General features: G+C 31.8%; 5 protein-coding genes, 1 long non-coding RNA gene and 1 other non-coding gene across 19 annotated transcripts; 2 read left to right on the top strand and 5 right to left on the bottom strand.

The window, feature by feature from the left end:
* Nucleotides 1–16,664: 16,664 nt before the first annotated feature.
* Nucleotides 16,665–22,397, bottom strand: LOC118035054 (uncharacterized). 4 transcript variants are annotated; one of them, XR_004685124.2, is made up of 6 exons: nt 21,607–22,392; nt 21,447–21,542; nt 20,955–21,144; nt 20,650–20,807; nt 18,071–18,148; nt 16,665–17,145 (listed from the first exon to the last, which is right to left on the bottom strand). It is a non-coding gene; the product is annotated as an uncharacterized lncRNA (long non-coding RNA). The 4 variants fall into 4 exon arrangements; XR_012171141.1 differs by lacking the exon at nt 21,447–21,542 and having other exon boundaries at nt 18,071–18,978; nt 21,607–22,397; XR_012171142.1 differs by lacking the exon at nt 21,447–21,542 and having other exon boundaries at nt 18,071–18,916; nt 21,607–22,396.
* A 6,024-nt stretch (nt 22,398–28,421) lies between these two features.
* Nucleotides 28,422–31,779, top strand: LOC118035041 (transcription factor TCP4). Its single transcript, XM_035040520.2, has 2 exons — nt 28,422–31,301; nt 31,413–31,779. Exon 1 carries the CDS (start codon nt 30,040–30,042, stop codon nt 31,264–31,266), a length of 1,227 nt encoding a protein of 408 aa, XP_034896411.1. The 5' UTR covers nt 28,422–30,039; the 3' UTR covers nt 31,267–31,301; nt 31,413–31,779.
* A 3,023-nt stretch (nt 31,780–34,802) lies between these two features.
* Nucleotides 34,803–37,757, bottom strand: LOC118035043 (protein IQ-DOMAIN 10). 3 transcript variants are annotated; one of them, XM_035040522.2, is made up of 6 exons: nt 37,600–37,757; nt 37,170–37,261; nt 36,909–37,076; nt 36,409–36,636; nt 35,428–35,541; nt 34,803–35,332 (listed from the first exon to the last, which is right to left on the bottom strand). In XM_035040522.2, the coding sequence occupies exons 2-6, from the start codon at nt 37,242–37,244 to the stop codon at nt 35,006–35,008; spliced, it is 912 nt and encodes a 303-aa protein (XP_034896413.1). In that variant the 5' UTR covers nt 37,245–37,261; nt 37,600–37,757; the 3' UTR covers nt 34,803–35,005. The 3 variants fall into 3 exon arrangements, with proteins under 3 accessions (XP_034896413.1, XP_034896414.1, XP_034896412.1); XM_035040523.2 differs by having other exon boundaries at nt 37,170–37,264; nt 37,600–37,743; XM_035040521.2 differs by having other exon boundaries at nt 37,170–37,234; nt 37,600–37,686.
* Nucleotides 37,758–37,920: 163 nt separating this feature from the next.
* TRNAI-UAU (transfer RNA isoleucine (anticodon UAU)) lies at nt 37,921–37,994 on the bottom strand. Its single transcript has one exon. It is a non-coding gene; the product is annotated as a tRNA-Ile (tRNA).
* Nucleotides 37,995–43,221: 5,227 nt separating this feature from the next.
* LOC118035050 (transcription factor GTE3, chloroplastic) lies at nt 43,222–45,562 on the top strand. Of its 2 annotated transcripts, none has more exons than XM_035040534.1 (4): nt 43,222–44,841; nt 44,936–44,981; nt 45,105–45,218; nt 45,334–45,562. In XM_035040534.1, exons 1-4 carry the CDS (start codon nt 43,579–43,581, stop codon nt 45,381–45,383), a joined length of 1,473 nt encoding a protein of 490 aa, XP_034896425.1. In that variant the 5' UTR covers nt 43,222–43,578; the 3' UTR covers nt 45,384–45,562. The 2 variants fall into 2 exon arrangements, with proteins under 2 accessions (XP_034896425.1, XP_073268525.1); XM_073412424.1 differs by having other exon boundaries at nt 45,102–45,218.
* Nucleotides 45,563–48,880: 3,318 nt separating this feature from the next.
* LOC118035036 (malate dehydrogenase, mitochondrial) lies at nt 48,881–52,964 on the bottom strand. The gene is made up of 7 exons (XM_035040509.2): nt 52,632–52,964; nt 52,170–52,343; nt 51,677–51,845; nt 51,337–51,398; nt 51,072–51,193; nt 50,231–50,348; nt 48,881–49,280 (listed from the first exon to the last, which is right to left on the bottom strand). Exons 1-7 carry the CDS (start codon nt 52,872–52,874, stop codon nt 49,143–49,145), a joined length of 1,026 nt encoding a protein of 341 aa, XP_034896400.1. The 5' UTR covers nt 52,875–52,964; the 3' UTR covers nt 48,881–49,142.
* A 7,515-nt stretch (nt 52,965–60,479) lies between these two features.
* On the bottom strand, nt 60,480–66,696 carry LOC118035039 (uncharacterized). Of its 7 annotated transcripts, none has more exons than XM_073412717.1 (7): nt 66,527–66,696; nt 65,223–65,399; nt 64,997–65,048; nt 64,045–64,917; nt 62,335–62,492; nt 61,462–61,713; nt 60,480–61,056 (listed from the first exon to the last, which is right to left on the bottom strand). In XM_073412717.1, exons 2-6 carry the CDS (start codon nt 65,313–65,315, stop codon nt 61,525–61,527), a joined length of 1,365 nt encoding a protein of 454 aa, XP_073268818.1. In that variant the 5' UTR covers nt 65,316–65,399; nt 66,527–66,696; the 3' UTR covers nt 60,480–61,056; nt 61,462–61,524. The 7 variants fall into 7 exon arrangements, with proteins under 7 accessions (XP_073268818.1, XP_073268817.1, XP_073268816.1 ...); XM_073412716.1 differs by having other exon boundaries at nt 66,538–66,696; XM_073412715.1 differs by having other exon boundaries at nt 65,223–66,696.
* Between the last annotated feature and the right edge of the window lie 4,990 nt (nt 66,697–71,686).

Below are 71,686 nucleotides of genomic sequence, written 5' to 3'. Positions count from 1 at the left end.
ATGTGTGCAATGTTGTGAGAGAGAGTTAGAGCATTTGGTATATATAGACATCACGAGCCATCATTTATTGATATTTAATTTGAAAAGGGTTGAATTAAATAGAGAAAACTTTATTTTGAAGGATACCACTTTGATCTAGAGATCACTTGTATATTCAAAGAAGGGACACAATGGTTTCGGTTTCTACCGATTCCTTCGCCTCTTATTATTTTTGTCTCTGCATGTGGGAAAATTGAATACTACCTAGGTTTATAGTGTTTAAAACTTTACCTAATAGTGACAGGTGCCTGCCTTTCGTTTGCTTTCCAACCATGGTAATTTCCCATCAACCCCTTTTCAATCTGTGTTCATCTGGATTTTAAGAAATTAATTCCGGAATAATAACAAAATCTAAAATTGGTTGGAAAATTACTGTAGTTGTAGACATATTGGGATTGTTTATTGGAATAGTATAATGATATCTTTTTTCATCTCATCCAAATACTTCTAACTAGTTATTCGAGGTGTTAAATTTTTTTTATATGATGTATTAGTTATTTTCAAATTGATAATCATTTCTAAATTACAAAGAAAGGATTAAAAGCCCTCAAAAACAAAAATCTCAATATTGGTATCAAAGGGCAATTTGGTACATTCAAAATATTTTTTTCGTTATTATCATATAAGATGAGGGGTGATTTTGTATTTGGATAAATATAAAAAATTAAAAAAATCAAAAGCATAATAAAATGACTAAAACGCTCTTAGAACTCAAAATATTAAAATTGGCCTCAATGAGCTTTTTCATTTTTTCCCAAATGTTTTTTTTATATTAACATGTCAAATCATGAGCAATTTTATATTTGACTAAATAAAAAATAAAAAATACAAGATCATGTGACACACCTATAGGATCGTGGAAGGCGCTAGCGTCCTTTGCACCGTGCATGCGGTGCCTCTTAATGTCCAAAAATGCACTTTTTTTAGTTGTTGGACCCGGGCCCCCCAAATATTCTGGCCCCTACAAAGTGTTTTTTTTACTGTAATTAAGTGTGATTTTTCAATTTGATTTTTTAAAAAAATTAATTTACGTATCCTAATATAAATCTTGTAAATATAAATTCATTACTTTGCACAATAAATTTTGCGCAACCGACCAAAAACAAAAATATAAATATAAATTATAAGTAAAAATTCAATGAAAAAATTGAAGCAGAGCCATCAATTAATTTATTTTTCATTAAACAAAACAAGGTAACTTAAATTTAAAATCTATTTTTATTTTATTTTGAGATGTTTGTTAATAATTTGATGAGGTTTTTTTTTTATATAATTCTACCATTTTTGCTTTATTTTTTTCTTAGATCTGCTAATTTTTCAATTGTTTTTTGAATTCTTGTTATAGTGTTTTTTTTTAATATTAGATATATTTCATTGGTTTGTTTTGACTTTGATTTTTTTTTTATGTTTTGTTTTTAGCAGAATCACCAAAATTATTTTTTTCTCACGATATATGTTTTGATTTTAGGTTGAACCATGCAAAATAAGAGGAATTTAATTTAATTTTTTTTAAATATTGATAACTCGCAGCCTAGTGAACCAACTTCAATGTAATAATGTTAAAGTTATGATTGAGCAACTCCAATGCACCTCAGTTTATAGTTCTTTGTTATTTTTTGCTTTATTTCAAAGTTTATCAAACATAAATAATGCTTCGTTTTAGCTAATGTTTCTTATATACTTTGTATGTTTATATTTGATAATATAAAGACCAACATTAAAGTGATGAATATATTATGAAGATGAAATTAACTTCGTTGCTTTGACTCAATTTGGTATTTCTTCAAACATTTTACTTCATACAAAGATCATTATATGTTTATAGTAAGTCATTTGAATAAAACTAAATTATACAAGTTTTTTTACAACTCATGTACAAAAAAAAAAAATATTTATTATATTAATTATGGCCCCTCCTAACAAATAATTCTAGCTCCGCCCCTGGTTGGACGTGTCGTCATGTGTTCTTTCTGTTAGTGTAGTGAATGTCTCTCTAATGGTGGTCCGGTTTGTCATTGATATACCTTTCTTTTTTTCCCTTCTTGTCTCTATCCTCCCCTGAAAACTACAACTTAGCCCTCTTGGTTGTTAGTATCTCAACTTCAATTTTTATTTTTTTTATTTTAATTTTTGGTCTTGACCCTTATATGGATGTTTTATTTGTTTTTAATTTCACCATTCAATCTCAATTTATCAAATATTATACTCTCCAATTTGGTCCTCATTGTTTGGATTTCTACTTTTTTTCCTTTAGTTTTTATTAAATAGGTTTTTCTTTTTAATTTCATCATTAGTCAAATATACAATTTATTTTGTTTTTAATTTTGATCTTCATTATTGTAATTGCTATTTTTTTTAATCTTTTTATATCATTGAAATTATTTTTTCAATTTCATTCTTCAATATTTGATTGATTGGAAATTGGATTTTATAATTTTTTTCAAATTGGATATTTCAGATTGAATGACTCGGATCACTTGTTTGAAAAGTTAATATTTTTTTAAATAAAAAAGAGTTTTTCTAATCCTTTTATATATATATTTTTTATAAAATTATTTTAATCTCATAATTTAAACCACGAGTTTAATAAAATATTTCAAGTTGACTTGACTCTGATTACCATGAATACAAGTTTATTATACTGATCAAAACTAATTTTTTATATGCCAATTTTTAAATTATTTCGGCATGTAAATATATTTTTTACATAAAAAATAGTCTACTCCCGTGGTGAAGCACGGATACCAAGAATAGTCGTTTCCTACTCATTTCGGTGATATGCAATGTCATAATCTTGAAAAGGAGACCTTTGCCTAGTCAGGAGCGGCTTGGCATCATCCATATTCTAAATTGAAAAGCTAATAAATGACGAGAGAAGAAACATAGGACCTAAAATACACAACCATCCATATTAAAACTATATAAGTTAACCATATATGTGGTGGCCAAGTAATAAAAGCTTGGGACCAAGAAGTTTACTCCCTCTATGGTCTCAGGTTCGAGCTCTAGATTGCTTATATGATGGCCACTGGAGGTTTACATGGTCGTTAATTTCAGGGCTCGTGGGATTAGTCGAGGTGCGCGTAAGCTGGCTTGGACACCCACGTTAAACTAAAAAAAAAAAAACTATATAAGTTGCAACTTTTATGTTCTTCCAAACTTGTTCCTGCAATCAGACTTTCCGTACAGATGGAGCTCCAGGAGTGGGAACAACTTCGCAGAATCTTGAAGCCTATCTTGAAGTTTCTCCCTCATAATTTCCTGAGACTATCTTGAAGCCTTCTGTTATGTTTCTTAAGGTAAGCGAGCGATAGGGGTCGTGTGCCATGCACTTACTCTTAGTTAATAGGACTGGCGAGCGAAATGCAAAATGACAAATGGCATTTCCCATATAATAAAAGTTAACCATATCAAGTGAAATTTCAAAAAATAATTTAAATTATTTCCTAATACATTTTTTAAAGTAAAAGTTTTTTGAATTTAAAACTTGCATAAACTCACATTATTTTATATTTAATTTTTATAAAATAAATAGAGATGATGACATTTAAACTTGTAACCGTTTGGTTATTAAGACTCTGATACCATATTAAATAATTATTTCTACCTAATAGTTTAAACTATTATCCCAAAAAATAATTTATATTAAAATGTCACAATATCTTCACTATCTCTTCCGCAAGAAGGCACTGTTCATTTTCAAAATGAATTGTCGGCACCGATGGACAACCAAGCTTATTAAAATGCAATGGCTGCTCGTCTCTTCTTCAGCTTTGACTGAGAGAGATGGTGGTTTCTTTTCCTTTTTTTTTCTTCTTTTCTGGACGATGCAATGATAAATACCTTGAGTGCTCGATACATTACCGACTAATGTGATAGCCGATATGTTGGATGCCATTACGCACTGAATGATGTCATAGCATATGCCCTAGAATTTTCTTTATTTTTCTTTCTTTTTTTAAGTCAACTCTCACTCACACTGAGACGAACCACTTCCAAAATAGTTTTCAAACAACTTATCCATATTTTTTTTCCTTAGCTTCTCATTGAGTTCTTGGAAAACAAATGAAAATGGTAACATGAGAATCAGGTAAAAGCACCAACTGAGCCACCATCACCATTAACTTAATATTAGTTGCAAGCCTAGGTTCGCTTTTGAATATAGAATGATTAATCTGTTTCTGAGGTTAGATAGTGCTTACAGAGCACTACATATCTTGTGGCTACCGAATAAAATACGAAGCTTATCACTATAAAGTGCCAAAACCTAAATATAATGACTTAAATCTATCTTATCCTTAATTAGTGCAGAAGGCTAACATCTGCAGAACAAAACGTTCAAGTGTTGTTCAATTTCGAACCCTTTTTTTTTTTTTTCATTTCATTTCAAGCTATTCTTCAATTTAATTGCTGGGAGAACGGCTGTGAGATCTCCAAGCCTGCATTCAAAAAACAATAGCATTGTTTATACAGAACTGTGAAAATGGAAATCGCAAGCAGTTTCAAGAGTGAAGCAATGAATAGTTTCAAGCAATGTCTTCTGTGTTAGCCTTGGAGTTCAATAACTAGCGACAAAATTGGATGGCCAATCCTTTAATGGCCAGCGTTCAACAGGTCACATTGCAATCAGGGAGTCAACCAATCAAACTGATTTTATCTTTGTACAATTACACATTGAATTCTCTAAGCTAGAATACCATGGGCTCAAGCTATACACAAAAAGCATGTCCACCTCATGTATAAAAATACCTATTAATTAATTATTAACAAAACATTAAAGGGTTTTGTTAAATAATATTGTAGTCATATTTATAACATATTATTCATTGGAATAATATTTGTCTTTTATGTTTTTTATTATTTAATTTTATCATTCAACAATTTATTTTTTTATTTAGTTTTTTTTTTCAATCTCATTTTTCAATATTAAGTTGTTTTAGAAATAATCCTTCGTAACTATTTTTGAATGTTTTTATTGTTAGGTTATATAATGATCTCATATATTTCTTTTTTTTTTTCTTTTTTATTTCAATCTTCAACATTAGCCATGATGGAAGTAGGGCTTCATATTTTATTTTTTTTCAATTACTTTCTATGAATTTATCATGATCTTATGACCTAGTTGCAGGTTTAACAAAGTTAACCTGGGTTAACTCGGGTTATTTTTAGACCGCTTTTTCTAATTGATTTTTTTTTTTTGAAATAGATCCTTCAACATTGAGTTGATTAGAATTTGGACCTTGTAATATTTTTTTAAAAATTTTCTTTTAATGGGGATGTTCCAATTTCATAACACAAGCTGCAGGTAAGTTGGTTAACTTACTTTATTTTCTTAGATATTTTTTTAATTGATTTTTTTAATTGATTTTTTTTTAATTTTACCCTCCAATAACTCAATCTTTATTTTATTTATTTATTTTAATTCATCCTTCAATATTAGGTTGTTTGCGAATTAAACTTCATGATTTTGTTCAATTTTCTATCGATGGAGTTATTCTGCTCTCATAAATTTGGTTTTTTCTCTCAATTTCAACATTCAACATTAGATCTATTGAAAATAAAGCTTTGTAAAAAAAAATTATTTGCTTTTTTATGAAGTTATTATAATCTAATGACCCGAGTTGCGGGTTTAACATGTTAACCCATGTTTATTTTTTTAATTTAATATTTTTTATTTCATCATTCAACGTTGGATTGATTAGGAATCGAGTTTTATAATTTATTTTGATTTTTTTACAGGATTATCACGATCTCATGACCTGCATCATAAATTTGACAAGTTAACAATTGCAAGTGTTGAAGAAATTTAAAAAGAGGAGTGAATGTTGGTAATTATTGTTAAGTAGTGTGTATAAACATTACATTTTATTTATCTTTAAACTCTTCATTTTGTTTTTTTTTTTATGTTTATTTTTTATGTTAAGCCACGTGTTGGCTTAGTGTTGGCTTATATGTAGCATACAACATAGAAAAGAGGTATGTAGAAACAAGAATAACAAACTTGATCTTCTTCTTTCTCTGTCTCATTTTTTCTCTTTCACTATCTCTTTCTCTCTTCCATAACCTTCTTCCAAATACCTGAGCTATAGTCCATTGTAATTGCTAATAAGAGTCCATAGCTTGTTTAAAACCATTAAATAGCATAGACGAGATCCAAGTGGGAACAATCGTTATTAATCTTGTTTGTTTCAATTAGTATAACAACCATAATTTTTCCAATGGAAGCAATGGCACCAAAAACTCGATCTCAAGAGTTCAAGAGACTTAAAGATTCCATTGAATCTATTAACAAGGAACAAACATAGAAACATGAGGAAATGATGAAGATGTTAAACCTATACAACCAGAATTTGAAAATACAACCAATCATGAAGATATATTCAATTAGCTGAAAGACCTCTTTAATGGGTTAGCTTACCAACAGACTTCCATTTTACAAACGCTACAACAGTTGAAAAGAGAATCCAATGTTACTAAGGACAAGTAAGTTCTTTGTTGTAATGACCCTAGTGTTAGAGCTTACATGTCGTGTGAAGCTGGAAATAACTATTGCAAGGTAAACAAGCCTACACATGATTTTTCTAGTTTTGATGGTGATGATGTGCATAAATGGCTTTATAAATGCACTCAATATTTTGAAGTGGAAGAAATAAATAATATAAAGAAACTTAAACTAACCTCTCATTACATGGATGACATAGCTTTTTATTAACACCATAATTTCATAAGGAGCTCAGGAACTCAAGAAATATCATGGTATAATTATGTAGAAGCTTTGTGTAAGAGGTTTGGGTGTTAAAAGAACTTGTTAAAACAACTGGTAGATCTCAAACAAACAGGAAGACTAGAGACTTGTATACAAGATTTTAAAATTTTATGGAATAGAGTTGAGATCTTAGAAATAAAAGCATTGATGTTTTTCACACGGTTCAAGATTAAAATCAAGAATTTAGTCAAAATATTTAAACTCAAACCTTTGAAACAAGTCTCCAACCTAGCAAGGTTTATTCTATAGATGAACCCGCCACAACTCTCATAGAATCACCTCTCAAACATTAACCCAATCTACCCAAACTAAAATTCATTTCCCTACTACACACTACAAAAACCCTATCTCCATGGATCCAAACAAATCCATACCTCCTCATGCTGGTTTGTTACCTACTCCCACCCGAAATAATATCAATAAAATACATGTTAAACTTGCTAAACCCTTAAAAAACAAAAAGTTAGAGGAAAGTAAACATAATGGCTTGTGTTTTTGGTGTGATGAGAGGTTTGTACCTGGACACAAATGTAAGAGTATAAGAATTTATTCCTTTGTATTGTTGATGATAAAGAAGTAGAAAAGGGTGAAAATAAGATTGGAGACTTGGAATCAACAGCTCCTCACATCTCTATCAATGTTTTGAAAGGAATTGTTGGCTTCCATATCCTAAAGATTACTGCCAAGATGGACAAACATTCAATCTACATTATGCTAGATTCTAGTAACACTCATAACTTCATAAATTATACTACTGCTAATAAGCTACATTGTAACTCTGTTGCTATCAACTTTATAGTAATAAAAAACAACTAATGGAGGAACTATGCACTATATGGTTATATGTAAGGGCTTCAAGTGGAGAATACAAAGAGTGAGTTTTTAGGTTAATATATTCATAATAAAGTTGAGCAATTGTGACATGGTTAGAGAATTATGTATGTCTTTTAATTGGTAATGACATCAAGTGTTATTACAAGGGGACAACCTTGTTCAGTTACAAACAATCAAATTAGAGCAACAATAAGGGTTATTAAAGAGTTCTACTTAGCTAGCAGAAGTCAACTTATGTGGTTTGAGAGTTATTGAAAAAGCTAATTTTACCACTTATTATATAACCACAAAATTAAATCATATTAGAAAGGAATCTATTGCCCTTAATAAACTACTATAAGACTATAATAAGGTGTTCAATGACCCTAAAGGGCTACCTCCATCAAAACATCATGATTGTAGAATTCCACTTAAAAAAAGAGTTCAATCAGACAACATGAGGCCCTATAGGTATTCAAGATTACAGAAAGACATTGTGGAATAAATAGTTTATGAATTAATGGAATCTGAGGTGATATAACTTAGAAGCAGTCCTTTCACATCTCCTATGGTGCTGGTGAAGAAGAAAAACAACTCTTGAAGGCTACGTGTAGATTACAGAGCTATCAACAAACTCATAGTTAAAGATAAGTTTTTAATACCTTTAATGGATAAATTATTGAAGGAATTAGTAGGGAAAATTATATTCTCTAAGATGGATTTAAGATCTGGTAATCATCAAATTAAAATGGCTTCTCAATATGTGTTCAAGACTGCTTATAGGACTCATATATAATGGTCATTTCGAGTTTCTAGTTATACCATTTGAGCTAACCAATTCCCTTGCCACCTTTCAAAGCTTAATGAATGATGTTTTCAAGAAATATTTAAAGAAGTAAATGATATTTTTCTTTGATGATATCTTAATATACAATTATACAATGTTAGAACATTCAAGGCATTTGCAAACCGTGTTTAATTTGTTAAGGAAACACTACTTAATAGCCAAAAAGAGTAAATTTGAATTGGTAGTAGTCAAGTAGAATACCTAGGTCATGTAGCTTTTAAATATTCTAATGATCCACATAGAATTAAAGTAGTGGTGGAATAGCCATTACCTCATACATTAAAATAGTTAAGGAGATTCCTAAGTCTCATTGGCTATTACAAAGATTTGTGAAAGGTTGTAGGGCTATCTGTTGACCTTTAACTCAATTATTGAGAAAGGATGCTTTTAAATAAAGTGAAGAGGCCAGCTACTAAAGCTTTTGATGTATTGAAGGAATTGATGAATATATAACTAGTATTGGCACTGCTAGACTAAAACAACAATTTGTTATTAAGACTGATGCATCAGGTTTTAGCATAGGTATAGTCCTAATGCAAGAGGAGCATCTAATTGCCTATATTAGTAAGTCTTTGGGGCCAAGGAAGCAAACCTTATTTACTTATTATAGAGAAATGTTAACTATACTATATGTAGTGGCTAAATGGAAACATTATTTTAGGGGTAAGCAAAAAAACTGAGAAACCAATTAAATCGAGAAAACAAAAAAAAATAACCCAAAAGACCGGACCATAGAAAAAACCGATTAAAATATTTTTTAAAATTTTCATTTCAGTTCAGTCGGTTTAATAAGCCTGAAACCAAAAATACCTTAACCGAACCGAACCGATTCAATTAAAAAAAAGGTACTATAAAACCACTTTCTAATTTTTAACCCTAGCACTAGTAGTTCCCGTTTGCGTCCAACTATCTTTACTCCTTAGCAAACAAGTCGGCCCCTTTCAGACCTCATAAGTCACAACTCTCAATCTCTCACACTCTTAGCCTGATAAAAAAATGATTTCCCTATTGTTGTACACAACTCTATGGCCTGATCAAAATGTGAGAACTCTTGGGCAATATGTTATAATTATGATGAATTTAAACAAGCACTAGCAAATATGGTTATAATTGACGAGTTACCTTTTAATTTTTGAAGGGTTAGGGATTTAAATTTTTTACTAAAACCATGTAACCTAGATTTAACATTCCTTCTCGTTTCACCATTATGAGAGATTGTTTGAAATTTTATGTTGAAGAGAAAGATAGATTGAGGACAACTCTTAGGGGTCAATGATTGTGCTTAACAACAGATACATGGATATCAATCCAAAATATAAATTATATGTGTTTAACAGCTCATTGGATTGATAATTAATGGAATTTACATTAAAGAATTCTTAATTGTTATCAAGTTTCTAATAATATAGGTGAGACAATTGGTTAAGTTGTTGAGAATTGTATGTTAAAGTTGGGGATTGATAAAGTTTTGACTGTTACAGTAGATAATGCAAGCTCTAATAATGTGACTATTTCATTTTTGAAAAATGTGATGAAAGATTGGCCAACTAATATTTTTTTTCAAATAAGCATTTGTATATTAGATGTTATGCATACATTGTAAACCTCATTGTGTGTGATGGCTTGAAAGAGATTAATGTTTTAGTTGTTAAGATTCGAAATGCAATTAGGTTTGTGAGATCTTCACCTTCGAGACAACTCGCATTTAAGAAGTGCGCAGAAAAGTTGCATATAGAGTGTAAAAAATATTTGTGCTTAGATGTTGCAACTTGATGGAATTCAACTTATTTTATATTAGAAGCTGCTAAAAAGTTTGAAAAAGAGTTTGTGAGGTTAGGTGAAAATGAACCTAGGTATATGACTTACTTTTTAGAGGTTGATTCAAAGGGGAATAAAAAAACATAAGGCCACCTAGTTTGGAGGGTTAGGAAAGTGCTAGAACTTTGGTGAAGTTATTAAAGATCTTTTACATAGTTACATTGAAATTTTCTGGCTCATTGCATGTCACATCAAATTTTTTTTTCAATGAATTGATTTACATGCTTACAAACTTGTTGTAATTGTATAAAAATAAAAATAATCTTTTAAGTGGAATGACAATGAATATGATGTTAAAGTTTGAGAAGTACTGAGGTTATGAAGTAAATCAGAAATTTTTGTTATATATGGCTAATATCTTAAATCCACATTTCAAGTTCAAATATATAAAATTTTGTTTTGGTGACTTGTATGATTATGAAAAAGCACCATTGTTGCCAAATAAAATGAAAAATACTTTAGTGAGCTTATAAAATTTTATTTAAAAGACAACCTGTATTTAAAAAGTGCGTAGAAAAGTTGCATATAAAGTGTAAAAAAATCATTATGTTTAGATGTTGCAACTCAATAAATTCAACTTATCTTATGTTAGAAGCTACTGAAAAGTTTGAAAATGAGTTTGTAAGGTTAGGTAAAAATAAACCTACATATATGAATTATTTTTTGGAGGTTGATTCAAATGGGGAATTAAAGAAAAACATAGAACCACCTCATTTAGAGGATTGAGAAAATGCTAGAACTTTTATGAAGTTCTCAAAGATATTTTATATGGTTACATTAAGATTTTTTAGCTCATTGCATAACACATCAAATTTATTTTTTTTAATGAATTGATTTATATGCTTACAAACTTGTTGCAACTGTGTAAAAATAAAGATAATCTTTTAAGTGGAATGACAATGAATATGATGTTAAAGTTTGAGAAGTATTGAGATTGTGAAGTATATCAGAACTTTTTGTTATATGTTGTTAATATCTTAGATTTACGTTTCAAGTTGAAATATGTGGAATTTTATTTTAGTGATTTATATGCTTATAATAAAAGCATAACTAATAACAAATAAGGTGAAAAATACTTTAATAAACTTATATAAGTTTTATTTAACAATTGATAAAGTTATGGATAATAATAGGCATAAACATGTTACTAAGCAGAGTCCACATATTGCTTAAATCCATTAAATTGCTTGGACGAAATCCAAGTGGAAACATTCGAAGATGGGCAAGCTACTTTACTCTCCCTTAGAAAATACAATTACTACAACATAGGACAAAAGATGAAAGAAAAAGCTCACGAAGCAAGTGTGCATGACAGACCAATCAGTGAGCAAAACGAGTCATCAAGCACAGCAGCATAAAGAGGTTAGCATGGCATCGTCTCTAAAACACCCTTTTGACTTTCCATTAGCTCACTCACTATTACAACTTTGGCATTTTTATAAACATGTTTTCATTGACCTAAGAACGCATCTATGGATATATATATATATATATATATATATTATTGATACGAGGAATAGCAATTAAGCTCTTTTGGAGCCCACTAATGATTATTCTTCTTATCTTTACACAGATAAAGGTAACACCATCCTTAAACTATTCTTCAAAAATGAAAACCACAAGTGCTTACGGTCGGTTTTCCTCGTCAAAATTAGCGCACGCGGGCGTGATTAAACAGCCACTACTTTTCTATCGTCTCATTCTATCCATTGAACTTCTTCATTTTCATGGATTACAATTATCCGCGTTTCGCTGCAGCGGGTCGGAAGGTTTTTATTAAAAAAAAAATTATTGAATAACGAAACGTATTTTAAATATTATTTTAAAATAATTATTTTTTTTTGACAAAAAAAAACTTATTTTTATAAAATAAAATAAAAAAATATGCAAAAATTAAATACAAAACAAAACAATTTCTAAAAACAAAACCTTTTTATCCAAAAAAAAAACTTTCAAAACTTGTGGTCTAGATAATAAGACCAAAACAAAACGATAGAAAAGAAATTGAAGATAACCACAAAAGCATTTTTAAAAAAAAAAATTAATGTAAAATGATAAAATTGTAAAAAAAATTAGAAAAAAAAAAAAGAATTGTTAATCATATCAACTCTTAAAACTTGTAATCCGTATCATTAGATCAGAAGCATGACAAATGAAAAAACTATGAACTCAATCACAAACGAATCAAACACTGAAGGATGTAACCAGGGAAAAAATCAACCGCATAAAAAATTATAATTAAAATAAAAAAAATAAATTTGGGAGCATTAAAAATATATATATTGAAAGGTTAAATTGAAAAATAAAAAACTTCAACAAAAAGAAAAAAAAATCAAAAGAATGAGGGCTAAATTAAAAAAAAAAAACATAAAATTTGATTGAAGAATGCAGTTGAAAACCAATAAAACTTTAACAAAAGAGTCAAATGTGAAAATGAGAAATAAAAAAAAAAGGAGTGAATTGGAAAAAACAATATATAACAAATTATAATTTAAGAACTAAATTGAAAACATAAAAACCTTTTTCTAAAATGATCAAGGAAAAAAATAAGCAATAAAAAAATTAAGGACTAAAATTGAAAAATAAAAAGAAAAGAAAGGAGACATGTATTTTCGCTAGAAAAGGGACTAGAAAATAAAGAAAAGAAGGAAGGAAAAAAAAGAAACAGCCATCGTCGACAAACTATTTATCAATCATCGTCACACATAACACTAGAGAGAAGAGGACACGGTGATGCTTCTAAAAACAAAGCAGAAGATAGGGATTGGACACCAGGTGGTGTCACACACTTTGCCCCAAAAGTACAGACGCCACTCACGCGCCAACAACTTTCCCAAATTAACAAATAAACAAAAAATAACAAATAAACACCCCTCATTACCCTAGAAATAACAAATAAGCCAAAGTAAAAGGACCAAAACACCCCTAAATGTATAACTTATCTTGTCTTTTCTAAGAGCAAAGACATATTTTAATTGTGGTCCAAGAAGAAGGGAAAAACTAAAAAAGCTATCTAGTCAAGGATATTTTTACTATATATAAAAAAAAAAATATGATACCCCATTGACTTTTTAATGACCAATGAGTCTATAGAAAAGATCAAATACCCCCACAATTAAGCCTTCCATTTTTTTCAATCAAATTGTGAAATTATAATTTCACATTAGCGATCCACGGTAAAATATATATTTGGCCATAGTGAAAAACCTCACACCTAATAATTTTTTACTTAGGCCCTTTGTTTGCTGGAAAATGATTTAAAAAAAAAAAATTCTTTGAAAAGTGAATTATTTTTTTATGTTTGATAATATCATGGAAAATAAATTGAAAAATATTTTTTAGTATTTGATTATGTCATGGAAAATAAGCAGAATAATAACTTATTAAAATTTTAATTTTTTTTCAAGTTTATTAAAATAATGAGGAATAAATCTTACAAATTTAAAAGTTAAATGATAATGAAATTGAAAAAAATAATCTAATTTCATTAATTATCTCATATAAAATAAATAATAATCAAAATAATGGAGATCAAATCTAATAAACTAAAAAAATTAAAAGATGATGAAATTAAAATAATAATTTCATAAATTATTTCAAATAAAATAAGTAATAATCAAAATAATGAGGATCAAATTTAATAGATAAAAGAATTCAATTAAAAAAATAATAAGAGAAAAGCCAATAACAATCATAAACATAAGGAACCAAAGTTAATATAAAAATCAAATTCTAATAGATGAAATTAAAAAAAAAAGATTCAAAACAAAATATATAGCAATCAAAAGTTGGAGGATTCAAATTTGATATAATCAACAAATAATATGATATTTTCTAAATTTTTCACAACTTCTGAAAGTATTTTCCAAAAAAAAAAATACTTTTCTGAAAATCAAGCCAAATTTTTTTTTGACTGAAAAGCATTTTTTATAAATACAGGAAAGTTTATAAATTAATTTTTAAAAAATCACTTTATGTGAAACAAACAAGCCCTTAATATATATTCAAAAGTATAGACAAACATTCTGTCAATATTTATCAACTTCAATTCAGATTTGGGATGAGGAATGAATGGAAGCTAGGACAAACTCTATTTATTCAAGCGAGGTAGAGGTAAAATACAAACTTGGCTCAGTATCGCACTTTCCTGAGGGCCTCACTTCCTCTTTTCAATTAGCCACTAAACCATCAGAGTAATCAACTACTTTAATCTGTAGCCAGTCAAAAAAGCTCGATGAGATACAAAATCTCCTCCTGCGTTTCAGGTGTCTCAATCATCCCCGCCGAGGTTTTGTTTTTTTTATCACACGCAGCCTCCCTGAAAACACCTAAAAGTACATTTAATCTTTCGTTCTCATTCCAATTCTCCACTTTACGTCCTCTTCCTCCCTATTCATCCAAAAGCTCTGCATGGGAAATGATGAGGACCCCATTCCCCTCCCAGCTACTTTACACCTGGTAACTCAGGAGGTCCTTCAATCCTTCCAGACAAGAACAGGTAAACATAATTTAAAAAAGATGCAATGGATGGAGCAAAATGACTTCCACTGCATTTTGATGCACTAAGCTTTAAAATGCTTCCCTGAAAAAGGTGGACTTTATAACTGTTGATCCGACATCATATGATGATCAATCACTGTCAACCTGCTAATCTATCGTTGATTCCTAGATCAATGTTCTTTGTTTCTTCCGGCCAACAAGGAGAAACTATAATTAAAAACTTAATCTTGAGCGGAGGCAGATAGTAACCTCGCTAATCAAGGGGAATGTGGAGTTTTAAACTTGACCCTAATAGGTTTAGAATTAAACTAGGATAAGCTAAAACAAGGCAGTTGATGAACAAAAATTGCTGCTAGAGTATTTTGTATTGTGTTCTTGTAAGAATTAGAATGGTTGATGTCATGATGCATACAGTTGACTATCGTGTAAAGAAACAGTGTCCTCGTGAGTCTGCTACAACCTATTCTATAGCACTATACAGTAATCAAGCTGTAATGATCGATATCTTGCAAAGCATCAAGACTGCAATATTGCTTTTTCATAGCATTACATTTTATAATCTTAATGACTTGCACAGTTGCATTATAATGTTCTGTTTGTGTTTATTTTAAATTTTCAATTAACCTTCTAAATCAATCTCTTAGTAATTTTTTAAGTAATATTTTACCCTCTCTTTTTTCCACCTTCAATTCTTCATTTGTATTAGACATGGCTCATGTGATTTTGATGCCAGCTCCTTGCATTTTAAGAAATTTGTGAGCTAATAAATTTATTGAGAGTTGCTGACAATTCAAAACAGCATCAGCCATGAGCATTTGCAACTCCCATGGTGGCCTGAACATGGTGTCATTGACCAGAACATTATAAAGAAACAAATATTGCAGTAGTTTCAATGAATTATTTCCCACGTTTCATTGATGAGAATTCTGTAGTTTGGGAGCTAGTTTGGGAATTATACAAATGTAAAGGCTACACCTATGCTACCGTTACAATGTACAGCTATAGTGTTCAACTTAGAATCAGATGCAGATATAGGATTAATTACATGACTTTACGCTAGACTTTCTCTGTTTTGTGATCCACGAAGTCTTCCCTTGTACTCCCCTGCAAGATTGAGCTACTGTCAGCTGCCTTGATCAGGACTTCGTTAATAAATCAGCTAGTTGATCTTGAGTATGCACAAAATGAAGATCAATCTGTATTTGTTTCATACGCGAATGATTGACCGGGTTGAAACTGAGATGTGTGGATTCGAGACAATCGCATAGCAGCTGGGGAGATTCACCGACTAGAAAGGCAAGTTCCTTTAAAAGTGTGGACAACCACATTGTTTCAGAAGCTGCATTCGCTAGTGCCCGCTATTCAACCTCTGTTGTGGATCGTCAGATGGCTCTTTCTTTTTATTTTGAGCTCCAAGAAATAGGATTAGAACTTAAGAAGTTGATTTATGCAGAGGTTGATGTGCGGGCAGTAATGTTTTCAGCCCAATCAGCGTCAGAGCATGTTCCTAGGACCGGAGGTCCAACATTGGTGAGTTGTATACCATGAAAAATGGTTTGTTTTAAGTAGCAGAGGAGCCTTTTTGATTGTTGTCCAGTGATTTGTAGTCGGCTTGTGCATAAATTAAGAGTGTTTGTTGACTGCAAATGAGATGTCTAGACTCGTCAAGGAAAAATATTGAAGCCTGCCAATTATTCTACAGAAGTTGGAGTTGTCCACAGAAGCGGTGCCATCAATTAATTTAAGAAATTGAGTAGTAGATGAAGGTGTTGAGACATCCTTCGCACCACTCAAGTTTGTTTGAGCTCAAAGATCATGGACATATTTATGTTGTGACAGAAATAAACCTCCCTTGTTAGGAATCACTTTAACTCCCAAGAAGAAATGAAGAGAACCCATATCTTTGCGAGAAAACATGGCACCCAATTGCTGAATAACAGATGCCACAAAGGATGAATTATTCCCTGTAATTACAAGATCATCAACGAGATAACAAAAGTAAGATCCTTGGCTGTCAATAACAAGAGAACAAACAGCCTTAGAACTGTGAAAACCCAACCGAAGAATGGCATTTCTAAGTGTTGTGTACCATGCCCGTAGGGATTGTTTAAGGCCGTAGATTGCCTTTCTTAGCCTGCAAACATGATTAGGTTTGGACAAATCTCCTGGGGGCTGCTCCATAAACACAGTTTCAGCTGATTCACCATTTAGAAATGCATTGTGTACATCCATTTGTCTTAAACCCTATCCATTCATGACAGCAATTGATAAAACGCCTCGTGTCCCACAAAAATATCATGCAGCTCCTCAAAGGCCAGTGATGACTCCCTGGTTCGAGGTGGTGCTGCTATTTCCTGAAAGTCTACCTAAATCATTCAACACACAGGGTTAGGTCATCATCCGAAATTAGGTGATCAATGATGGCTATTTCATTAGCCTAGGCCTTTACAGCGTGGAGATAGTCTGTGATCCACCGATTGCCACGCTGGATTAAGGTGAGCTCCTCCTTCAACTGCATGGCACTAGTTATTAATCAGCTAGCATATAGGGTTTTTAGCTTTTTTCAAGCTAGCATATAGGGTTTTTAGCTTTTTCAAGCTTCATGAGAGGTTTTTGCTGTAGCAGGCTATAGAAGAAGATGTGGAGGCTAGTGCCAGGATAAGTTTATCCTGTCGGGCCCAATAGGTCTTACACAATTCAACAGCAGTGGAAGAGGGGCACCGAAAAGTGCCTTCAACGTAGTAGAGTACATCATAACCTACGAGGAGTGCTTCAAATTAAGCACGCCATTGAGAAAAAGGTGGAGGGAGTTAAGTTTTCATTGATTTGGGCAGTGATGTTGAGAGCAATGAGTGTTTTATCAGTTGCGAAAGGAGGCTGGTGTTAAGGATAAAATTTGGATTTTGATCGGAGAAGGGAGTCATAATGGAGATTTGGATCGTTTGCTCGATAGAGAGTGGCTCTTCTGATACTATATAAAGAAACAAATGTTGCAGTAGTTTCAATGAATTATTTCCCACACATTTCATTGATTAGAATTATGTATTATATTATATACACAGAAGTTTAGGAATTATACAAATGTAAAGGCTAAACCTATGCTACCGTTACAATGTACAGCTATAGAGTTCAACTTAGAATCAGCTGCAGATATAGGATTTTAATTGCATAATATTTGACATGATTTTAGGCTAGACTTTCTCTGTTTTGTGATCATCGTTAATGCGAATTCAAAATAGATTTTCTTATAAATACTCCAAAAACACAACTGAAAGAAGAAATTTAACTTTTACCTCCAGGGCATAGATCTTGTCTGACAATTTTGTATCCTCTTTATGTAAGTTCCATATCCAGTACTTTTCACACTACAAAGAAGTAATCAAATGCCTACAAATTAAAAATTTAGTAACTTCAGCTGAAAAGCAAAGTCCAGTTTTGCTTCCAAAATAAAATGTAGGTCCAATCTTTTGGAAGAAAAAAATTGTGAAGCTGATTCTAAGAAAAGTAAAAACACATTAAGCAAGAATGAAATCAAAAGAACAAAGTAAAAACAAAAACAAAAAATAAAGGAAGCAAAAAGCAGTGTGGAATTGCAATGGTATCTCTTTGCTATTTAATTCCACATAATTATACTGCAGTACAAAACTACAAGCTTCCTAATACACATATGAGGACAAGTTGATCGGCTTTTGTATAATAATTTCAGTGCTAATGATTTTCCATGAAGACAATGCCACTTCTCTTGATACTATTACGTCTTCTTTCCTTTTCTGCATTCCTTTTTCTTTCTCCTTTATTTATTTCACAAGAATTATGCCTTTGGTGGCAGCTTTTTTTTGTTTTTTTTTTTTTCTTTTGCAAAGAGAGAACATGAAAACATTCTCAAAACTTGATGCCCTAAAGATTGACACATTCTTGATCCTCAATGCAGTAAAGGAAGCATTTGAGTAAAATAAAGAAAGGAGAAAATGCAAATGTACACCATGCAGCGACACTTTTACACCTTAGTGGCAATGTTTAACATATTAAGTGGAACTCTGCCACTTCAATACCTTGTCTTTACCTCTGTTGCCTGTGTCCTTAGGCCCTTTATATGTTTTCGACAAGGCATTTATGAGGCACTGACATTTTCCCTGATTTGCCATGTGGAAACACTTTGATGCAATCAATAAGACATTAACACTCAAGTGTCACGCTTCAAACAAGAAAGTAAGAAAAGGACAAGCTGTGAAAAAACTTTAATGCAACATCAATAACACATTAACACTCAAGTAAAAAATGTTAAGCTGTGGAGTTCAGAACTGTATTCTACACATACATGCATTCTCACAACTTACTTTATTTATCACGAGGAAAAAGAGAAATCCTTTGTAAAATCATTGACTTAAGAGGTAGCAGTTTTGGATTGTTGAGCAATAGAAATTCTAGGAGCTGAACTGTTTAAATGAAAGAGATTTTTAGCTTCAATACACCCCTTAGCAGCACTTTGATGATTTATTTATTCCCATGCTGTTGTGAACAGCCTGAATCTGTGCACCAAACAGCCTCCAATGGGAAAGGTTTGTTGTTGTTGTTGTTTTTTCCCTTAACAGCCGTGCTAGATTGTTGTTTAAAAAAAAAAGGGAACTGGTCGGGGTAGTAGGAATCTCAATGGCTTGCACTCTAAACATTTAACATGTCCATACTTTCTTTGGATGCCCATACTCTAAATAGTCTCTCTTACATTTAGAGAGTAAAGGGAAGGCTGGGGATGACCATTTCTCCGGGTTAACAGGCAACTGTAATCACTAATAATCCACCGACTTCTTGAGAAATAATATGAAAGTAATTTTTTAAGAAAATATTCTATAAAAAAAAATTCACACTATTGAAATCAAGACCACTTAATAATCTAGAATCAGTTTAGTTAAAGCTAGATTAGTTCTTTGAAAAAAAAATTAAAAGACCTCCCTGTCTTTTAGCCCTTTACAACTCTGGCCAGCGTGAAACTTAACATCATATTTCTTGGCACAGTGCCAGGTGACTTTACCAACTAAATAGCTCGTAGCCACAAAATGTTTTACATTTATGAACTAACATAAAGGTGACAAACTAGATTTGAATGTAACACAAATGACAACAACAAAACACAAAAATCAGGTCAAGTAATTGGAAGCTAACCCTCCCAGTATTTTAGCCTTTTCTAACTCTGGTTCAAGTGGAATTTAATCTCTGATCTCTTGACCCCTGGCCAGACAACTTTACCAATTAAAATAGTTGGCATCCAAAACTTTTTAACTTTTTGTGTTCGATCTGAATTGAACTCAAATCCCAACAATAAATCTGAAAAATCAAATCATATGATTGCAAGCAGAAGACACATCTATTCAAATAAAAAAATTGATGTCAATTCATATGTTGATTTTTGTTTGCACACATCACTGTGCAAGCTGTGTAAACACCTCATTTTTTTATTTTACTTGTTGGAAAATAATGTCTCCTCAATTCAGTTACAGAGACATGACCATTTTGTTAGGTTGGGTGGCGGAAATAAAATGGGAAAACAGGCTAGAAAGACAAAAGGAGGGAGAGGATACTTCGATCAATATTACTGCAAACACACACTTCAAAAGGTATTTAACAGGTTGAGCCAAGCCTTAAGCTGCCAAAACTTGGTTCATCTGTGTTGCTATTCATCTCGAGTTTTATTGAGCCTATCTGGAATTGAGCTTGAGTAGTTTAACATCATACAAGTAAAATACTAAGTTCATCCAAGCAGTGGGACAATAAATTAATCAGTTTAACTAGTGCTAAAGAACTGGTTATTTGCTTTCAGAACTGATGTCAAACAAAGCTATAGCTGATTGGCTCAATTTTATGGACTTACCAATAAGGACTGGTTTCATCAGGTAAGAAAAAAATATTGATCATGTCAAGTGATACTGAGAGCAAGTGACTGATTCACTGCTTCAATATCGGTCCTGGCTGCCAGCATTATTTCATCACGAGGAAGGATCATGTCTCTAGCCACGGCTACAGCAGTATCTTCGTTGTCCATTACAGTATCCAGTTACATCAAGGATAGATTAGTTATTTGATCTACCATAACAGTGATATATATGAACGAGCAACTTGTAATATAGCAAATGACAGTAAACCAATTACTAATCTTCATCTAAAAAATCATGTCACCTTTATTCCTCCAACAAGCATCTCCAGAGAAGGATTCATTATGAAATTCCTATTGTGATTCCATGAGCAGTGGCCACTAGCTGAATCCCATGCTGTGCAATTGTACTCACAGCCATTGTTCAAGTTTTGTCCCGATTTCATCTATCACACTCACTTGGGGCATATGATTTTCAACTTCCTCTATGAATACCTAAGCATTAGAATCTTAGTAATCACTCACAAGCTGGCAAATTATTGATTAATAAAATGACAAAATAAAGCATCTAGGTCTCAAGATAGGAAATTAAAAAAAAAATATGACATCATACTGCTAACCAAACTAAACCAAATGACATTTTGCTGATTGCAGAATGATCATATGCCAATTACTAATAAGAATTACATGCTTCGGAGATTTCATTTGCCAAAGCAATATCCTACGTAATATACTTATTAAAACTAGTCATGTCAAATGCACTAATTCAACAAGAGATATAATTAACGCAGAAATACTTTTTAAACATCACAAGCATGAAGCTTTTTACATTCCAAGAAAGTCTGGGCAATATCCTTTCTCCCATATAGAATACGAAAGACACAAACATCATCCTAAAATAACAAAAATTATAATCCAAAAACCTAGCAGGAAAGAATAACAAAACAATCCAAAAACCTGGGAAGTAGCATGCTGGGGACCCTAAAGGGTGATGCGACAATCCGATAAAGCTTCCCACCCAAACCCAGGACCACCTCAACCACGTCATAAAGCTCCCGGTGAAGGAGGAACTGAAGAATTCGAAATCAAAAGAAACCCACAAAATTTTTTGGAGAGAACTGAAGGGTTCCGGTGAGTGAAAAGGGAGGCAGAGGTAGATGGCGTGGGATTGGTAGCAGAGAAAAACAAAGCATTTGACTGCGGCGGCGATTGAAATACAAATTATCATTTTTTCCAGCTTCTGCGGTGGATGGATAATGGATATGAATGAGAATGGAATTAGCGGTGTTGAAGGGTGTGTCCTCTCTTAAGATATTCTGGGTTTTGGGTTGCCACTATGTAAATTCATTGATTTTTTCTTCAGTTTTCTGGATTTTGTCAGCCAGTCTTGAGGTCGGTGAAAGAAAATGATAAGGGGTGATGATGTTCAGATTTTGAGGTGATAGTATGTGCATTCTTGAGGGATTTTAAGGTTTTATGAAGTTGTTTCTGGGAAATCAAGAACATTTGAGTTTCAGAAGATATCTAGGTCCTTTTTTTTCCTATGTGGGCTGATTTTTTAAGAAAAGAAATTGAGTCTGTTGTTGCCAAGTGGTATTATTAAATGTGTACAGATTTTGGAGGTTTATGGTTTTTCTGTGCAGGTATTTTCTCATTAATTGTGTTAATGACATTGTTCAGCTTCCCAAGAAATTCCTCGAGCAGAAATATTTAGCATGCTCCAAATAATTTACGTGATGGTTATAAATGGAATGGTAGGCCTTTCTGTTATTTGATATGGTTTATGTTATTTTGTGCAAATTGAATGGATAGCGACAACTAGATTTGTATAGCCAGACCTTACCTACTTTTTGATTCAGATAAAGCTATGTGTTTATGAATAAACTAGATACATGCCCTGTTTTTTTTTTTTTTACGCTGAACTTGTTTTATGTTTGTGCTAAATATATAAGATAATATAATAGTGTAAAGAAACACAAATTATAAATAGTAACATAGATTAAAAAAAAAAAAAAAGAGTTTTAAGATATAGAAGAGTTAATGCACAACTAAGACAACTAGAGTGGATTCCATATCAGAACTTGTTCATTGCATTTTTTGTCAAGGCCATGTACTATGGGTCTCACATGCTTGTCAAATCCAAGATGCTGAATTCAAGAATCTTAAGTTCTGAGTGGTTGCCAGACCCAAGTCACTTGGGTATGGCATCTAGGATTTGTATAATTTTCGTGAGCCAGGTAAAAGTAATGGTTTTATTAAGAACCAAAATGCTCATGCAAATGTATTGAATGGTCTCGGGACATCTAACTAATAATTCCTTGTGAACTTCTGATGTATTATTAAGAAAAAAGCAACAAATACCTTTGTCAAACACTCTTGAATATCAATAAATAGATGCAAAATTTAAGCTAAATGATGTAATCATATTCTTCGATAGTTTCACCCACATTTAACTAGTGTTTTACCCATGTTATATATATAAAATGCCTTGATATTCTTTGTTTTATATTTTGAAGGCACTTTTGAATGAAAGATGCAAAAAATGAATAAATTGGAGGTAACTAGCAGATTTGACGTTCGGTCGATGTTTTGTGCAGAGCGTGAGTTCTAGAGGTCGAAATGAAGTGATTCTAGCGACACTAAAAAGCTAACATTCGTACATTTCTGGAAATTTAATGCAAGAAAAATAAAAAGAGAAAAATCATGGAAATCACATCCTTTAAAGTCAAATCTCGCATTCTACCAATGTTACCTTTGGTCATTCAAATTTAAATATTTGAAGCTGCAAAAGTCCAAATGATGCAAACTTAATTGTTTTGGATTCCTGACTTAAATACTTATCAACGCTTTAAATTTTAGCCAAAAAATGGTGTCATATGAGGGAGATATTAATTTTCAAAGATGACATTTGAATTCTGCTAGCAAATAAGTTTCGTGAAGGAACATGTCCAAATTATGTTTTGAAGCTTCTAAACTGGTGTCCAAGATTTTTATTTCAACAATTTAGCCCCTCTAAGTCAAAGCTTGAAGATTTAATGCAAAGTTATTTCTCTTTTTTAGGAAAATAGTTATTGAAGTACTTAAATGTAAATTGTCAACTTAAGGGGGGACTATTTTGTAAAATAGGGACTAGGGTTTCTTAGCATATAAAAAGAAAGAGAGAGGGGAAAAAGGGTAGAAAAGAGAAGGTGGCAGCCAAAAGTGAAGAAACACAAACTCTCCTCTCTACAAACCAGAAATAATGTTTTCTTTTATTTTTAGGAGTAGGTGTTCCATAGATATGTAAGGCTAAGCTTGTTTTCTTGGTTGCAAAGACACAACAAACCTTCGAATTTCAAGAATCGTGATAATTATTCTTCCTTTTATTTTCAATTTATATTATGAATGAGTATGATTGTTTTCCTAAGCATATTTTCTATTATTGTTGTTGATAATTGCTAGAGCGGACTCTAAGTGATTATTGTAAACAATCTATTGCTAAGTTTGATATCAAAACCAAAGTTGTGATATATGAACTTGCGAAGCAACTAAGCTTGATAATTGTGGCGGAACTACATTATTAAACTTAAGAAGAACACTCGAACAAAGAAACACAAGCTGCGGACAGCTTGGTTGTCAAGAGATCAATCAATTTATCTAACTCTTAGTGTTGCCATTGAACTAAATCATTAATGTGGACATTATGATTGTTTGTTGGTTAAGGTTAGTTATACGGCGAATCCATTAACAACATTTAAGAAAAGATAAAAAAAATTCAGAATATAAATTGAAGTTTCGTTTTTAAAGGATCGGTTTCTAATTTTTGTTTGTGGAATGTGTGTTTATAACCAAGGTTTGTTTTCTTGATAAATTTTGGTTTCAATTGATTTTTTTTGCTAGTTTAATTTCTTCCATAGTTTAGATCATCGCAATTAAAACCCCCCATTGCATAACATATAGCATAAAAATCTGAATTAAACCTTCCTCGTGGGATCGACCCCTTGCTTGCTTTATACTATCTTGTGTGTTGTGTTTTAAGCTAGGGTAATTAATTTGTGCGACCGCGACATCTCACACTAAATTCTGCTATATTGATACCAATTGTTAGATACATGCATGTGCTCTTACAACTTTAAAAAACTCTAATTAAGAACAAATAAAAATTAATCTTACAAACTTCTCTTGTTAACAACGTAAGGATATATTTATTGTCCTCCAATACAATATTGATTCAACATACTTAAAGTTCTTTTGTTATGCCTATAAATTTGTTGTCCAAACTTTCTATTACTCATCTCTAATCCTTTAAAGATTATTAAAAAACAACAAAAACATGTAATTAGATCTTTGAAAAAAAATCTCACATTTGATGTTAGAACCCATAAAATCCATTACTTTTCCTTACAATTTTATGGGTTTGATGGTGAGATCAAGAATGTTCTCATTAGATACATCCATTTTGTTAATGGAAGAATAATTAATCACATCAAACTTTTAAGAACAGACAAAAACAAACAACATAATTCTCTTGCCATTAATTATACCATAAAATTCAACACTCTCTTTGTTATCTTCTTCTCTCCTTCGCAACTATGTCCTCTTCTATATCAATTTGGTGCCCTCTTATCTTTCATTTCTTCTTCTGATTTGGTTGGGAAGAAAGAGAAGGACTAAACACAGGAAGCACCATATTCGCTTGGGTCTGGCTTAGTTGTCAGACTCATAGTGCTTGGGTCTGGCATGAGCATTTAAGCTTAGCATGATTACTAAATCAAAAGGGTTTAGGCCTAAAATGATTACCAAACCCAAGACTTTTGGGTTTAGCGTGATTATCAAACCCAAATAGCTTCAGTCTGACGCTTTGGATTTGTATAATTTTCATAAGTCAGGTAAAGGTAATGATTTTGTTAAGGACCAAAAATACCCATGCAAATGTATTGAATGGTTTTAGGACATCTAATTAATACTTCCTTATGAACTTCTGATGTATTGTTAAGAAAAAAACAACAAATACCTTTGTCAAACACTCTTGAATTTTAAGAAGTAGATGCATAATTTAAGCTAAAATATGTTATATTGATATCAATTGTTAGATACATGATCGTACTCTTGCAACTTTAAAAAACTCTAATCAAGAACAAAGAAAAATTACTCTTGCAAGCTTCTTTTATTAACACCGCAAAGATATACTTATTATCCTCCAATAAATTGTTAACTCAACATACTTAAAGTTCTCTTGTTTTGCTCTTTAATTTGCTATCCAAACTTTATGTTACATAACTCTAATCCTTCTAATATTATTATAAAAAACAACAAAAAAATGTTAAATCTTTGAAAAAAAATCCCACTTTTGATATTAGAACCCATAAAATCCACCACTTTTCCTTACAATTTTATGGGCTTGATGGTGAAATCAAGAATGTTCTATTTAGATACATCCATTTTGTTAATGGAAGAATAATTAATCACATTAAACTTTTAAGAATAGACAAAACCAAACCACATAATTTTCATACCATTAATCATACCATAAAATTCCACACTCTTTTTGTTATATTCTTCTCTTCATTGCAAATTTATCCTCTTTTCTATCAATTTGGTGCTCTCTTCTCTTCTATTTCTTCTACTGATTTGGTTGATAAGAAGGAGAAGAACTGAACACATGACACTTGGGTCTGGCGTGGTTGCAAGACCCAAGTATTTACATAATTTTTATTTTGGTTTTGGTCAGGTTTGTATTTTGACCTCAATTTTCTTTACATTAAGTCTTTTTTTATTCCATTTTGTCAAAATATCTCAATCTTGGTTATTCTTCCAGCATTTTGGTTTGTTACAGCGTAAAGGCATATCTCTTAATGTCCTGAAAATATTTTTGGATTTTAAATTTTTGATTTTTTATTTATTTTTGAATAAATATATATATTTTATATAAAATAATTTGGAGTCATGTTATCTTCGTCAATGGCATGAGATGAAGACCTGGTGGGTAGACTCTTAATAGGAGTCTCCCACAATACCTCCTCTTCTCCTCCAACTATCAACCCTATTGGGACAAAACAAATTTAAAATTATGAAAGAAGCAAAAACAATCCATGACAAGATGACTTTATACCTTGCAAAATGGCCTAGGAATGCCCCTTAGTCTTTTTGTTGACTTTATAATTGGTTTTGGTTAAATCTAGTATGACACAGTTTTTCTCCTTATCTGAGATCAAACAAGGCTTGTTGTATACCTCGTAGGGAGAAATCTTCCAATAAAAGGAGTGGCCCCAGATTTGCTGCATTCCTCCTTATCGATTGAAAACCTTAGTATGTCTTATGACCAACCACTTCCCTTTCCACTTTTTAGTAGAGTTGGGTTTTCCGATCAACATATTCTTCATAGCATTGTTGCTCCTATTAACAAAGGTGAAAAACTAACACATGTTGTTGTCATCATCGGTGCTAGCAACTAATTGGTAAACAACTTTTAAAGACATTTATAATGGGCTCGAGCCCAATAATTTATAACGGTTTTCAAAAGTGGACATGAATGTCTACTCATTAGGGATGCAACTAGCCTAGACCTAGCTTGCAATAACTAAAAACATCCCTTACAAATCCCTAAAGAAGGAATAAATACCCCTCTCGCATATGAAAAGAGAGGGCTTGATTTTGAAAAGACCCTAGGAGATTCCAGGGTCAATTTACTAATACACTAATCAGGTAGAGACATCTAGATAAAATGTACTAGCCAGGTTTTTGACAAGCACGATTTTCATAACTCATATGTTGTTGGGGATGTCATCCTTGGGGGTTTAAGGCAACCTCCCTCTCTCTTGAGGATCTCTAGTGGGGATAAAGGAGGGACTTCTATAGGACCCCCCCTCTTTTGATCACCTATAGTTGGAGAAGTAGATGAGCTCTTATGAGAGGGTCTTCTCTTTAATGTTTTGGTTGAAACCTAAACTCCTTGTCAAGAGTTGGAGCACTTTTCTTTATTGAACTAGACTTGGTGTTTTTGGACTCCATTAATTCTAGTTGAAAAAGAAAGATCCTATAAAAACTTTTTAAGAATGATTCATACAGGTTTTTCTCGAGTCTAGAAAGATATGGCTTAAGATCTATTCTTTAATAGTAGTTTTCTCTCTCTTTTTTAACAGATTAGATAGGGTAAAAATAAAGAAAATGCAAAAGTAATAATGAGTTGCTATACTTATTATTGCTAGGCTCAACCAAGCACTGAGCCTAGATGCTTGTGGTTTTGGCTAGTTGTTAAATCTATTGTTCCTAAACTTAGTTACACGCTGAGCCTAAATACCCCTTGATAGATTAGAAATATTTTATCATAATAGATTAAGGATTTTTTTTTTTTATATCTAAATGAGATTGTAAATTAAAAATATTTTATCGATAAAATATGTTAACCTTTTCTCTATTAAAAAAAAAAGAAAAAAAAAGCACCGGGCTATAAAAGGAGAAAAAAAAGAATGTCGTGATAGGTTCACTTTTTACTCTGTGGTTATTTGTCCCTAAAGTATTATAATCAATTTCTCATTGAACTAATACTAATTTAACAATTGGAGAGGATCTAAATAGATAATGAACCACCTAGATTTTCACCAAGAGTGGATAGATTGTTTGTGATTTTATTCTGTATCCAAATCCACCCTTCAAACCCACGAGATAAAAAAGTACCTCATCACTTTGCTTTTTCTGTTTTCTATTTTCATCTGAACTTGGGAAAAATGGGTGCTAACTTTCTTTGCGAATACTTACTGCTTGGAAATTTACATCGCCAGGTCAAACCCATAGTAAATCTATCGCATCTTTGCTTACTGGTCTCTCATGAATGAAAAAACTATGGCTATGCCCTCCCGTCGTCAACCAAACCATTTGATAACTTATTTCCAATTTTGTAGCGAAGTGCTTACAGCAAATCTAGTTTTAATACCAATGGATGAGGAAATCCCCTTTTGGGAAAAGATAAATAATTCACTTTCAAATAATGTTAGAAAATGATAAATATGAGGGAAACATATGATGGTTCAAGGGAAAAATAAAAAAGACAAGCTCTCAAGGATTAAGATGCTTTGTAAAGAAATCCAGCGACAAAAGGATTAGGCTGGAAGATGAGAGTATTGAGGGAAAGATGGTGTTTTCGTTTGAGTGAAGCGTGAGAGACAGAACATTGAAAAAAGTGGAAGTCACTTCGAAAGGTGTGATGATGTGTTGGCTAATCTCCCAAAGCATCAGAGAGAGTCTCACCACTTTTGAACTACAGCCGACGGTTCTAACTTATAAACAAGTTAAAAGAACCGAATGAGAGAGAGAGAGACATACAAAGACTTCAGAAGAGGTTAGAGAGGGAGGGAGGAGGGAGGAGGGAGGAGACGGAGGAGTCAAGTTGAAGGCTGGAGCATTGACTGAATGATTGCCTCTGGGTTGGTGTTTTGGGCGCTTTGTGTATCAGTACAAAGAACAGTGGCAGACTCATTGATGAGGTCACAGGGATCTTTAATCTCATTTCTGACCAAACTCTGCCACACTTACCAGTGGCATCATCAAGGCCGACTCTTCTTGTAGGTCAAGAAGGGAAAAAAGAATTTAGCCCCAATATTAATTGTACTGTTTTATCTTCCCTTTTCTCTCTCTCTCTCTTTCGATACAAAATAATGAAAGAACTGCAGGATATTTCCCAAGAAGACCCCTCTGGAAAATCTGGGTGTGTATAGCTTGTTCTGGGTTTTCTTTCTCTAGCGGGTATTATCCATATTACCCTTTTAGTTAGTGCATAGTACAACATTTATCAAGAGCTATTATCCAGGTGCAGATAGAGAGAAGAGGAGAGCGATGGGTTAGGCTTCACATAGGGCGGGCATAGGCTTTCAAGCTTGGTTTTCAGTTTTAGGTGATGTTGGGTTTGATGGGAGGGGGAATATTGAATGGAAGAACCTCTTGGGAAGGGCAGCAGAAGCAGCAATATCAGGTATCGGAGTGTTGGCAGCTGTTGCACAACCAACAAAAAGAGAGTAGGAAGCAGCAAATTTGAGAGAGCAGTAAAGAGACAAGCCCCACCCATTAAAGAAAAGTATTCTCCATTAAAAGCTGGAACAGAAAAGGCACAAGGGCCTGGGTCCGGAGCCTCAAAACTTAGTCCCAAATTCAAGACATATAGGAGGAGGAGGAGGAAAGGATCGCCAATCACCCAAAGAGCACTTCTATCATCATCAACAAGTGCTGCCCTTTCTTGCTCGCCACCAATATCTCCAAAACGCACAGCCCCAACAAGACCAAAACCAACATTTGTATCAAGGATTAGATACACAGCAGCAGCAGCAGCCTCCTCTACAACCATCCAAGAAAAGATCTTATTTTCCATCTTCTTCCTCTTTAACCTTCCAGGAGCAAAGCGTCGAATATGCAGGAAAAATGGGAGAGAGCCACCACCAAGCGGCAACATCGTCTAGATTGGGGATAAGCAACACGGTGGGAGAGATTGTGGAGGTCCAAGGAGGCCTCATTGTCCGGCCTACAGGAAGAAAAGACCGCCACAGCAAGGTCTGTACGGCCAAAGGCCCCAGAGACCGCCGCGTCCGGCTCTCAGCCCACACTGCTATCCAGTTCTACGATGTGCAGGACCGCCTCGGCTACGATCGTCCCAGCAAAGCTGTCGATTGGCTCATCAAGAAAGCCAAGACCTCCATAGACGAGCTCGCAGAACTACCCTCATGGGATCCAACCACAGCGGGCTTCACCCCCAAAACTAGTAAAACTGCTACTAGAAGCACCAAACAACAAAACATAAGCGATGAGAAGGAGTATGGGCTTTCCGTAGAAAATGTCGCTACTTCAAAAACAGCAGCAATTGCTGAAGTTCAAAATACGCAACAGCAAATGGCAGAAAACCCCAACAGTAGTTCGGGTTTTCTGCCACCATCTTTAGAATCAGATGTCATCGCTGACACAATCAAAACTTTCTTTCCAATGGGTGCATCTACGGAGACATCGTCTCCTACTATACAGTTTCAGAACTATCCACCAGATTTGATGTCAAGAACCAGCAGCCAGAGCCAAGATCTGAGGCTTTCCCTCCTATCATTTCAAGGACCAATTCTTTTGCAACACCAAGCACACCATCATGGTCATCAAGCTCAAAGTGAACATCAAGTGTTCTCTGGAACCACTGCCCATCATCTTGGCTTTGATTGCTCTTCTGGTGGGTGGTCTGAGCAGCACCACCCACAAGAAATTACCCGGTTCCAAAGAAATTTTTTGGCTTGGAATGCAGCAGATGCTGGTAGTGGCGGTGGAGGAAGTGCAGGACTCATCTTCAATGCACCGCTACCACCACCACAGACGATGCCGCCATCGCCACTTGTACAGCCGTTTTTCGGCCAAAACCAGTTTTTTTCACAGAGGGGAACCCTTCAGTCCAGTAACTCGCCTTCGTTTCGTGCTTGGATAGACCCGGCAATCACTCCTGATCATCATCTTCAGCAGCAGCAGCAGCAAACTGCAATATCAGGCATTGGATTCACTGCCTCAGATGGTGGGTTTTATGGGTTTCGAGTTCCAACACGAATTCAAGGCGAAGAAGAGGAGCGCGATGGCATTCACAACAAGCCGTCCTCTGCTTCCTCTGATTCTCGCAGTTGATTGAGCAAAAAAACCCAAAATCTCACCTTTTCCAGGTGCTACCTTCAAGCCCATTTCTCAAATTCCACCTATCTATAATCCCTTTTTTTTTTTTTACTCTCGCCTTTCTCAATTCATCATTTTCTCATGATAGCTTGTTCTTGCAGGACTTGTGCATTGTTTAAGAGAGACTAATATGGGGCTAAGAAGATGTTTTCAAGATAGGCTTGGAGGATGGGATTTTGGCCACTTGGAGATGAATCAATCGCAAATACCGTGGGAAAAGAGAGAGATACGGGTGGATATTTCAGGTTTTTCGATGCCTGGCTTGTTTAGATGTTTATTTGGTATTATGTTCTAGTTGTCGTTTTAGTTTCCATGTTTGAGAGGGCTTTGATAGCTCAAATTAATTTGCTTCCAGCTTTTGTTGGATTGACTGTGTTTATGTTGCTAGAGTTTTGGAATGTCATGGATTCTTTTTTGTATTTTGATTCCATTTCTGATAGAAGCAGAGCTAGTTTGATTTGATGAAAAGTTTCGTGTTTTCCCCAGTTAGAGCAGACCTGATATGCATATATAATAGTAATCTGGTATCCTTACAATGATTTTCAATGCAACCCCAGACCAGCAAATAAAGACCTTCTGTAGTAGCATTTCCCCTTGCTCAATCGTACATCTTTGTTCATTTGAGCTGCTTGTTATTTTCTTCGCTATCATAAAATGTGAGAAACACAATAAGGGCCCTTTCCTCTGTTTAATTCATGTAGATGAAAGAGAGAGTTTCTCTTCGTGATTGTTTCTGTTTGTTGCTTTTCTGCCTCTTGATGCCTCAACATCTTCCTTAAAACTGCCAAAAGAATTGAAAGAATAAACCCTCTTTAACATCCCTTTCGTTCCTCAGATTTTCGGGGAGTCAATTTTCCATCAATAATTGAAGCTCTTTTGCAATGGAATAGAATAGGGAACTGGAAAAGAAATGGAGACTTTATGACCTTTTGAGTGGAGAATTGTGTTTTATAGTCTCATTTACTCCGTAGTGTCTTCTTTCTGTTTTGCTAGCTTCTTTAGTGTGATGTGACTAGGCTTGTGTGTAAAAGTAACTAGAGAACTCCATATATAAGGGAAAGCAAAACATGGATACCTACTTTCTCCATAGCAGAAAATATTTACCAACAAAACCACAGTTACCAAAATTTGTAGAATCTGAATTCTTTCATCTAGCTAGTGTGAAAGAGATCCAAGTGTTGTTTTGGGGCATATGTGCACCTGGACTGTGGATGTGGGATTTAAAGTACAAGCTCTCCTAGATTTTACATTTGCATTTAGATCAGGTTGTGAGGAATCCAAAGGTCATCATGGTCTGTCGTTCTCGGCGTTCTCGGCGTAATCGATGAGTGCTAAGCTAAATGCAAAGGGTAGAACAAGCGGGGCTAAGTGGAGTACACTGCTGGAGGAAGCATGTCCATGAAAGTAGAATGGGATGAACACAACAAAACTCAATTATGGAAGAATACACAGATGGATACCACTAAAATTTTGATACTTTGCTATGTCTTTGCTCCCCAACCCTGTAAAATTTCAGTTCCCTGAGCCTAGCTGGATATTTTTTGCCCTGGGAAAAAGGTAAAAAAATACAAAAATGAATCACTTGGATTCATTGGAGACGGTGACATTTTGCTATAGTCTTGTTTATACCGGGATTGATAATTACTACTGCAAATACAAGTTTAAATGCACATCAAATTCCTTTTGCCACCCTCATGGAAAGCTAATAAAATAGGGTGGCTGGCGGGGATAACTGTGCGCATGAGATAAATGTGCTGAATAGTGCATTAGTAAATTAAGATTTACCAGAAAAAAAATACAGATTTTATTGGGGTTAGGTATGGAAGATCTTGTTGGTATGTAGTTGTTCTTGCGTAGCTATACAACTAATAATGAATTAGTGTGGAAACATTAATGAATTACACGGTTAAAATTCATCCGTCCTAAGTTTCCGAGTGGTTTGGATGTCCATTAATGAATATCTTGTTGATATGTAGTTGTTCTTGCCTCAGCTTTGATTAAGGTTGTGAATTTTCTTCTGTTTTGCCTAAAATAACAGATATATCTTTTATCATTTTAAAAAACAGGAACAATGCTTTAAATTTCGGTTTATTTCATATTTAGTTTAATTGACTTTTAATTTTATCCTTTAATTAAACTTTATAATGTATTAATTTTTCTAATTTAGTTCTTATTCTTTTAATTTTTTTACTTTTGTTAAAATTATTTTTCTTTTTAATTTAACCCTCCAATAAAAAAAAATTCCTCTAATTTATTTTTTGTTTAGATTTTCACCCTCATCTCTTAATTGCAATTTTTTGTTTTAGATCTTGCTGTGTAGTTGATTTTTTTTTCCACTTTAATTATTCAACATTTGATTTGTTGAGGGTGAAAATTAATGGGTGAAAATTAATGTTTGGTTTTTTTAGAATTGGACTTCGTGTTTTTTTTTTATTTTTTTTTATTTTTTTATAGTACTTTAAGTTTAATGACCCGGGTTATGGGCTTGAAAAAGTTAATAAAGATAAATAATATTTTTTTACTTAAAAAAAAAAAAATAGGGTACAACCTAAGTCGTCTATTTTTTCTTATTTCTTTTGAAACATGCAACATCTAGATTATTATTATCAGTTTTTTTGTTTTTTTATTAATATGTTTTTTTTTAAATGATTTTTTATTTTATGTTTGGATTAATTTTCATTCTTTATAATTTTTTATTTTGCTTATTTAACTTTTTTTTAATAGTGGTTTTTTCTTCATTATTTTATGTATGTTTATTTTTTGAAGATATTATTTTGATTTATCTATAAATGTTTTTTTTATGTTTTATTTAGATTAAATTTATTTTTAGATGATATTTCTAATATATGCAACTTTGCATAATAGTTTTTTTTTTCCTCTTGTTTTATTCAATTAATTTCATGTTTATATGTTTCTATTATTATTTGATTTGATAAAAAAATAAATTTTGTAAATACAACCAAGTAAATATTTTTTTATTGCAATATTAAATATCTTGATCTATATTTATTTTTTAATTTTTTCTAATTTTATTTTTAATTATCATTAATTATTTTTTATTATTTATTTACACAAATGTTGTTTAGTGTATTTCATCATATGCTGTGTGAGCTTTTTTATTTACATTAATAATTTTTTTTATGTTAAAAAATACATTGGTAAAGCCTGTATATTCAAAAAAAAAAAATATTGAAAAAAAATACAACAAGTGGCATAGCACAAGTTAAGCAACTAGTTAGATATATTGGAAGTGAGTTTTTTGTATATTTTATATAAAATTATTTTTATTTTATGATCTAGATCATAAATTTAGATTAACTTGGATTTTTCCAAATAGGTTTTTTTTTTATCTTTTTAATTTAATATTATTTTTTTAATTTAATTTTTTAATATTAAATTAAAAAATAATTTTTAAAAACAAATGTCACTATCAATATTTAAAAAATATATATAATTTTTTTTATTATTATTACAAAATACATTAACAATATAAAAAAAGAATAATTTGACCCAGACACTAAACCAAATCTCACAATAAACATAAAAACATATATCTCTGTGTGTTGCCTTTTTTTCACACGCTGCACGCAAATCTCACACCAACCCCAACAATAAACAAAACAAAAACACAGGATCAAGGATCAGTGTGTACAAGTTTGCAAGAAAATGATTTGGTAAATTATACTTAATTAACTCAACTTTGAATCACCAAATGAGATGAGCCGGCAGTACAACTGGCATCCTGGGTAGCTTGATAATCCACGGCTGGGCTGGACAGCTTTTTAGCTTTAGCATTCACCTTCCCGTTTGACAGAGCAGGTTTGGTTGCCAGTACTGGTATTTTAATCTCCGTTTTGCTCCCTTGTCTGGAATGAACTTTCTTGAGGTCATTAGGCTCACCATGAACTCGAACCTCCCATGGCCGCGCAGCAACCCAGCGCTCCTTCCAGCTCCAACCCCAGTTTTCTTTGCCAAGAATGTAGTAGGCCTGGCCTAGATATCGTGTGGGATTGGCCCTCCACTGAAAACCATATTAACTCACATCATTTATTTACCGTCAACTGAACCAGAAACTATAATAAATTTATGTGTTTATAGTTTTCACAGTTGATGGACCTGGTGAGAGAAGGCATATGCCATGGCTCGTTCGCGCTTCACTGCTGCTTCTTCTCTTTGTTGGATCCTGGAAAGAATCTCCTCCATGGTATCGGAGCCACCGCACCACTCCACCTATCAAAACTGAGTTAGAAAATGTGGATGGTAGATCTTGAAGCCTTGGCGGTTGCTTCATGCAATGATTACTGGGCAACTGCCTTTCTCTTGGGAGCTAACTACTTTGGATGCATTCAATTTCAACCATGCTATGACAGTCACGTCATCATTTGTCTACATCGAATAATTAGGTTTAAAATGGCTGAGCTTGTATTCATACAAAAAGAAGAAGAAGAAGAAGAAGAAGAAGCTGTGCTTGTAGCTACTCTCAAGCATGGTAAGGTCAGACTAATGCATGATTGAGTTCTGGCACTCAACTAAACTACAAGACATTTCCCTGTTGGCCGAGTTTCATTTATAGCCAAACAGCTCCATCTCAAAGGAAAAGGAAAAGGCCAACAACCACCAGTCCACACGGTACGTAGGGCCAAGCTCATTGATTGCTCATCAACTCCTCCTTTCTATGGCAGATTCATTGGTTTTTCATGGACCCCGTAATTCTTTTGTAGCACATATAGAAAGAGTCACAAGAATCCCACATAAACGAGAAGACGACAGCTTGCATTTTTTGTACAAAACACTAAGTTTTCTGTTCTTCACATTAAACTTTTTAAACAGCAAACAATTGCATATTCTCTGGCACATAAGACTCAAACCACGAAAAATGAGGTCATATTTCGGAAATTTGCAGTAAGTTAATTTGGAAAGAAAAGAGATTCGTAAAATACATTTTAGAGGTTTTTAATAGTTTTTCATTACAAAATTTTCACTGTTTTTCAAATAAATAAAAAAGATGGTCCAAGTTTTAATTTTTTGGCAACATGATACTGTTTCATTAATTAAGTTACGAAAGCTATAATCCAAATAGGTAATAGTCAGTAGTACCTCTAACTCTTGAAGTTTGGCGTCAAGTTTCAACTGGTTTTCCAATTTCTTTTGCTTAATACGGCCTTCTGTTACCATATGGTGTCGGCGAGCTCTTATCTGGGTCTGTATATTGCTCCATGAATGTATATGGCTCAACGTGCTTGATGCTTGCTTTTGAGTATCTTGACCATGGATTGGTACATTAAATCTCACAGCTCCCTTAAGACGATGCACTGCCTTTCTTGCCTGAAAATGGGAAAAGAAAACCATTGTTACTTTACTGATCGTACAAATTCTACAACAGTTGGAATGGCTATAAGCCCACGAGAGCAAGCAAATGTCAGAAGTAAATTTCTTAAAAATTCCAACAATGCTAACAAAAGATTTCTTCTTCTTGTGTACAAATGCTAACGATCTGGAAACTCAGTGAAATAAGAAGGCTGTTTAGTTGACAGAAGGGTTGATTCATCGGGGAAAGAAATGAATGGTCCTTCTATAATCACACTGTTGAAATGTACCTTGCATGCCCGGAAAGCCTTTTGAATCCTGACGGCAGCTATATGTTCATCAGACAATCCAGGAACAGCGTGATTGCTCTGCAAATCACCATGGGCGAAACTACTCGATTCTCCATTTGTAGGTGGTCTCTCCTTTGACTCATTTGCTTTTTCAATAGCTGAATGTACCTGCCTCACAGAGGTGAAGGAACAGATTAGAAAAAGGAAACAATAACCCTGGTTTTACCAAAAGGAATCAGCAGAATCCTGATTATTATTTACCTTTACTTTCTTCGATCTATCTCTCTTCGCTTTTCTCAGGCTTATAATCGACTTTAACCAGTATCCTGAACCCATTGGTGTAGATCAGGTTGCTGCTATACAGTGTAGAAACCAATATAAACATGCCAAAAATTTCCACACTGATTAGATTATATTGCATTTATAACAGGAAAATCAAAGAAGCAACTTCCTTGAGCAAGAAACCTAAAGGCTTAGCCAAGAAAATCAAACATATGGAACAGTATAATAAATAAATAATTTAAAAATACATGACAGCAAAAATCTGCTTCATACAACTAGCTAGGACAATGCACATCAGTATAATCAGCAACACTCCTCCGTATTCTAACCATTATATACAGAAACACCAAGCACAATCAATAACGCACAGAGCAAAAGATCAAGGATAATAGGAACAGACTAAACATACCAGAGAAGAAACAGCCCATGCTTTTGTTCGTGGTTCAGAAAGAGGAGCAACGCAGGCTTGTTGTGTTGGCTTGTGGTTTGAGAAGATGGAGCGGTGGGAATAAGAAGAAGAAGTTTAAGTGCAGTCCAAGAAATGGGTGAGAGAAAATGTCTTAACTGACTGCACAACAAAACTGAAACTGCTGTTTCATCCTTTGGAAGGCCAACAGTCAAATACATTATAAAAAAAATACCGACTGCGGCCCACGGAGCACCTAACCATTCATCACCAGACTAAAGATTTAAAAGAAGAGACTCGCTCGTTCATAAAACAAGCGAGAGCTGGTCCCGGCGGGGCTCGAACCCGCGACCTTCGGCTCATAAGACCAACGCTCTAACCAACTGAGCTACGGGACCTTGTTGTTGCACCACATAGATACGTAAGAATTACTCTTTGATAAATAGTGAATATCTTGTTAGAAGATGGAAGAGAAAAATGTGCTTTGCTTCAAATTCTTTCGGCAAAATATCGAATGTGTGTTTTTTCTTTTAAAAAAACATTAATAATTAAAAACTATTTCTAATAAACCCAGCTTTACATTAATGATATTTTTCAGCTGATCGTAAAGTTGGGTTTGACTCCCAAATTCATGGTGGCTGCAATGAAATATGTGTTCGAATTATAATAATATATATTTTAAAAAATATTTTTATTAGAGATATAATAAATTAATACTTTTTATTTTTTAAAATTTTATTTTTATTATTAACACATTCAAAATATCTGAAAATATAAAAAACATTAACTTAAAATAAAAAATAAAAAATAAAAAATTTAAATTTTTTTAAAATTACTTTTAAAATACAAAAATAAACTATCACATTTCCATCGATTCCCTTTCCGCCATAATAGTTGTACTAAACAATATGAAGCGTGATCGTTGTTAACATTTGGCTATTTTCTCATAATAGATAAAAAAAAAAAAAAAAAAGATTAACATATGAGATATATCTTTAAATGTTTATTGAAAAAAAAATAACTCTATTTTAAAATTATCTTAAAAATATATTTATTTTTTTAAATATAACATGTTTATGTTTTTTTTATGTTTTTTAATAAAAAAAAATGAATTGTTTAACTAAATACTAAATAGATGTGTTTGTTTTTAGTTTTTGTGGTTGAGGTTGTGGTTGGGTACAACCCAATTATGCACAAAACTCAACCATAAAATTTATTTTTTCTTATTTTTTATAGCTTTTTAATGAGTCCTACACCCAAACTTAACCTCAATCTCTAAAACAAAACAAACACTAAACTACTTTTTGTTCATCTTCAATTTCAACCATAATTTTAATTAAACATTATTTTTTTCAAACCAACTTTAATTAAAAATAATTTTTATAAAATAATTTTTTAAAACCAGAATCACTATAATTATTACAGTACCAAACACATAATAAATTTGCCTGACTTGGAATTGTGCCTGTAACGGGTGCACAAGAGGCGATGTCCCCACACACAGCTACAACATTCAATAAATTAAAAAAAAAAAAAAATCACAAAATGATATAAGCCTAAACGAAACCAACTGCTAAAAGGCTTTATCAATTCACGATGTCCATCCTAAGGTAAGCAAATTCGGTTCAGTTCAGTTTTTATTAAAAATAAATAACCAAATTAAAAAAAAAATTTAAAAAAAAAATCAAAACCGAATCAAAACCGGTTCGAACCGACCGGTTTCAGTTCGGTTCGATTTTTTAAGGGAAAAAACTAGTTCAAACCGGGTTGGCTTGATTTTTCCTGTTTGGCTCGTTTTTTCTGGTTTTGGCTCGGTTTTCTCGGTTTGGCTCTGTTTTTTCGGTTTGGTTCGGTTTGGTTCGATTTTATAAGTCTATAACCGATATTAAACCAAACCGGTCTGTTTTTTTAAAATTTTAATCATTTTTTTTTTCGGTTCGATTTTTTCAATTATTTTTTTCTTTATTTTCTCGGTTTTTTTCTGACCCCTAGTCCATCCTTCATCATCCTCTACATCATCTCCCACATCCACAATAATTATAGGAGTCAAATTGTCTCTTCCTAACTCAAGCTTCTGCTCTTCGCTCCCTCTCTCGTTTTTGTCCATGAAAAGAAATGTGGGAGAGAAGGGCACATGCCCATGAAGAAAAGGAGATGAAAGATGTTTTCTCTCCATTTTGAATACAACCTCTCATGGGATCAAAGAGAGATTCTCACAGAAAACACTGCTTGAGAGCACCCACCCTGGATCTGTAGTGTTCTTCCCGAGTTCCTTCAGTTTTTTTGGCAATGCATATAAATATAATTGATGAATGGGTTGCTCGAATAGAAATGAAATTGATTTTAGAAAATCTAGTCCGGCTGGGTGTTTGTCTGGTGGAGAAAGTCCTTCGTTCGACTTGATTCAGCTGGATTGAAAGAAGAGAGAGGAACAAATGATAGATTTATATGTATTCCAAATCAAGAGCATGAGTGGTAAAATCTGACTCCAATCCAAGTCATTATCATCCTTACCAGCAAACAAACAAACAAACAAAGAACCATTTACCTTTCTTTGAAATTCATGGAGTGGAGAAGACAAAACTCCATTTGCTGGGTGTTGAGTGCTTGTGCTACTGTTAATATTTACAAAAACAAAAGCAGCAATTTAGTTCTTCTTTTTGGTTTTTTACATCTTCCATGTGAAAAATAACCTAAATTACCCCAAATAGTGTTTTACTAGCTCGATAACAGCGTTTCCTTGTGAGACTGAATTATTATTATTATTATTATTATTATTATTATTATTATTATTTGTAAGAAAGTAATGTTTATGTGCTGAAATTTGTTAAAAAAAATAGACATACAAAAAATTAGTATTTGTCAACTCAAATTAACATGACAAATCTATTAATTTTTTTAAATTCATGATCCGATCATTAGACTTGAAGTATCCAATCTAGAAATAATATGAAGTTCAATTCTTAGCCAATTAAATATTGAAGGATAAACTTGAAAAAAAAAATCAATTGCATAAGAAAATTAAAAAGAAACAACAATTAAAAGAATGAGAATCAATATTGAAAACAAAAAAAAATATTTGACTGAAGGGTGAAAAAAAAAAAATCAATTTAGTAATAAGACTAAAAAAGTTTAAAAGAATGAAGATCAAAATTGACATGAAAAAAAATAAAACAATGCTTTGATTTAAGGATGAAATTGAAAAGAATAATAACTATTACAAAACGGCCAAGAAAAAAATAGAAATCAAAATAGCGAGGACCAAATTGAAAAACATGATACCATCAATTTTAATTGAAGAATAAAATTAAAAACCAATAAAACTTTTACAAAAAAACAAAAGAAAAAAAAATAGAAATCCAAAGAATGGAGACCAAATTGAAGAATATAATACTTGATAAATTGGGATTGTATATTGAAATCAAGGTTGTCAATTCCGTTCCGTTCCGCCCGAAATGGCCGAAATATTCCATACCAATTCATAAAACGAAACAAATTTCATCTCATTTTAAATCTCTGTCCGTTCCGGATTTTTCAGCTAAATTCCGCCCGAAACGTTCCGGTTTTATTCCACATGTTCTGTTCCGCTCTTGAAAAGCCATTGAATCAAATTGAACCTTACTCAATTTCATTAACTAAACCACCCGATTATAAAAAGCTTTTTTTCATTATTATTTTCAATAGCAATGATATTAATAATAATATTGAAAATTATTATTACTATTTTCATTAACAATTATATTACTTTTTTAAAATTAGATTTATCACTAATATATATGGTTTATATTCATGTTTTTTTTTTTTCATGTTTATACTTTGTAGGAATTTGAGCAAAACAAGGGATGCTTTAGATTTCATTAGCCACTTGATAACATTGACATAACTTTATATTTAAAATTTTTTGTTAAAACATTTTACTTTCATAATATTTTGATATTTTGTTTAAGTTGAATTACTTTAAGTTAAAGATCTATTTAATCTTGACTATTTAGAAATATTTTAAATTTTGAAATTATTTTTGTTTGGCATTGTGTTTGTATTGCATAATTTATAATTAATTTATCTTGAATTTGAATTATGTTTGTTGAATATATATATATATATATATATATATATATATATATATATATATATATATATATATATTAACAGTATAACCCCGAAACGGCACGCCGAAACACTCCAAAACTGAAACATTCCATTCCAATTGAAAAAAACAAAACACCTACCGAAACGGAATTAACAACTTTGGTTGAAATTGAAAACAAATAAAACTTCTACAAAAGGGCCAAGACCCAAAATTAAAAATAAAAAAAAATAAGAACTAAAGTTGAAATACCAACAATTAAGAGAATTAAGCTATAATTTTCAGGGGAGGAGAGAAAACAAAATGGAAAAAAACAGAAGCTTACAGGTGACAAATCAAACCACCACCAAAAACACGTGTCACACCTATAAAAAGAGAACACGACATAGGGAAAGGGTATTTCTATATGATCTACCCAAAGGGCACAAGCGCATTCTATACATCTCCTTGTGCATCACACACTAAAGCCAAATACCAAAATGCTCATAATTTGTTATGTTAATATCAAAAAAACCTTTAGGAAAAGACATAAAAAGCTCCTTGAGGCCAATTTTAATTTTTTGACTTCTAATGACATTTTGATTATTTCACCGTATTTTTTATTTTTATTAATTTTTTTTTAATATTTATCCAAATACAAAATCGCCCCTTATCTTACATCATAATAATAAATAAATAAAAAAACCATTTTGAAAGTACCAAATTGCTAACTAATGCTAGTATTGAAATCTTTGCATGTGGATTTAGATTATAAAAAAATAGAAAAAAAAATTATTAGTGTATTAAATTTTCCACACTAAATTTTTTTGAAACAATGTATATAAATTTCAGCTATAAAAAAAGAAATGTGAAAGTAGTATAATATAATTATCTCATATTAAAAATATAATAAACAATTTATATGGATATAAACTATAAAAAATATGAAATGTAATATAATTATTTCACATTAAAAACTTAAAAAATAATTCATGTAAATATAAGCTATATATAATTATCCTATATCAAAAAAATTAAAAAATAACTCATATAAATACAGTCTATGTATAAAAAAATAAAGTGTAATATAGTTATCACACATTGAAAAAAAAAAAAAAACTTGATTGTATACCATATAAATTATCCTACATTTAAGAAATAATTCATCATATTGAAAAGTTAAAAAAAATAATTTAAGTGGATAAAATTATATATAAAAAATATAAATTTAAGTATTTATAAATTAATTTTAATTATTTTAAATTTATTAAAAAATATAAATAATTAGATTTCATTAGAATTGTTTTTTTAAAAATAACTTGGCAAGTCATCTTAATTTAGAACCTGGTTGGGATTATAATAGTTGTTATGGTTTAAAATAATATTTTTAAATAAAAAATATTAAAAAATATTTTTTATTTAAAAAAATTATTTTAATATTAGTAGATTTCATATAAAAATATATTTATAAATTATTTTTAATAAAAAAAACCTTTAAAATATTTAATATGGCGTTTTCAAACAAGCTGTTAACCGTCAAATTATAAGTCTAGGTTCTTATGATTTTAAACCTGGTAAAAAAAAGAAAAGGAAAAGGAATAATTAGGGTTTTGATTCAAGAAATTAGGGTTTCGAACCTTCCGTGAACGGTTACAGTGTGAAGAGGAGGACTGTGGAGACAAGAAACAACAAAGGAGACCCAATATCAACAGAAACTTTTATACCCGAAAACACCACAACAGACCTAAGATTACAACAATATCCCTCACCGACAATTTTTTTTTTTTCAAAATCTAAAAAACCCGACCACCACCACCACCTCCTCTTCTTGAAAGCAGAACCACCGCGACGGAACCGTGGCGTCAGACGACTCTTCAAGTCTTAATCACGTACAGCCGGTCCCACAGAATGGGAACATGTCAGTACTACCCGGGTACGTGAGATTTGATGATGGTAGTAGAGTTAAAATCAACTTGAATTCAAGGCCAAAATCTGAAATTAAACATCTAAAGAGGAAATTAGAGAATGAACTTGATCAAGTTAGAAGCTTGCGAAAGAAACTTGATTCCATAGAAAAGTCTCAATCTTCCTTTAATGATAATCTTAATAATAGAATAAAAGGTAATAGTGGTGGCCATAGAATTGGAACTCTTGATAGGGTTAATTCTGAAGTTAGTTATGTGGGACACACCAATTCGCGGCCGTTGGATGGTAATGAGAAGAAGAAAACCCCGGTGAATTCGAACAAGAAGTTGAAACAGTGTGGCGGTGGTGCGGGACAAGGGGTGGCGGCGGAGTTCAGTAAGCATTTGGTTAAAGAGTGTGGGGAGTTGTTAGGGAAGTTGATGAAACATCAATATGGATGGGTGTTTAATGTGCCAGTGGATGTGAAGAAGTTGAAGTTGCATGATTATTTTAAGATTATTAAGCATCCAATGGATTTAGGGACAGTGAAGAGTAGGCTGAGTAAGAATTGTTATAAGTCGCCAAAGGAGTTTGCGGAGGATGTTAGGTTGACTTTTAATAATGCTATGAAGTATAATGAGAAAGGGCAGGATGTGCATACTATGGCAGATACATTGTTGAAGATTTTTGAGGAGAATTGGGCTAATGTTAAGGCCAAAACTAATTTTGATAAGAGGGGGGAGATGGGGTACGATGCTAGCTTGCAAGCACCTGCTTCAAAGAGAGCTCCAGGTCCTCATGCTTCATCCCCTGCTTGTCGTTCTGCTTCTGCCTGTGCTCCCGGTCCTGCTCCTTTTCAACAGACAATGCCTTTAGAGACGAGAACTTTGGATGGAACAGATTCTTTGACAGAGCTTGTGCATCCAAATATGAAAGCTGCTGGTCAGGGTAGGGCATCAGTGTCGAAGAAACCTAAGAAGGACACTGCGAAAAGCAAAATGACTTACGAGGAGAAGCAGAAACTGAGTATAAGCCTGCAGAGTTTGCCTTCAGATAAACTAGAATCAGTTGTCCAGATTATTAGGAAGAGGAATCCTGGGCTTTTTCAACAAGAAGATGAGATTGAAGTGGATATTGATAGTTTTGATAATGAAACACTTTGGGAACTTCATAGTTATGTAACCAATTACCGGAAGAGTACAAGCAAGAATGACAGAGAAGCTAAAGTTGCTCTTCAAGATAGAGAAGAAGCTGGCGACAATATGCTCGGGACTGTAAGGCCATAATTTTTATTAGTTTGAATCTTTAGCTGAATTCCCTTCATTCCCTTCATGCTAACTGATATATCATTCTTCTCTCTCTATGTAGAAATTGACATCTGCTACTGCAGAGGCACCAAAGGAACTTGGATCAGGTAATAACCATCTTGAATTCCCTAGGATTTTCTGTTGCCTTCATTCAGGCTGTTCATTTGTTGAATCTTTATGGCATTCTATTCATTATGTATTGAATTCTAAAACCTTTTGGTTTGAAGCAGTACAAATGACTGTTCCCGCCTCTTCACCTATTAAAGAGCATAAGCAAGGCCAATGTATGAGCAGATCACGTTGTTCAAGTAGTTTTGGCAGTGGCTCCAGATCTTCTTCAAGTGGTAATTGAAACACTACAGCTATAGTGTTGTTGAACATATATAATTTTCTGGCGATGATAGTGTCAATTACAACATAAAATGGATTTATTAATTCATTTCGATACTTCATGTGCAGGCTCTGATATTGATAGTTCATCAGGATCTGGGTCAGATGCAGGTCGGTGACATAGGAGTTAGTGGATTCAATTCAGGCAGGGGCATCATCTTTGGTTAGAATCCTAATCGTCTCTTCTTTATCTATCATTCATGGTAATTGTAAATTTTCCATTCAACCTTGACGATATTGGACATTTGCCTGTCAAAATAATCATTATGGAAGCATTAGCCGCTCGTTAATTTTCTCTCTTTCTTTCTCCTTGACCCACATATATGGTTTTAAGTTTCTGGCAACATGCTATGGAGTTGTGTGATATCTGTGATGTCAGTAGTTTGAATGATACTGTGAGTCTTGTGATGGTTCAGTAGAAGCTAATTTTGGTTTAAATGCAGCTGGTGGTGTGATTTAGCACATGCCAATTGTTCTGGAAATGTACTTAATCAGATATTGTACTTAGGTTACTCATTACAATGAGATCAATGTTGAAAAATCTAATATTTTTTACGAAAGAGTTGGTCATTTGAAAAATGAGACCAATCCTGAAAAATCTTTGTATTTTTTTATCTAGATAGTCATCCATAAAAATAAGATTAATGTTGGAATTACTTTCATATATTTCACAAATGGATAGGTCGCTTGGAACAATTAGACCAGTTTTAAAAAATCTCAAAACATTTCATCAATGGGCAAGTCGTCTACAATAACTAGATCACTTTTGAAAAATCTCAAAAAAAAATCACCGATAGAAAGGTCATTTGAAACAATCAAACCACTTAACAAAATTTCAAAAATTTTCACACCAACAGGCAAGTTGTCTAAAACAATTAGACAACTTTCATCAAATCTTTGAATTTTTCAGTCTCAAGGTAGGTCACCTCTCAAATGACTATAATTAAGATCTCAGTGTTTCTCGAGGAAAGTCGCCTCTCAAATGACCACTTTCAAAGTTTTGCAAGATTTGAAAAAAAAAAAAAAAAAAAAATTCACTGCCTTTGCATTATAAATATTGCAAAGAGGAAGCAAATGTCATAACTCAATTTTGATCCATTTGCTTTTAATTTTTTAAAAAGGGTTAAAATTTGGAGTTAAAAGATCAAGGACTAATTTTAATTAAGAAAGTAATGTATCAACTTGTGGAAAAACAAGGGACTATAATATGTTTGTCTTTCTCTCCTAATCTTTAGTTTGAAAAAGATGATCATGATATCTTTGTTATTCATTTACAAATTTGAATTTAAAATCCAATCAAGATTAATTTTTGTAAAAAAAAATGATGAGTTTGTTTAGGACTTTGAATTCCATATGTTCTGGGACTACTATATTATAAATACAGATATCGATGTATAGAAAATGGAGGGGGGAGTATATCAAAATCTCTATATTGAGGGGAGATTAAAAGAAATAATCTACTTCGAGAGTAGACCTAAAAAAATGAAAAACATAGCAAAAAGCTAGAATTCCCACATAGAATACAACAATCTTTCATTAATAATCTAGCCAAAGACATTTTACCCTTTTCTCTCTCATTTTCTTTCTCCTGTCACTCTTTTTAAAAACCAAAAAAATAATCATCAACCGCCGACCACCTACCATACCACCATCTCCATGGATTCCACCACACCAAAGCATTATTCAACATGTCATCGTTTGTGGTGGCGCGTGAAAAACACACATTGCGGGAAAACCATTGTTTCTACAATATTCCATTTCATTTTGGTAGTCTCATCCTATTTAGTAACAATGATGAAGGTTCATTTAGAAGATGAGATTTGTTTTTGCAAATTAATTATGTTTATTTTTCGTGAGTATTTTTGAGGATTGTAAAAGTGGATGTGTGTTATGCATGATTTCATTTTTTTTTGTGTTTGAATAGTAACTTAAAAAAAAAAAGATAAAAATATCATAAATCATTTTTATTAACCATTTCTAAAATTTGCATCATGGCCAAGTCCTAAAAAATGTGAAAAAATACATTTGCATTAATTTGTGATTTCTTAGCATAAAAAAGAGTTCAAAAATATTTTTGCAGGTTTTAGTAATTTTATAAAATTGTTGTTTTATCATTTTTTTGATATAAAAAAATTTGTTTGCATATATACTTTATAACAAATTTATAAAGCCTATTAGAACTTGGCTCAAATAAAATGGCCCATTGGGCCTATATGCAAAATATCTAAAACTCATCTCTTTGAAAGTGTCCAGAGCCAACTTCTATCATTTTCACGGTCCAATGATTATTTTAAAACTCAATCCATAAGTGCTTGAAATAAATGGATTCAAGACGAGTATCAATCCCGGTATTTATTGACGCAAGAGTTAGAAATATCAACTCTTGTATTTATTAATGTCCAAGTAAAAAATATCAATCTCAATATTTAATGACGCTGGAATAAAAAAATATTATAGACAAATATTGATAATATAGGATAACAACTCATAATAATTTTAAACAAAACTAGCAATGCACCTTGTTTAAGGTAGAACGATTAAGGATGGTAATATATTTTCTCTATCGTAATCAATTCCTTGTCATAGAATCTTTGAAGATCACTTGGGATTTTTAGTGACTATAGTACTAATTGATGACTCCTTAAACAAAGTATTTTTCCTCTAAAATTAAGATGTCAAATATCTGGGTTTTTTTTTCTAGTTTTTAAAGGTTGTCATGATGGCAAGGGCAACATGTTTATAGCAATCTAGTGGTGGAGCAACATTTTGTGAAACTAACAATTACATCTTTTTTTAATATATTAGATGGTTTATATGAACTTTAATATACAATATTTTTAGAACTAGTTCACTTCTTGCTAACAGCGATTGTGTACAATGGAATTTTGTTCCAAAGTCCTGTGTAATTGTGAGGTGGTTTAATTACTGTTACCCATGCATAATTTTACCTCTAGCCAATCATTAGAAAAAGATTTCTCCAGAAATTAGAAAACATAAAACGTGTGGAAATGTACTGAGTTCAATTTATAGCAGCTGAACTGCTTTAGATGGGAAGCCTTTGGTGTTTTTTTTTTTTTTTTTTTTTTTTTTTCCGTATATGAATATCAAGGAACAGCTCTCTGTTCCAACTGAACTAGTAGCATGGAGGGCCGGCATTGCTGGTGCAAAGAGATTATTGCGGTGTGTTATTTTCTGGCATGGCAATAAATTTATTAGCATCCTTGAGATTGTGATGCAGCTGTTGCGTAGTTATAATTATTTTTTTAAAATATTTTTTATTTAAAAATATATTAAAAATATTATTTTTTTTACTTTTTAAAAATTATTTTTTAATATCAACTAAAAATCACTAGAAAATATATTAATTTAAAAACAAAGAAAAAATAAAATAAAAATTTAAATTTAAATTTTTTCAAAAATATTTTTAAAATATAAATACAAATAGCTGCATGCTTTTCTAGAAGGGACAGGATGCTGATTGTGCCAGAGAGAGACACAAGTTTCACTCAGAGATGAAATGCCATGTTGTCTTTGCAGTAAAATGCTCAGAGCAGGGGGGGTTTTTTTCATATTTTTGTAGCCGGATGATGCCCAGCATGCAAATCAGATGGAAATATCGGTCCACTGAATAGGTTCTGATTTATAAATATCATCCCTGTGAATAAGAATAAAATCTTACAAGCATTTTGCACATAGCATAAACTAGATTTTCAATTCTCTCCAGAGTACCAACTACCACCTCAAGTCACAGGGTATTTTATTGATAAAACCTGGTTTTATGTGCCTACTCTACATGAAATAGCAATGCTGGTGCTGCTGGCAACCGCAAATACAACACTGAAAAATGCAAAACTTGCGTGCGTTTGTGATGGGAGGAATTACTGGTTGGCAAATTTGATTCCCTTCTCAATAGATGATTGGAGTTCAGGCTTCAACTTTTCTAAACCTTCCTTTTCATAGTCAGAGAGAGGACCTAGCCCCAAAACTTCCTCCACGCCGTTCTTTCCGAGCCTCACCTGCAAACACACAAAAAAGAACTAGCATGTTTACTATCTGACCACCCCAGCAAGCATAAAAATACAAAACTTCCACAGCAAAATGCACATGTACAGCAATGCTGCACTAGAAAAGCACCGGATACCAGTGCTACATCTGATAAAGGTGCAAAGCATCGCGGAACCTTTCACAAGGTAATGAACCTTTTGTCATCAGAGATATCTGCACAGCAGTTGCTGAAAACAAGGCGTGACAGATATTATAACAGTTTCATTTTCCCACTAAGTCCCCATTTGTTTTTTCCTTTTCCTTTTTTTTTTTTTTGACTAAAAAAAGCATCAAGTTATTTGACAGCGAGTGATAGCATTGTCACAAAATTAGTATAACCCTAGAAAAAATGCTAAGATCCATGCATGGAAAGACAATAACCAAATTAAGAAAGGCATCTGCAGAGAGGAGATGCAACTCTTGCAGAAAAATTAAGGAAAGGTCATAAAAATAATTCAATCATATTCAGCATGTATGGGAAGAAATCCATGGATACACCAGTGAAAAATATTGATGAGATTGGAGGTAATGAGGGGGTGAAAAAAAAAATGACATGAATTAAACTAGTATGTTTTAGTATGACAACATCATTTAGAAGCACAGCCCAACACAACCAGATAAGACAACCATATAGCTAAATATAACCCAGTTATTTCGGGTTTGGGGCTTAATAGAGTTAAGTTCAATTGATATCATTTTTTCTTTTCCAACCAAGCAAACAGGACAGCCCGGAAGAGGTTCCAAAAGGTACAAAACATTAATATATTGTGATGAGCAATAATCAGTTACAGATGGTATTCTTTAACTTGCAAACAATGTGCAATTAAGTAGATTAAAAGAATGAATTCACATCAGAAAGGATATTTGACATCAACATAATCTAACAAAGAGATTTATGTTCAAACAAAGTTGATCAAATTACCTTAGAAGCGAAGAAAGGAAGTTCAGTGATAGTTGATTGCACATACGAACATTCAACCACATCTGGAGCTCCATTGAGCCCCTTCAAGCACGCATCAGCAAAAATGGCTCCAGCATAGCTGCGAATGGCCAATCAAATAAATTAAAAATATACAGTTCCTTTTCTTTTATAATTACAGCAGGTGCAAGGACATGAAGAGACTTGTAACAAGGTGAAGAGAAAGTCACAGAACCATAAGAGGTTGAAAAAGAAATCCATTCACATTTTCTAAAACTTTTGAACAGAAGCAGACAAAAAAATGAAGTCAGGAAAATGGGTGAAAAACAGGCCAACAATAAGTAAGAGTGGCCAAAGAATTACAAAATCAGAATTCAACGGCGTACTTTGAATCTATCAATATTTTTTCAAGTACATGTTAGCTTTTACTGGAACAGCTTAAAAAGTCTTGTAATTATTAAAATTAAAGAGTTCAACTTCATGGTTTAATCATTGTACCTAAGAAATCTAGCCCCAAAAGAATCCAAAAATCCAAACAAGTCTGCTAAATGTTAGCTCATCCAACACTGCTTGAAAAAGAAGCAGAAACAGGATTGGTCCTTGACCATCCTGGTGTCACTTACACATCGGACTTCTTACCTTGATAGAAAAAAGAAAGAAAAGAAAGAAAAGATATCTGACAGGTAAATCTAATCCTTCAGAAAAATCAATATTACACGTGAATTGATCAGGATGAAAACTTTTGTGAGCCACAGATTTTCACAATGAAATGCTAATTTAGTGTCCATAAACAAGGATTCAAAACACATTCATGAGTATAACTATGCTCAGGATATAAACTTACGCCATTGACAAAGTTGCAGAGCCCTTTCCAGCCTTGGCTTCCACAACTTCCGTCCCTCCATCTTGAGTTCTCTTTGTAAGAGCAGTAATCTCTGCATCAGATAAATTGGCTTTTGGTGTTGCCTATAAAATAAATCAAACAAGTAGAACAAAATTAGAAAAGTTGATCACAAACAATCAGACAAGAATTTGAATAGAAACAGTATTAATATACATTGCATATAGAGTTATTTAGGAGACAAAGTGGAAGGGGAGTGAATAAATACTTGTGAAAATAGTGGGAGAATGGTTATGCCTGCATGGCCACCAACAACTGGTACATTAACCTCTGAACCAAAGAAGAACAACATGTCAGCATCAGAGAAGAATTACAGAAGATAATGAATCAAAAAGTTCTAAAACACAGAACTGCACAATAAAAGACCGAAAAAACATGCTAATACAAGAATGACATCTACTTAAGCTGAGCTCTTTCATTTACACCAAAAAAAGACAAGTAACATGTTATATCATTTATACACTTTTCTTTCAATTTGGCCTTCGGTAGGGAAATAAAGGTGGGAAATAAGAAGCACAAGTGTCTCGTAAATGAGTAATTGGACAAACCTGCAACTGGCACCTTGGCCTTTCCAGCATAGAATGTCTTGGCCCTAACAACATCAAGGGTAGTCACACCAAACAACCTTTTCGGGTCATAGGTTCCTGCTTTCTTAAAAACCTCAGCAGCAATAGGGACTGTTGAGTTCACTGGGTTGCTGATCATATTAACAAGTGCCTGATCGCACAATATTTGTCAGCCAACATGAAATTAAAACAACAAAAACATAAAAGCAAAATAACGCCAAAGGCATGTTTGGTTGCTTTCCAACATACAAATGACTCCATTCGGTTCCAAATAGGACTGGGAAGTCCACATAAACCAAAAAATAAGGAAGCCATAAAACAATTCAGTTTCTACACTTTCACATGTCCATTTTCTATAGTGTACTTGCTGAAAGAAATATATTTTAAAGTCCAAACACCAGATAGAGCTTAACCAAGCCATCGAACTTACAGTGGCATACAAACAAACTTGCTTTAACAGAATCTCAATACTCACGTGAGGGCAGTACTTGGCAATTGCTTGACAGAGACCCTTTACAATCCCAGCATTGATGTTGAAGAGATCGTCACGGGTCATTCCCGGCTTCCTTGGCACACCAGCTGGAATGATTACAACATCAGCTCCCTCCAAGGCTTTCCCCAATTCAGCTTCACCTGAATACCCAGAAACCTAAACTCAAACAAAGAAAGAAGTAAAAAACGAGTCTAAAAAGAAAAAACCACTAAAAGAAATCAAAGCAGCAGAAACATGAAGAGCAAAATGAGTCTAACAACATTATACAACTGATGGATTAAGCTTTAAGTGAGACCAAAAAACAAGTGATTGACAAGTGAATCAAATATAGATCCATTAAATAAATTTTATTAGAAATGCAAAATAAATAAATAAATAATGTATAAAATGAGGAAAATAAATGTGAAAGCATCAAAAGAAAGAGACGGATAGAAGGACATAAACCTCAGATCTGGTGTTGATGTGGCCGACATCGGCGGCGACACCGGGAGTGTTAGCAATATCATAGAGAGCGAGGCTGGAGACGAGAGGATTAAGCTTCATGAGAAGGGCAAGTGGTTGACCGATACCTCCAGCTGCACCGAGGACAGCAACCTTGCGGTCGGGAACGGCCTCAGAGGCATAGCCACGGCGGAGGATGTGGGATGATGGAGAGGTTGCTAGGGATTTGATGGATCTCAACATCATTTTGATTTGGAAAGAGAAGAGAAGAGAGAGTGTGGAAAAGGGGATGCCAGCAGAGGAAAGACGGTCCTTGAGTTGGGTGGGGCAATGCTGATAGGATTATTATTTATAAGTGTTGAGAGTATCGAGGACGAGTCTCGTTTGGTTTATTACCGGTATTAGGTGCTGTTTGTAATAATATTGTTTTTTAAAATATTTTTTTATTTAAAAATATATTAAAAAACAGTTTTTTCAAAAATTTTATTTTTTATATTAGAATAACAAAATGATACTAAAATACTAGAAAATTTTAATTTAAATAAAAAAAATCAAATTTCATGAAAAAAAAATTTAATATGCATAATTTTCTTTAAAATATTTTTAAAAAATATTTAATGAGATTAAATTTTTATTTTTTTATTTTTTATTATGAATTTTCTTATATATTTTTTTTATCAAATTAATTATTTTTATTTATTATTTAGTCGAGTAAAAACTATAATGATATTTTTTTTTTCAACTTGATTTTTATATCATGATAATTTTTATTTTAAAAACCATGTTTTTGGAAAAAAAAAATTCAAAACAATAAATAAATAGATAAATAAGAAAATAAAGTTTTGATTAAAAGAATACAACTTTTTCTCCTCAATCCAAGTCATTGGAATTCTTACAAATAGTTATTTTAAGTTTTTATTAAAAAAATCATGTTACTGATAAAAATAATATGTTTTTTTGTTAAAATAAATAAGAATATATTGAGTAAATAAACATATTTATTATTTAAAATTTAAATGGTTTCATTTTTTATTTAAGAATATCTATTTTAATTACTATATAATTTAATAAAATAAAATTCAAAAAATTCCCCGCAATAGACTAAGGAGTGTTTGTTATTGCGATATAATATTTTACAAAGTAATTGTTATCATTAAAAAAAAACTCATTAAATGAATAAAACTAATATAAAACAAAAAAAAAAAATTGTTTTTTTCTCTCTCTCTCGTCTCTTAAAAGATATCTCTCATCCAAAAATATGTCCTTGGTACCACCCATTTATATCACGGGTGGAAACCACTTATTTTGCTTCCTTTTCCTTCTTTATGCTTCTTTTATATATATATATATATATATATATATATATATATATATATATAACAAAAACCTTATTTATGTTGGTTTTAGATTGGATCATTCTCATATTCATACACTACACCATTAAACAGTTTTATTGATAAATTCATTTTATTTGTCTAAGACATGCAATTCACCGATAAAATTTTTACCGACAACCTCATCGACAGAATCTATTCATCAAAATATTATTTGATGGTAATTTCCTGTTTCATCGCTAATTATGTCAAATAAATAAATAAATAAATGAAATACCAACAAAACATTGATGATCTTACAGATGGTGAAGTGTGCCAAAAAACAATTTCAATAGAAATAGAGACGGAAATTGTCTGTCGGTATATACTGACAGAAGTAGTGATGAAATTATTTTTGTCGGTAAAAATTACTGACAAAAAAATTTCTTCAAAATTTCTGTTGATCTTTGCTAATTTTCTGGTAGTGATAAATAGATCTAAATTGTTATTGCATTTTAAATTTACGGTTTTTGTCATTATTTATGCATGTCTCTTGTTAACGTTTTCCGTTAAAGTAAGGATTATGATGATTACTTACAATTTAAAGATATTAATACTAATTGGTGGATATGGATCTTCCATCAATGGAACCTTATAGTTCCTCGATTCGTTATAGTTTCAACTCGTATGTGAAAATGTGTTCCTATAAAGGCAACCCAAGTTTAAGAGTTTCATTTAGTAATTGTAATGTGTAAATATATAGTAATATATTTGTGTTTTCTATATATATATATATATAAACGAAATATTATTTTCCATCTAAAAAAATTAGAGATGGAAATACATAAATACTATTTATGAAAGTAAACATAACCTAAAGATTTGTTCGGGAGAATCTCTAATATTCATAGCTCCAGTAAGCAGCACATCTATTGAAATTAAGCTTTTGGGAATTGGGATATGAGTTCATTATAACATAGACTTGTAGTTTATTAAAACTAATTAATTAGTTACTTCTTATAGTATTAAAATAATTAAATAGTATTTTATTGATGATGATCATCCTCAATCTAGTAATTATTTAATTCCAAAAATATCATTCATAGTCAAATTTCTCCATAATTGTATACTCTTTATTTTATTTTGAAAGACAGAAAATAGACAATATAAATTGAAAAGGCGCATAAAAATAACAAAAGAGCTAAATTAATGATAAATTTATGAATGGAGGGATTAAATATATAGTTTTAAATACTACAAGGAATAATTAATTAGTTTGTCAAACTATAGGAGTGAGTTATAATTTACTCTGTGATATTTAATCCGATGAGCCTTGTGATTGTAAGTATATTGTGTCATGTGATCAAAGTATATATATATATATATATATATTGGAATATATATATTGGAAGCTCCATTCCCTTCTTATAGTATATATGCAAATGTAGAGTGATCTAATTATTTATAAATATTGATTTTTTGTAATATTTCATATAATTAGTTTTTTCTAAACACACTGCTAATTTATATAAATATTTTTATTTGTGTTACTCTAAATGAGAATAGTATTGAATTTGATGATTTTGAAATATACTTAATACAAACATGCTTGAGAGAGAGTTGTCTTCCACCATTTTTCTGGTAAAATATTGATTCAAAATTATAATTAATGATAGCATTTCTTTAATTGGTAAATTTTATTGACTTAGCCATTTAGAATTTAATGTTAGTGTATAAAATTTAAATGATTAATGCTAATAAATTAATGAAATGACATTTATGACTAAATTAATTTATTATATTTAATTATTTTAATATATTTGGTACAGATATATTTATTAAGTGTGTTTGTGCACACGCGCGCATAATTTAAGATCTTCTTTTTCTATATTCCTCTTAAATTTTATTATATTTTATTTCTCATACTTTATTAACTTAAATAAGCAAAAGGGTGATTTAAAGATTTGAGAATTTTTTGTTTTATCCAAAAATTCTAATAGATCGTTTTAGCTTGAGAGAAAATAGTAAAATTTATATGTATATGTAAAATTGTTTTTATACTAAGAGAGAATTTTCTCTTTAAAAATAGCTATTGTGTGTATCCTAGGTTTCTTCAAAACTCTTAGTCTTTCATTTTTACTTTTAGTTATTATTTTTAATAGTGATTTTAGTTGCTGATTTAATATTGAAAAGGGAAACAAAAATCTTGGTTGCATTTATTTACCTAATTCTTTCAATTATCTTTAGATTTCCTAAAAATATTAGAGAGAAAAATAAGTTGTCTAAACCTGTTAATGAAAATCCTTATTCTAAAATAAACATTGTTGATAATCATGCTTTTAGTGAAATTAGAAAGAGTAAAAGAAATAAAAGAGCAAGTGATTTTTGTGCTAATTTTTATATGTTTTTACTTGAAAGTAAACCTAAAATATATAATAAATCTATGTCATTTATTGAAGCTCCTTTTTGGAAAGCATTGGTAAAATATAAAATGGTATTGTTTTCCAAGTAACACCGAGAGATTCGTCAGAGGTTCTAGTTGGTTTATAAAAAAATTTAAGGTTAAGAGATTTCAAAGAGGCTTTCAATAAACATTTTCAAAACATATGGGCCAAGGTGAATTTCAAGAACATATTAAATAATAAATAACAAGCTTTCATTAATTTAATTCATGTTTAAGATAGGCTTATTAGTGGACATTCAAATATTAAAAAAAAAATTGGAATAAAAAGATTCAAATATGTTAGTTTTGACATTTTACTATTAGGAAGAGTTAATCTTTGAATGAATCCAAAAGTAAAAAAAAAAAAAAACAATTATAAAATGTTGGTCACAAAACATCTTTGAAAGATTCATCTCAAGTGAGTATGGTAGTGCGGTCATCACTATAAAGGCTTGGAGTTTAACTACTCTTTAAAGACACTCATGAGACAAGATACGTGTGCATAGCAAAAAAAAGTGCAACATTGATAGAAACTTAAAATTATCCATATATTGTGTGTGTAATAAGTTTAAACTTGATCTAGAGAACCTTATTCAAAACATCCTAACTACCATGACTCTTCAAGTTGAGAATTACTTACACTAAGTATAGGTTCAAACCCTAGAGATTACCTAGGACCTATTACACTTATATTTTATCTTATTTATTATATGTATGAATAATTTTAAATCATGCAAGGGAATGCTAGAATATTTATTTAAAATTATAATTAATTATAACTATATTTTAAGTAACCGTTTAATTTTTAATGTTAGTATATAAAATTTAAATGGTTAACGTTAATATAATTAATGTAATGACATTTATGATTAAATTAGTTTATTATATTTAATTTTTTAAAATATATTTGGTAATTGATATCTTTATTGGGTGTGCATTTGTGACATGTGTTTAGAAAAAAAGTTAATATAATTTTTTTTATCATAAAAAACATATAAAATACTTTTCTATTTTAATATCTCATGTATCTTTGCACATAATTTAAGACATTTCTTTTTTATATTCCTTTCAAATTTTACTATATTTCATTTCTCATATTTTGTTAGCTCAGTGAGAGAAAAAGGATGACTTAAAGATTTAGGGAATTTTTATTGCATTCAAAAATTCTATCAGGTTATTATATTTTGAAAAAGAAGCGTACCACAATCTTAAACTTCTTCTAAACCTGTACTCTTTTAATATTTACTTTTAGTTCTTATTTTTATTATTGATTTTAGTTAATAATTTAATATTGAAAAAAGAAACATAAATCTTCGTTTCATTTATTTACTTAATCCCTTCAATTATCTTAATTTAATTTTCCTAACAGTTTCCTTTCCTACCTTTATTCCCTAAATATTTCTAACACTGCCCTAACTTGGTTTCATAGACCACTTGCCAAAGAAATGGCAGCCTAATACATGCAAAGTGCCAAGGTAAGACCTCTTCTTTCTTTCATTTTCCTTTTGTCCTTTGAAATGTGCCTTGCTACTTGCCTTCATTTCATGTTAGTAGAAATGCAGAAACTCCTGAAGGCTTTTTCTCTGATGTCTCAGATTTGATCCACAGAAACTACTGGGAATTTTTATAGGAGATTCAGTGAAGAAAGGTCAATTTGAATCTATGGGATGTGTATGGTGCAATCTGTTATTCAAAGCTTTTTCCAAAGTTTTCTTCAAAATAATGATAATTAATCGTCGTTGACGTTTTATCCACTAAATAATCCAACAATTTACCACTTGAACGATGATTACATATGATTCAGACCAATAAATTTAAACGGCATTCGAGCAATGCATGTACTGGTATTATCGGGCTCCCTTCATTGTGGAGTTCTATTTTGGATCATGCAAGTACAAATCATACCGTGCTGAAATTGCTGGTTAACTCGACTCCATGGCTAAACATGGAAAGAGCTCGGAAGGAGTTGATGTGTTGGTGGATGTCCATGGCTTTTGAACAATGCTACGGAGGTACTCAGCTCTCCACGTCCTTGCTGATTGTCATCAGAACACATCCTTCATCATTATAGCTCTGACCTCATGCATATATGTACGTAACCGAGCAGATTTAACAGGAGATTGTTTAACTATATATGTGGTTTTGTTTCAGATATGGATCGCCAGATGATATAATGTTACCACTGCGTATAAGTTGACCTTTTTGCCATTTTTTTTTTTAAGAAATTGGCAAAAAAAAAATTTTGGTCCATGTTGATTTTTTCAATTATTTATTTTTATTTTGATCCATAATTTTATATTTTGTTTATTTTCAATTCTTGTGTTTAGAAAAGAAAAGAAAAACTCGATAAAAAACAATGATGAGAAAAAAAATAAGAGAGAAAATGGTTATTTTTTTGTTTCGATGTTCCCTGCAATGAAAGAAATTCTATAGACGCGTTTTTTTATCTTCATCTTATTTGTAACAGTATATCAAGCCTCCAAAATTTTTTAAAATCTAGTTGATTTTTAAATTTTTTTTTAATTGATTAAATGCTATTTTAAAACCATTAAAGAGTTTATTAAGGCCTCTATGATGTTTTTTAGGAGATTTCAAGTGAAAAGAGAGTTTTTTGAGTTCTTGCCATTAAAAGCATGATTTCTCAACCATCCAAGTGTCTGGAATTCAATAAGAGATGACATGTTGTACGGTTGTTGTTTTAAAAAACAAAAAGAGCCAACTTAACAATAAAAAAAGAAAAAAATTTGGGTCAGGCGCATGGGTCTGCCCTTGCAAGCCCATGCTTGCCTACCCTTGTTTGACAGAAGTGATCAACTTATCTTGGGTTTTTTGTATTATTGTTTTGAAAATTATTTAAGTGAATACCTTATAGTTTTTAATTTGTTTTAGGATAAGATTATGATATTTCTTGTGATATTATTAAGTGTTCTTTTTATTCAACACTTAATGATTTTTCAAAAATAAATTTCTTGAAATTTGATGAGATATTATTTCATTATATGTCCATCAATTTGATATTATTTTTGAATGGAACTCTTGCCTTTCTTTATGATATGATATTAGCAATAATTTAGTTTATTATTCTAGTTGAACCTTATGCATTTTGTATGTTTGTGGTCGTGAAAATTATGTGAACATGAAGTATTGTTACCGCAAATATTCTTATTTGAATTTGTTTTCCTTTTAGGTCAATGAATTATGGTTTTAAAAAAATGTATATTTTTTTGGGTAAAAAAATAGAAAAATTACATGAATTATAAAATATTCTTTTGAAAAGTGAAATACATTTTACTTCATGATTTTATGCATTATCTTTCCTATAATGAATAATCATATAATTAATTAAAAAAATGTTTCATAAAAGTTTTGTGAAATACATTTTTACTTCATGATTTTATCCATTATCTTTCCTATAAATGTTTTTTTTTAAATAATCATATAATTAATTAAAAAATTGTTTCATAAAAGTTTTCTGTTATAGCTCATGGGGAAGTATATTATCATTTTCTTTTTTGATACATTCTCATAAAAATATCAGATATTTATTATTATTTTTTTTTTAAGTGTAACCAACATTTCTGATTTTGATAAGTTGTTGTTTAAAAATCAATTATTTTGATGGAAAATTTCAATAAAAAATGCATTAATGAGATGACTGGGTTTAGTTAGAGGAAAACCCTTTTTTAATATTTATTTCAAATCATCTAGATTTTCTTATTAATTCTAATTCTAATTGTTTTTAATTTTTATCGATTACTCAAAATAAATAATTAAAAAATATATATTAATAAAAAAGAGATTATATTTTTTGATGGAGCTGGGATTGTTGCTTTTCTTGCAAGAAAAATATTTTTATTACTATACAATTAAATAAGCTTTTTTCGAAGAGATTCTCATTTAACCCCAGATTAAATATTTTAATATACATTTTAATTTTAATTTGCTGATTTAATCTTGGTGTTAAATTTTTTTTTTAATATATATATATATAATTCTTCATTTATTTTATTAAAAATATACTTTACAGCTAAGATTTTATTTGAAAAGTGTATTCCCATGCTATTTTGCTGTGGAACTTCACTAATGAAGTCAAAATTTTGCATCGAAGCGAACATTTATTCTTCTTTTCTTCCACTTCTCTTAGTGGTATGATCTAACACTGTTGATACATCACATTCCAAAAACAAAGAGAACACTCCTAACAAGGTCAGATAATGCTTAAACCAGCCCTCCTATTCTAATTGTTGGAAATAACTGGTATCAGCTAAACTCTGCTTGAATTTCCAACTTTCTAATCAATACTTTTGATCGAGCCTCATTCATTTTGAGGTGACAGAAAGCTCATGTCCTAGTGAGAGAAACATAACATTATTTTGCAGGAGTTAGGAATGGAGGCCTGGAAGTGATGAAAACTGCTTCCATGGATCTTACCCAATTGAAGGTCCGTCCGTACTGGGGCACAGGTTCACGTCTCCAGATCATGAAGATAGTTGACAATGTCTTAAAAATCAGTATCACCCAATTGTCAGAGTATAGATATGACGGTCATACAACTATTTATGGTGAAAGCAAGGGCAAGCTCGTGACGAAGGAACAAAGATCTGATCCAAGAGAAATTGCAGACTGCATCCACTGGCTTTTACCAGGGGTTATTGATACTTGAAATGAGATTCTGTATGCATATTTGTTACAGAGTCATCAAAAAAAAAAAAAATAAAAAAAAAAAAAAAAAACCTTGAAGCCAGAGGTGCATTCGTGTGTTGACAATTAAATTAATAATCCAATTATTTTTTGTGGCTTGTTGAAAATTCTTTCCCCTAACAAGCAAGCATATGCAACAAAGCTCAAACATGAAGATCCTAAGATCAATATGAAAAGTGAAAAGTAGCAGTGCAAGAGCTACAATGATATTGCAACTTCATAGCAACTTGATCAGAAAAGAAACATCATCAGCAGTTGAACAGATGAAATTCGATAATCATTATCTTCTACTTTATAACTCTATGTTTTTCTACACCAAACATTATACCCTTCAACTATTATTCACAGACCGTGGCATTATCTCCATCTTATTTACCTGTACAAGGGGCAGGCTGGCCAATTAGCCCAGTTATGCTTATCCACAGTTTTGGGAATTTGTTTACAGGAGCTCCCATTCAGAGTCTTGTGTCGAATTTGTTTGTGGATCGGGATCCAAGGTGATGGTGGTACTGGATGACGACTCCCGCTGCATTGTATCATGATCATCAAGGTCCCCAAACCAAATTGCTAGCTGCTCATACTCCTTGGTTAACCTCTTTTTCGCAAAGAAAGCATCTTGGATTTTTTTCTTAAAAAAGAGGAAACCAAAAGGGGTCAGTAGGTTTTATTATCTACAAGATTAGAAAATTAATAGAAACACACAGGATCATAATGGAGTTCCATTTATTATGAATAACAAGATTTTCAACTTAAATTGTCTTTAAATTTATTCTATCTGTGTTGTGTGGCTTCGCAGTTTCTATTGAGTTCCTTGATCTGTAGTCTCCTACTCACCCTCGAAAGATGGTGGAATTTAATAAGAGATAATAGAAAGATTGCCAACCTGGTAAGTTAAAGTTACAAAGATATAGCTAATATTTGCAAACTAAATACAGTAGAAATAACGAGCCCATGTTTTACCAGCCAAGTAAAGATTATCTATCATTATTTTTTGAAGCACTTCACATTTTGAAATATAGCGGGCTCCTTTTGTTTTATTCATCATTCATGTTTAGAAAAATATCAATTGCATAACTGCAAATAAATTCTTTTTAAACATACCATTTACATGGAACATAAATGCATAGGCCCAAACACATTCCCCACACACACAGAGACCCACAGCCGCCAATCCACGTGTGCTTGGTGCATATACACACAAAACATAAACAATCACACAGTTTCTATGAGAGAGGGAGAGAGAGAAAACCTTGTATGATCTGAGTTTACGGTTTCTACGATCAACTTCATAGAGCAGGTTATCATCAACAATGACACAACTTTCCTCAAGTTTTACATTATCAGACAAATCAATGTTTTCCATTTTGGATTCTGTCAAATCATCTACAGCAGAGTCATCTGAACATCCTGAAAATGCTTCCAGAAATTAGTGAAAGGATAACACTTCCAAATCCCAGCATATGTAACAGATACTGGGATGTAAAAAGGGGATCAGCTATGGTTCTTGTTTGAAAGCTACAGTTTTTTGCTAACAAGAAAATGAGGTGGGGAAATCACCAAGAAACAAGCAGGTTACATCACCAAGAAATAAGCATGGTTATAACTCACAAGACATGAAAGTATTATATTATAAATGCATTTTCATGAGAAAGAATAAAGAACTTCCAGAAAGCCATGTCCAAGGAGTATGATCCATTAACACCTCAATACTAGTGGCATGTACATGCCAAATGCATGGAGTCATATACATGCAAATCTCACTACACTCAGTACATGCCATACCATCAATACGTACTGAACATAAGGAGGTTGTTTGCAATAGCTAAAATAATGTTTAGAGATAACTGCATTTTGGTAATCAAGATGTTCCAATTAAATGTTAAATAGTTTTCATTGATACGGTTAATATGCATATTTCTTTTTGTTGAAAGCATCCATTCAAATTATTGCCCAGAAAATACATTCAAACAGTACCTCCTTCCCTTGTTCAAGAATAGTTTAAAGATGATAATTAAGCTCATATGCTAAATTACTATAAGAAGACAACAGTTCAAAACTAATTCTTTCTAGATATGCCACAAAGCAAATTTTTTGCACATCAACATCCCAAGGGCCAATGATTATAGCTATGATGCAGAACAATGAACAAAAGAATTAAAGCAAGAAAAGAAAGAAGCTTTTAGAGTAGAAGCTAAGAATTAAAAGCAAAGAGAGAGAAGAATAGGGGCTTGGAAAATATGCAACTTTGCAATTCTTATTTCATTCATCAAAAACTCCATAATATTTAGAAAAGTAGGATATAAATACTAAAACCTTAACTAGAACAAGCAATTAGGCTTATAGCCCACTAAATAAAATACCCAACAATAATTAAATCAAACCTGACAAACAAAGCCTAATTAATAAACCTCAATTAAAAGCTCATATAAATTAAACTCAAACATAAGCTAAAGCCCAATCTCTCAATGGTTTGAGCTATCCTCCATCATCTATGATCATATGCGTGTGTAAACAATGTTTTAGGTTTGGTGTCCCCACCAAGCTATAGCAACTTTTTTACCAATAACACTACTACAATATAGACATGTGTTGATATTGATTTTCTGATGTACTTTTGTTTCATAACTAGATATATCAATATGAACTAGACATGTTTCATCAACTTTTATATTTTCAGAATGTTTTTGAAACACACACCCCCGTGCACATGCACAGAATGTTGTCTAGATTCCAAACCAGACCCGTATCTGAAGATATTTAGCCATCACGATATTACAAGACAGCTTCGCATAATTAATTCAAAGGCATGGCTAAAATGATTCTAGATGTTTTTTATACCAAAATGATTCTTTCAAGATGCAGACGTGCTCAAATGATTCTAGAATCTTTTTCTACCAAAATAAGATTGTTAAAAGTGCATTATAAAAGAAAGACTAAATAAAGTAGAAATTGAGTCAACCTATCGATACCAAAGACAGCACACTGTTGGAGGCAGCCAGCCCCATTTCTGCTGCCTTGATCTTACATGAAACTGTTGGAGCAGATGTAGACGACAAGAGGACAAGGGAACTATCAGATTGAGCTGATGTAGAAGACATGAGCATGGTGGAACTGTCAGAATCATGGCCAGCTACATTACAAGGATTGCTGCTAGATATTAATTTGGTGGTGATGTTATTGAGTGGGTTCGCAGGCAGACTATGAGATTCCCTGAATATGGAACTTCTGGGGGATACAAGTTCCATCTCCGCTACTGCTTTTTCAGAAGATACCAACGAAAAGGCCATTTGAGAAGAAGAAACAATAATACCAGTAGAGTAAGAGTCATCTGCAGAGCTATCACATACAGTTCCCACCTCTTGAGGGCACTGGAAGTCCTCACCACGAACTGAAGTAACAGGTGAAACCTCAGCCAGAGACCCACATGCATTTTCACAACTAAAATTAGCAAATTCACTGGATGCTTCAAAAGGTTCTTTATTTCCACGAGTAATAGACTCCAACTCCTCAGGTTCAGAGGAATTCTCCTCTGCTGCATTTTCTTCTGTGCTCATGTCAGAAGACTCAGTTGTAACATCAACAATTCCAGGAGCTGACTCAGATTCTTCCCCTTCAAGGAGTTCTTCAGAATTGCTGGTAATAGCCAATTGATTTGCAAACTGAAGCTCCCAGAATTCCTTGCCTAGCTGCTTTGTCATAGAATCAGAATCACTAAGCTCCACAGGTGATTGCTTTGCTTGAGAAGTATGTCCATGATCATCATCAACACCAATCATAGATTTAATAATACGGGCACCAATGGCAGCATTTCTTTTTAGGACTGCTGCTGGAGCTTCACATTTTCCAGGATCCATCAAAGGAGGGATTAAATCGTGCACAATATCAGAAAGAGGTTGAAGTATAAGAAATACCCAAATCATGTTTGTGCTTTGGGTGCATGAAGGGATGCGCCTGCCCAGAGGACTGATCAATTAAAATGTAACAGCTAAAAATATCGATACATGATGAGAAATTATACCCATCAAATAAAATATGACTGGCGATTTCACTCAGTGAAAATGACAGAAAATGTGATAAAAGCCTGTTTTAACTCACGATAAAGTGAAGAAAAGGAATAAAACAGAGAGAAAAAGATACCTTTTTCACAACATTATCCACTTCATGGCACATTATTTCAAACTTCTGGTAAATGTCTCCAGCCCATGCCATACCTTTAGATTTTAAATCCATTATGTATTAGGCTCTAGAAGGGAGTGTTTCAAACACCTAGCCACAGTATGAATTCCTAGTTCAGGACAAGATGATAGCCTAAACCTGCAGAGATAGATAAGTCAACATTTGCATGACTTCGATAGATAGAGCAATTTAGAGTGAGAAAATTAATATCACGAATAAGAGAAACTCTCTGAAAGCTAAGGATAACATAAAAAACCCAACAACTCAACTTGTTAAACATTTCAAACGCTGAAGATAGATTTGTAAGATATTTTTTCTTCAATAGTATTATGTGGCATGGTATTTTAAGTGCATTTAGAGTTTCACTCAGAGTGACAAGCCCTAAAATAAGATTAATCATAATGGAGTCATATAATAATGGCCAGTCTAAGCTAGCCACTTTAGCTCACTTAACAAACTTGCCTTATTGACATGGTGAAAAACATATCAGCTGCAAGAAATAGCACTTACACAAAATAAAGAAAGAATGACATGTCAATCAGGTAAGAAGCTTTTTTGAAAACCAAATTCACATGCATATGCTGCAAGTTACGCAAAATACCAAACCCTACAGATCCTCCTGCAAATTTTCAAATTTGACCAAACATGCACTGACTTCAGAAGTGCCATGGAAGAGAGTAGAATACAAACGGTGGAAAAAATTATTCAAATTGAATTTTCAATCAATTTATCTTTGTTTTGTCTAAAAAATCCCATTAAATCAGTTTTTCTCTTGTTAAAAACAAAAACCGATAATTATGGTAGAGATTTTTGCGTTGCCCTAATCTCAAGGGATAAGCACGTTTGATTAGACACCAACCAAAATCTCTACAACCAACAAAGAAGACAACAGAACTGACTAACAGGGATGCATTGCAGCTACTATATAATAAGTAACTGAACAATCAGATTAAGTGCAAAGATTGAAGCTTTGAGCTGGGTTTATTAAACAAATAAAGTGTTTCAGGTCAGATTACTCGGTTTGTCAACCAAAAACTAAGACCCCATGTGTCGCTGAAAGAATGAAGAGGAAAAAGAAAAACATCACCAAATTAGGACACTCCGCCACCCCCAATTACGAGAAGAAAACAAACAAACAAACACAGGCAACAAAACATTCATTGGGTGAAACAGAGCATCTTAACCACAATAATTATCAAAAGACAAACTAAATACATGATGACGATGATCGAAGAGAAACTCTCATTCACTCGTAATAAACTGACCAAAAATATACCCTCAAACAAGACATTAATCCCATCACTTTTAACAACGCATAGCAGAGGAACTTCTCATCGGAAGCAAGAAAGACGGCCGCTAGTGTTGGTGATGGTCGCCGGGTGGAAATATCCGTCGTAGTAAGAAGTGTTGTTTCCCTAAAATAAAGAGGGTTTTAGACTTTCTACTAGTGGTTTTGGAATGGACTATAATAAGTTGGATTTTATACAAGTTCAAACCACGACGTCGTTTTTTGAATCAGCTTTCTTTCATTCGGTGTCCTAAACAACCCAAACTTCAAAAACTGATAAATTTAAGGTAAATTACACTAGAATTTTGTTTTTACCTTCTTTTTTTCATAAATTATAATTTATATATTAGAGTTTATAAGTTAATAGGACTTTATAATATATATTTAAAAATTAATAAAAAATTAAATTATTCATAAATCACTTTTATATTTCAATTAATGATGAAAAACTTTGAAAGTTATATTATAACTTTACTATCAAATTAAAAAAAAAAAAAAAAAAAACCAAAGTTTACAACTAGGATTGTTAAAAAAAAAAAACTTTATTGGATCTAATTCAAATTCATTAAAGTTGAATAATTTGAGTATTATTATGATAATTGGTTAAAAAAATCTAAGAAATTGATATCATGAATCAGGTGGTAAGTTAAAAATTTTAAAACTTAATCAACCTGACCCAACTCACATATCCTGTACTCATTTTATTTTTATATTTAATAGCTTGTGAATTGAATATTTATTTTTATTTTATTTAGAAATTTTACAACTCTAAAGCTTTTGTTAATGGGTTTTTTATTAGATTTTTTTAATGTAACAAAAAATAATTTTTCTCTTTGTTGAAGGGGAATAAGGTATAACTAGAAATTAATGGTGATGTAAAGTATAAAAATTAGATCTAAAATTGGAAGTGCTATGACACATGCAATCCAATGCAATCCATGTTATAGGTTCGCCTCTAAATGTGAATCCATGAAAATTAGTAATATACACCCAACAAGTGGATATATGTAATACTCACAAAAAATTTTAGTTCAATTTGATATATCGAACTAACTTGAGTTCAATTTTTTTTTAAAATGAATCAAGTTTATAATTTGTAAAATATTACAAGTTAGGTTAGATGCAATTATAGACTAAAACTCAACCTAATTATATATGTAAACACCCCTACCTATAGAAATAACACCACTCATAATTATTTTCGACCAATAAATATCAGTTCATTGACGAACAACTCTTTAGCCACCACAACTGATCAATCTGTTAACCAACCAAGGTGAACCCACGAAACCGAAGGAAATATATGATGAAACCAATTTTATTTTTTTATGACGTAGAAAACCTGGTCCTATTTGTTCATGAATAAAATTACTTGCAATTTTAAACTTGGATTATAAGAATAATCCAACTATTACCCTATTTTCCATATTAAGATAATTGATATTTGAGCCTATTCTAGCCGCATAGAGATGGACAAGTAGAACATTATAATTGATATTGTCACATTAATGTAAATGAAAAATGCTACCAAATGTTCCTTTTCCATTGTAATTTATGATTGTCGTTCTATAAATACAATAAATACAAGTATTTAACTCTCATGATAGCTCTACCATCATTTTGTAGCTAATTTAACAATCTTGGCATTATTTAGGAATCCAAGGTTGGACCATTAAAACAAAATTTATTGAGCATAAATTTTCTCACAAATAGAATAGATTTGCATCAACAAAATCAAAACTTAATTTCCACTTTCATAAATCTAAACCTAAAACCCATAAAAATCAATACTTAAAAAGTAACAAATAAACATCAAATCAGAAGATTTGTTTCTTAAATTATCATTACCTTATCTTTATAAAACTGCTTAAGCTCAACCACTTCAAATTCTTTTTTCTAGCCGCATAGAGATGGACAAGTAGAATATTGATATTGTCACATTAATGTAAAGGAAAAATGCTACCAAATGTTCCTTTTCCATTGTAATTTATGTTTGTCCTTCTATAAATACAATAAATACAAGTATTTAACTCTCATGATAGCTCTACCATCATTTTGTAGCTAATTTAACAATCCTGGCATTGTTTAGGAATCCAAGGTTGGACCATTAAAACAAAATTTATTGAGCATAAATTTTCTCACAAATAGAATAGATTTGCATCAACAAAATCAAAACTTAATTTCCACTTTCATAAATCTAAACCTAAAACCCATAAAAATCAATACTTAAAAAGTAACAAATAAACATCAAATCAGAAGATTTGTTTCTTAAATTATCATTACCTTATCCTTATAAAACTACTTAAGCTCAACCACTTCAAATTCTTCAACCCTAAACTAGGAATTGTCAACAAATTAGTATTCCCTTCGTTCTCTTCCTTTCATAACAATTCAACTATTATGAAAAATGGTCTAACTATTTCCTAAAAAAACCAAAATTTATTCAAAATAGTTTAGTTGGTTTTGATAACGGTTTAACTAATTATCTAACGAATATAAATATTTTGGAAGTTATGCCTAACAGCTAGTTTGAGCTTTTAGCTCTAAAAAAAAAAAAAAAAAACTTTTTTTTTTTTTAGCAAAATGAACAAGTACATCCAAGCTAAAATTTTGATCATATTTTTACTCTTACATAAGCTTTGTTATAATTTTGATTCATCCAAAACAAGGTTAAAGTGTTGTTAAGCAAAACTCCTCTAAGTGCTTCATTTATATTTCATCCAACTCTATTAAAAGAGTAATATTATAGAAAGTATATGTCTAAACCCCAGGTTAAAATGGAAAAATCTAAGTTAAATATGGTAATTATTAATTGAAAAATAATAAATGTGAGAGAAAAAGGTTGAATAAGGGTAAAATGGTAACTAGCCAAACAAAGCCTGGGGTTATTAAAGGCAATGAGACAAGAAAATCAACTCATTTTCTTCTCTCATAGGGTCGGTCAGGGCAACCCTAAAAATAGTCCATTTCCTTATTAATCTTCATCAAATCGTTTTTGCATGTCCTTGCAAAAACAATATTGAGTGAGATTGTGATTTTAGAAAGAGAGAAAGTTTCTTGCCTTTATTGTTTCTCAAAATCTTAACAAAATAAAGGGGTTAGAGATGATTGAGAGCTATAGGTGAGATTAAGTTGGTCTTTGAGAGAAAACACATTGAGGTCATGCATTTTGACAGCCATATCTCCACTTTCCACCATTATATTGGGTTGCGTTTTGGGTATGTTATTTATCGCGATGACTACTACATTCTAATTGGAGGGATTTTCAATATTAGGCTTTATTTCAAAAATATAGCCAGTGGAGATTTTCTGTAGAAAACACTTTTTTGCACAATCATAGTCAGCGGATTTGTTCTCCTTCGAAAATTGTTGGATTGGGCTGTAATTTGGATAATTTGTTCGTCCAGGTGTTAACTAAAGTCTGAATGGTGAAGATCAGAAAAACAATACTCCAAACAAAAATTCTTTTTCATGAATAGTAGGTTTGTAATTTTTAAGGCCAGTTCGGTTAAACACCATTTTTTGGCAATTTAACCGTTGGATGCAGTTGATATATGAATATGTTATAAGTATTATGATGACCTACAACTTAACCGTTGGGATTATCCTGTATATTATGCTTATGTTAGTTAATAGTGATCGAAACTGCTGCTAGAAATGTGAACCAGAAATGAGATAACCAATTTGAGAAATAGTTAGACCAATTTAATAAATGGTAAGACCATTTTGTCTACTATTATGTTGTAGCTCAATTTTGTGTTTTTCTTTTTCTTTTTTTAGGTTTCTTTAATTCCTTTGTGTTGTTTAATTAATATGAGTGATTAGTATGAGGAAAAGAAAAACATAGTATGTGTGTATACATGAAAGAAGCGTACACAATAATATTGCTTAAATTGGAAAGTTAAAGAGTTTGAAATCTTAAGTTTAATGTATGATAATAGAAGAATACATGTATTCATGTAGGACAAGTACTTAAATTGTTTAAAGAATGTTAAGAAATATATTCTTGATATTTAAGGAGTGAATTTGATGTAAAACATGAGATATGATCTTATGAAATTATGGATTTAAAGTTAAGTGAATTTGAGATGTTTAATGTTTATGGTGTAATGTAGAAGCTTTGAAAATTATAAAAGAAATAAACTTCTTGATTTAAATGGATACTTGGCATATAGTAATATTTTTCCTCAATGTGTAGGAATAAGATTTGGAAACTTTGATGTTGAAATTTTAAAATGTAAAATATGTATAGGATTTTAAGGATCTTCCTTGCTTATGGTTTGAAAATGATGATTGAAATGAAATGTTGATACTAGTTACATTGTTGATGATTAATGTATCCCTCGTGGTACCAGGAAGGTTTAGGGTATAAGAAAGCAGTGGGGATCGTTAACATATAATCAGTATCGAGATAGGTGTTCGACATGTTATCTTTTTAGAATTTATACAATTTTAATTTATAGAATTCAAAATTTATACGCTACAATGTAATTGTAAATTGATATTTAATTGAATTGTGTACTAATGTTTTTATGAAAAGAATAGGATATGATGAGATTATATGTTAATGTAATTATGAATTGAATTAGTTACAATGAAAATTGTGTGTTTAAATTGGATAAGTTAAAACATTGGATATAGATTGCATGGGTATGGTAAATATTCAAAATGTGATAAGATTATGCATGAGAAATTTGATGAAATAGTTAAATTACCATACTTATAGTGAAATAGGGTTGTTTTTTTTTTTTTTTGTTAATACTTTGTTAAATCAACACACACACACACACACACAAATTGTATGTGGGAAAGAATAACATAAAAAAAGAAATGCAAAAATAGAAAGAAAGGTATAAGGGTATCAATATATCAGATTTATTGGCATTCGCGAGGGGATGACTAAAATAATATGCATTTGTAAGGATATAACAATTCCGCCATTGCGGTCAAGAGTAAACATACAAGATTTTTTTTCACTGTTGTGGTAAATCACATCTTATGATTTACTACACTTTATCACCTATATGATTAACTACAAATTACATACCAATTTCTACATCGAAGGCATACACTTTCCCTTAACAATAATATATTGTACAATTTAATTACCATTGTAATTATAACAGTTATAAAAACA

Source organism: Populus alba, chromosome 11, assembly GCF_005239225.2.
Source record: "Populus alba chromosome 11, ASM523922v2, whole genome shotgun sequence".
Taxonomy (NCBI): Eukaryota; Viridiplantae; Streptophyta; class Magnoliopsida; order Malpighiales; family Salicaceae; genus Populus; species Populus alba.
This window is presented reverse-complemented; position numbering and strand designations above follow the sequence as displayed.

Excerpts from the sequence above, each read along its gene's own strand:
- LOC118035039 (XM_073412715.1), bottom strand. The coding sequence starts at position 65,315 with ATGGATTTAAAATCTAAAGGTATGGCATGGGCTGGAGACATTTACCAG. Across the intron at positions 62,493-64,044 it reads GCTGTCTTTGGTATCGATAG|GATGTTCAGATGACTCTGCT; the intron begins GTTGACTCAATT and ends AAGCATTTTCAG. Across the intron at positions 61,714-62,334 it reads GTAAACTCAGATCATACAAG|AAAAAAATCCAAGATGCTTT; the intron begins GTTTTCTCTCTC and ends CTCTTTTTTAAG.
- LOC118035036 (XM_035040509.2), bottom strand. The coding sequence starts at position 52,874 with ATGATGTTGAGATCCATCAAATCCCTAGCAACCTCTCCATCATCCCAC. Across the intron at positions 51,194-51,336 it reads TTCTCCCACTATTTTCACAA|GCAACACCAAAAGCCAATTT; the intron begins GTATTTATTCAC and ends TTTATTTTATAG. Across the intron at positions 49,281-50,230 it reads TTCCTTTCTTCGCTTCTAAG|GTGAGGCTCGGAAAGAACGG; the intron begins GTAATTTGATCA and ends GTGTGTTTGCAG.
- LOC118035050 (XM_073412424.1), top strand. The coding sequence starts at position 43,579 with ATGTCAGTACTACCCGGGTACGTGAGATTTGATGATGGTAGTAGAGTT. Across the intron at positions 44,842-44,935 it reads GCGACAATATGCTCGGGACT|AAATTGACATCTGCTACTGC; the intron begins GTAAGGCCATAA and ends CTCTCTATGTAG. Across the intron at positions 45,219-45,333 it reads CTCCAGATCTTCTTCAAGTG|GCTCTGATATTGATAGTTCA; the intron begins GTAATTGAAACA and ends CTTCATGTGCAG.
- LOC118035041 (XM_035040520.2), top strand. The coding sequence starts at position 30,040 with ATGGGAGAGAGCCACCACCAAGCGGCAACATCGTCTAGATTGGGGATA.
- LOC118035043 (XM_035040521.2), bottom strand. Across the intron at positions 37,077-37,169 it reads ATAGATCGAAGAAAGTAAAG|GTACATTCAGCTATTGAAAA; the intron begins GTAAATAATAAT and ends TCTGTGAGGCAG. Across the intron at positions 35,333-35,427 it reads CATATGCCTTCTCTCACCAG|TGGAGGGCCAATCCCACACG; the intron begins GTCCATCAACTG and ends TATGGTTTTCAG.